This window comes from Lactuca sativa, chromosome 3 (assembly GCF_002870075.4).
Source record: "Lactuca sativa cultivar Salinas chromosome 3, Lsat_Salinas_v11, whole genome shotgun sequence".
NCBI classification, from domain to species: domain Eukaryota; kingdom Viridiplantae; phylum Streptophyta; class Magnoliopsida; order Asterales; family Asteraceae; genus Lactuca; species Lactuca sativa.
Genome location: NC_056625.2, coordinates 240,709,395 through 240,781,483, shown reverse-complemented (window position 1 = coordinate 240,781,483; position 72,089 = coordinate 240,709,395). Strand labels below are relative to the sequence as shown.

The window sequence follows — 72,089 nt, the reverse complement described above, 5'->3', positions numbered from 1 at the left end:
GCAATGCCATCGTCATTCCAGATGACGGGTGGATAGAGTTCAACGACCTCATTACCACCGCTGTCGCAAACCATGATAAACCACTCACCACCCATCTACCCGATGGCCGGCGCATGGACTGGACCGACTATCCCCGCCAACGGCAGCCTGCAACAGTCGCTGATGATCAACCCTGTAGCCCCCGTGTACCCTTTCTCCGCCAGTTATCCCCTCCAGCTGCCATTCCAGCCATACCCCTTTTATGGACCAAGTCTTGGCTACCTCACACCGCCATCGCAGGGCATGAACCCTCAGTATCAACAGGGAGCGTCGACTATCCCAGGCCAAGATGGTTTTTCTCGTAGTGTGACGTCTCCGTTTGTTAAAGAGCTGTTGGATTATGAAATATTGAACATAGAAAAGCTCCCGACGCTCAAAACGTACAATGGAACCACCGACCCGGATAGCCACATCGACACGTATGAATGGACGATGACGTCGTTGAAACTTAACAAGAAGTTCTGGTGCACGTACTTCCCGACGACCCTTGATGGCAACGCCGACATGTGGTTCAAGACGTTGCAACCAGGCAGCATTTCAAACTTTGCTCAGCTTAAGTACCTCTTCCTTATAAGCTTCATACTTCATGCATAGGCTGTAAGTACAAGGGAGATTCTCATTTAATCATAGGCTGTAAACAGAAAGAGGGGGAAACTGTACGAGAATATTTCACAAGGTTCATAAATGCTACGTTGGATGTACTGGGACACGATGAAGGGCTCATAGCTGGCGCCTTTACATGGGGGCTCTTGTCAGGCCCTTTGTCGCAAAAACTCATGGGAAAGAAGCCCTTAACACGGGCCGAATTGAAGGAAATGGTAGAGCGGTATCTGCCGCAGGAAGACGGCGAGGCAGCCAAGCAGGCCTACTTGAATGCCATGGCGACCAGACATCACAACCCGAGTCACATGGATTTTCGGGGGGAAATAGGCACTATGGCCAGGCAAGAAGACCACCGACGCGTTTTCGACCGTTTGTCAAGGACGACAGACGCGGTCGCCACCCAGAAGTGTACATGGTGTCCGAGAAACAGCAGCCAGACAAGTCGCCCAAGAACCGATACTGTGAATATCACTAGAGTAAGACCCACGATACCGCCAACTGTTCGTTATTAATGAAAGAGATGGAAGAGAAGCAACTCAAAGGAGATCTGGTGGAAGTAGCGCGAAGCCTGCGCGCCAAGTTTGATGTTGAAAACGCCAAGGGCACACCTCGTGAGGGGATCCAGCCCAAGGAGATATTCATGATATGAAGTAAGAGAAGCAAGGAAGAACAACGGGGGGAGTAGGAGACCACCAAACTTTCAGCACACACACTCACGTTCTCCGTAAAAGACCCCGACCGGAAGGATGGAGGGGCGACAACCCACTGGTGATACAAGCCTCCATCATGGATGTAACTATACATAGGGTCTATGTTGACACCGGGAGTTCGGAGGAAATCATCTATGAGCATTGCTTCCGGCTCCTCCCAGACCGATGGAAGGATAACTTATGGCCCACGACCGGGAGGCTTGTAGGATTCACCAGTCATAGCCTATCGCCGCTGGGCACAATCCACGCCCCCTGACCATTACTAGCCACGACAAACAGCGAAAGAAAACCGCCTTGATAGACTTCGTGGTCATTCGACATTCGGCGGAACATAATATCATTCTGGGACGAACAGCCCTCTTGAAGCTGGGGGAAGTACCGTCAACTATGCATTGGATCATGAAGTTCGACACCCCAATGGGCGCGGCTACGGTGCTGGCCACCCCACCTAAAGAATTGCAATGCTATACAGTCATGAAGCCGGTAGAGATAACCAAAGAGACCAAGAGGCCCAAATACAACCCCGTGAAAGGGAAGGAAGTAATCAATGAAAGATACCCCGACCAGCCAGTCAGCATTAGATGCGATCTCCCAAGTCACACAAGAAGAGAGTTGGTTGACTTGCTCAAACAATACAAACATGTGTTCGCATGGACTCCTACAGACATGGTAGGGGTAGAAAGGAAGGTCATCGAGCATAAACTTGTAATTAAACCAGACACAAAAGTGGTTAAGTAGAAAAAGAGAGTCCAGGGAGGACACCGTAATAGGGAAATTAATGCAGAAGTGGCCAAGCTGGAAGAAGCCGGGATAGTGCAGGAGGCAATATTCCCGACATGGATCGCGAACCCAGTTATGGTCCGCAAGCAAGACGGGTCGTGGCGTATGTGCATAGACTTTTCCAACTTAAATAAGGCATGCCCTAAAGATTGTTACCCCCTCCCGAAGATTGATCAGAAAGTGGAATCGTTACAAGGGTTTAAGCTAAAGTGTTTTTTGGATGCATACAAAGGGTATCATCAGATTTTGATGAGCAAAGAAGATGAGGAGAAAACAGCCTTCTACACGGATCATGGCACTTTCTGCTACACCAAGATGCCTTTCGGCTTAAAGAATGTAGGGGCCACATATCAGCGCCTGGTCGACTCGATATTTGCTAAACAAATCGGGAGAAACATCGAGGTATATGTGGACGACATGGTGATTAAGAGCCCGCATGAAGACAAGATGTTGCAAGATATTGAGGAGACTTTCCGAACCCTAGAGGCGGTAAAGATGAAACTGAACCCAGCCAAATTTACATTTGGGGTGGAAGAGGGACAGTTCTTGGGATACTACATCACCAGGCAAGGTATCCAGCCCAGCCCGACCAAAGTTACAGCTCTAAGCAGGTTCATTTCGAAATCCCTCAGGGATGCACAGGGTCTGAATGGGAAACTTATAGCTCTAAGCAGGTTCATTTCGAAATATGCTAACAAGGCCATGCCGTTATTCCATACATTGAAGGGATGCATTGAGAAGAGCAAGTTTTGATGGACGAATGAAGCAGAAAAAGCGCTCCAAAGAATCAAGGAAGCGCTACATGAATTTCCCATGCTGGCCAGCCCTGTCCCTGGAGAGACGTTACAAGTGTACCTCTCGACATCAGGCGAAGCGATATCTTCAGTATTGAATGTAGAAAGGGAAGAGGAACAAAGACCAGTATACTTTGTTAGTAGAGCGCTGCAAGGACTGGAACTCAACTATCCCGCACTACAGAGGCTGGTCCTGGTGCTCATCTATATGGCACGACGACTAAGGCGATACTTTGAAGCACATTAGATCGAGGTGCTCACGAGTTTCCCCATCAAACAGATACTGCTCAAGCCGGAGACGCCGGGCCGGCTGGCAAAGTGGGAAATCGAACTGGGAGAGCACGACATAAATTACCGCCCAAGGACAAGTATCAAGGGACAAGCGCTAGCCGATTTCTTACTAGAAATTCCAGACGGATGGGGACCCGACCAAAGAGAAAGTGTGGGCAGTTGAAGGGGCCTCAGCTGATAATAGTTCATGGACTTTGTATACAGATGGGGCATCCAGCAGGGAAGGCTCAGGGGCGGGGCTGATCCTGACCAGCACGGAAGGAGAAGAGGTAACCTACGTCCTCCGTTTCGATTTCCACATGTCAAACAATGAAGCGGAGTACGAAGCGCTGCTCGCAGGATTGCGTCTAGCCAAGCAGATGGGTGCGAAAGTTGTAACGACCCTAACTGACTTGAGGCTAGCAGCAAACCAGGTTAATGGGAGTTTCAAAGTAAGAGATCAGAGGATGGGAAAGTATGTAAAGATGGTGAAACAATTGGTAGGATCATTCGGGCAGTTTACAATCAAGAAGATACCTAGGAGTGAAAACAAGAGGGCAGATGCTTTAAGTAAGGTGGCATCCACGTGCTTCAACCACCTGTCAAAGAAGGTCCTAGTAGAGGTACTCCATGAAAGAAGTATAGACGAGCAGCAGGTGAACACCCTAGCCCCAGTCGGGCCCACGTGGATGACACCGTTCCGGGAATACCTATAGAGGGGGGTGTTTCCAGACGATCATGGCGAGGCTATGAAGATACGTATAAAAGCGCCTTCGTACACAATGGTTAACGGAGAATTATACAAGAAAGGGTTCACGACCCCATGGCTAAAGTGTGTGGACCAAGCCAAAGGGAGATAGATGTTACAAGAAGTACACTCAGGCCATGTAGGTGCACACGAAAGGGCACGGGCTTTAACGGGCAAGGTGTTGCAAATGGGGGTATATTGACCAACGATACAGCAAGATGCGATAGAAATTACCAGGAAATGTGGGGAGTGTCAGTCTTACGCCCCAGTCCAAGCGAAACCCCTGGTGCCACTGCATAACATATCCAGCCCGTGGCCATTCTACCAATAGGGCATAGATATAGTAAGTCCATTCCCAGAAGCGCCAGGAAAGCTAAAGTATATGGTGGTGCCGTGGACTACTTCACAAAATGGATCGAAGCGGAGCCATTGGCGTGCATATCTGGGAGACACTTGATAAAATTCGAATGGAAGAACATCATGACAAGATTTGGGACACCTAAAGTTCTTGTCAGCGATAACAGCCTATAGTTTGCTGAGAACCCGTTCATAGAATGGTGCACCACCAAAGGGATAAGCCAACATTTCACATCAGTAGCACACCCACAAGCGAACGGACTGACGGAGGTATCCAATCGAACCATTATGAATGGAATCAAGAATAGGCTGGGTAAAGAAAAAGGGAATTGGGCGGAGGAGATACCAATGGTGCTGTGGTCGTACAAAACTACACCACAAACAAGCACAAAGCAAATCCCTTTCAGCCTGACGTATGGGACAGAGGCCATGCTTCCCATGGAGGTGGAAGTGAACACACTGAGGGTGGCCAACAAGGATGAGGAAAGCAAAGCACAAGACCTAAGGATAAACCTGAATATCCTAGAGGAAAAGAGTGAAAAATCTGGAATGCGCCAAGCTGCATATAAGCATGCAACAGAAAGGTACTACAATCAAAGAGTAAAGGAAAAAGTGTTCAGAGTTGGGGAATATGTTTTGAGGAAAAATGAAGCAAGCTGAGCCCAGCCCCAAGGCAAGTTGGTCCCAACATGGGAAGGCCCTTATAGAGTCACAGAAGCAAACAGAAATGGCGCATATATGTTAGAAACAATGGAAGGAAGGGAGATTCCAAGAACGTGGAACGCTAGGAACTTGAAGAAGTATTTCTTTTAAACAAGAAAGAGGGAAAGAGACGCAATCCCTGCTGATCGATGTGCTGCTTAGTGTAGCACATCCCAAGTACTTAAAGTACATATGTCCATGCTTAGTGACATGAGTTTAATACTTAGTGTATTTAAAAGTTCGCGGACAATGTAGAATGATAATGCAATTGCTGATGTTTGATACTTAGTGTATTAATTTATAACGATTGAATGTTCACATGCAAAACTTGATCGTTGGGTGCTAAGAGCGCCCAATACCGACACTTAGTGTGTCAACGATAGCATGGGCAAAACGAAATGCCTAGCGCATCAGGGCGATGTATCTCCTAAATAATGTATAATAAACAAGCAAGCAAAAGGATAAGCAAAGCGAGCAAAAAACAGACAATGCTTAGAGCATACAAAATACACATCCAGGAAAATAAAACATTGTCTTTAAAAGTCCAAACATTACACAAGTGCAAAGCATCAAAACCTAAACCAACTAAGCAGAGAAATTTTTACACCCCAGGAGGGGTAGCACACAATGCCGAGGCACCCTCCCCAACATTCTCTCCATCACCCACAGCCACCTCAGCAACATTACCATCACCAATACCTGCTCCAACACCGCGATCACCTTCACCACCAGCCTCACCATCCTTACCATTCCCCCCCCCCCCCCCCCCCGCATCAACCTCAACTACCGGCACAATTTCCTGACCCATCACACTTTCTGGAGTACCCTCCGAACCACCAAAAGAACATAACTCCTGAAGACCTTCAATACCTAACTCCCCCAAACCCAACAGAGATGCATGATCCATACTGGAAAAAGACAAAAGAGCATCGTTTATACTAACCGCAAGACCAACCAAAGAAGCACCATCAACTATCTCCCCACCACCAACACCAGCAGAAGTCTTCTGAAGGGACTCAACCCAAGCCACAAATGCAGCATGGCGGATGAGGCTTATGGCATTTGTAAAATCGGGATGCTCAATCAACTTATCAACAATACGAACAACACCAACACGTACCAACCAATCCAGGTCTCGACGAGAAGCGTCCATATCCGATTGTAGCGACGACATAAGCTTGTCACGATCAGCGACATCACGCTCAAGACTCTCCACCTGAATCATCAAACCCTCATTCATCGGTGTGAGGGAGTCAACCTTTGCCTCCAACACGGCTCTGGCTTCATCAACGACGTTTTTCTCAGACGCTAGCAACTCGCACTTATTCTCAGATAAACGAAGATCATCACCATGCTCGCTAAGACGGCGCTCCAGACTTGTCACACGTGATCCACAAGCGGCATTCGTGGTCTCCATCTCGCCAAGGGTATGGATGCGCCGGGAACCTGCAACAAGATAAAACATGGCCTGCGCGGCAACGTAGGCCATATTGTGAGCAAGGGCAGGGTTACCCATCGCCTCCATATCTCCAACTGCAGCCGGAGGAAAGGCGTGGCGCAAAAATTCCAAAGCATTGGCACGCGCAGAGAGTCGAGAGTCATTGCGAAGATCCCAGGATGGAACAAAAACAGTAGACTCAGAAGCACCATCTCCAGAACCACCATCCTTGGAGACTATAGCTTGTCCAGGGACACCAAAACCTTTTGCTGGGGAAAGCTTTGAAGGAACAAACGGAACACTTGGACAAGGAATAGAAGAGAAGTCTGAAATAGCGGGCTATTCAGTCGCCCTGTTGATCCCTTCGGATTGTTGCGCGTCGTCATCAGGGATCACTACCACACCAGTTGGTGTGGAACTCATAGAACTCAGCAAGCGAGAAAAATTGCACCTAGTATGTACCCTCTTGGTAGCAATGGGCGCGCCAGTAACTGGCTCACCCATGGCTTGTACAGCTTTTTGTTTCGCCTACATCCGCCCGACATCAGCGATGATTCCCTCGTTGCTGTCCTCATTATCCTCCATGGAGGAAGAAGGAACGCCACCCAGGGGCATGACAGCAGAAATGGGGCGAGCATGCAGCGGATTCTCCTCGGACGCCGATGAACTTGTTGGAGGAACGGGAGGGGCAGCGGTTAGAGCAAGCTGATCCATCCGGCGAGGTGGAGGAAGTCGATCAACCAGATCCACCTCGCGAAACTCCAACTTGCCCCGATAACGTTTTCGCGGCACCTCATCCATGGACAGAGAACACTCAGCACCTAGGGAAATCAGAATGGAAATATAAATAACACAGCAGTAATAAGGGGACGAAAAGGAAAATAGGGATACAAAACTCACCATCAACGACGGAGAAGACCACCGCTATTTCGCCACGCCGCCTCCAAGAGGGGCTCATCCTTACCCCAGAAAGAAGCGCCTCAGAGTAATCTTCAGCGGATACCTACACACTCTTCAAGTAGTCGGCGACACCCTAGTTATGGGGGAAGAGCTTAGGGATGGTATCGGCGAAAGCATTGGCATGATAGCAACCACTCCCAACCAGCTCCTGATTCACCCACAACCATTTATCCTGCCAGTTTTTGGGGGTACGCCCGCTGGGAACTAAGGCGTATCCCCCTCGCTGGACCTACATGGTGCATTCATCTCGGTTAACACAGAATTGGAAGAAAAACTTGAAGACGAAGTAATCCGGAAGATACCCGTTGGCCTTGCAGATCATTTCAAACGCAACCACTTTGTTAACTGCATTGGGAGTCAACATCTGAAGACTGCAAGCATCTTTCTGGAGGACCTCCTCCGGAAAATCCGTTAGAGGAAAGCGTATACCAGCGTCTAGGGTTTTCAAGTAAACCCCAATCTTACCAGGGGGAGGGGATGAGACGCTAGAGACAGGAGAGGGAAACTCCACACCCTCTATGGAAGACAAGCCATAAGTGATTTCCAACTGACGATACTCGACGGCGGATGGAATGACTCCGGGAAGGTTTGCCATGAAAAGAAAAATGGAAGATAAACACAAAGAGGAGAAGGAGGAACAGATGAGGCAAGAGAAAACGTGAAAATACCCTTATAAAGAAGTGGAGGAGGTGGGACATTTAAATGTCTGACACAATGACGTAAATGCCAGTCATCATGCGCAGTCACGTCGCCATTAAGGATGGAGCAGCGGATAAAGAAAAACTGACACGCGTCAGTTAATTAAGCCCAGAATGACATAACTAGTGCTACAACGCTACAGCTACTGTACTAGGGGACTTGATGGCGTGCCTAGGGAAGCATAGCAGAACCGCGTCTAGCCCTAGAGCCGGGCACACCAACTAGGCTCAGCCCAGCAGGCTCAGCGCCCGCTGGCATCCCCGGGAGCGAAGCGCGTAGGCGTAAGGCTCGCGCCCGCCAAAAGGCGCTCCTTGCTCCAAGACAAAAGATACGGTCAGGAGACAAACAGAAGGATCAGAGCATTACCGTCGGAGCCAATGAGAGCGCTCTAGCGGTTGAAGGCGCACGACCCTCCAATCAGCGCCTCTAATCCTGTCTCCCGAAAAGCGATCATGTCTGGTACGGCTCAGGCAGGAGCGCTAGGTATAAAAGGATATGCTCTCAGACCTGCGAGGTAAGTTCTCGGGGGCTTTCTAGAGAGAATACACACAAACCCTAAAACACCCTCTAACTTGACCGTCGGATCGTTCTTCCGGGAGCTCCTCCCGGAAAGCGGCTGACAACCTCTGTTCTTTGTGATATTGCAGTGATAGCTAGACATTCGAGAGAAGGTTTTGGTTGAGTGAAACCCTAAATTTGAGGGTTTTCACCCTATTTAAACACCTTATCTTAGCCTCCATCGCCCTTATCACTCCCAAAACGTTGTGTATTGAAACCTTATCCATTTTTGTGTGTTCTAAGGCCATTTTGGTACATTTGGTGGTTTGTGAAGCTTGAGAAGAAGAAAGAAGCTTGAGAGTTCGAGTTGGGGGCTTAGAGATTCAGAGATCTAGTTCCATTTTCAGCACAATCAAGGTAAAATGCCCTTGTCTTGGTCTTTTATGTGTTTATTCATCTTTAGACTTGGATTTTGGGCACATTTATGGCTTTCCAAGCTATTTTCAGATTTGTGGAGTGTTATATGGAGTCTTCACTTCAGATCTGAGTCATTGGAAGGGTCTCATGGCATAAAGGTGCCAACTTTATGGCCATGAGAGCCCCATGCATATTGTAGAGCACCTTTTATGGCTTTTTGAGCCAAAGCCCCCATGCATGTGCACCAAGTTTGGAGATTTAAGTATGAAATGGACATTATGGGGACATGTATATGGTTTTGAGGTGTTAAAGCCCATCTAAATCGACTGTATAGTGTTGGTCAAGGATGGACTCGATGAGTTGTTCTTGGGACTCGGTGAGTCGCGGTGTAATGACCACCAAATTCTTTCTATGGATGGACCAATTGTTATGGATGAAAGTCCCTTAGATGTTTAGACATAAAGGTACCTGGGAATCATGGGACTCGACGAGTGCTTAGAAAAGGCTTGGCGAGTCCAAAGGCAATCTCCCAATCTTTGAAGATGGACTCGTCGACTTGCTCATACAACTCGGTGAGTCTTAGACCGGACACATTCTTATGAGGGAGATGAACTCGCTGAGTTCAAGGAAGAACTCGTCGATTCGGATGAAGATGGTCCCAATGGTTTGAATGAAGGAGAACTCGTCGAGTTCTTGCTAGACTCGACGAGTGGATTCGGGGTTGGATCGGGTTAGTGGAGTATGGACTCGACGAGTTGGTAGACCAACTCGGCGAGTCAGGTCAACGAGGTGTTGATTTTGACCAATGTTGATTTTGCCTGGTTTTGGTATTGACCCTGGTTAGGGTTGTATGTATTGTTTGATGACCTTAGGGTTGTCCTGTAGGGATTGAGGAGTCGAGGAGAGCCGACCTTCATGCCGAGGACAGTTTAGACACTACACGACATCGACGTAAGTTACCTTCCAGTAGAAGTGGGTCTAAGGCACCAAATTCGGCCCACTAGTAATTGTTAGTTAGGATGCTTATCTTTGTGATAATTGGTCGGTCTGTTATTGTTGGATATGTGAGTATGCTATATTACTAAATATGTGAGTATGCTAGTTTGCTAGTTGCCATGTTATATGAGATAGTATCAGTAGGAGGGGACTAGTCCCCAATTCGGTCGTCAGGACCAATGGGTAGGTCGGACACCCCAGATATGTCTGACAGCATGATTATGATATGATATTATATGTTAGTAATAGGAGGTGTAATAGTCCCCGTGTTTGGTTGAGATAGACCGAAGGGTAGGTCAGCACCCTAGAATAGCTTGACATGGGTAGGTCAGTACCCAAGAATAACTTGACATGGGTAGGTCATCACCCTAGAATGGCTTGAAAAAGGTAGGTCAGCACCCCATAATGGCTTGACATGGGTAAGTCAGCACCCCAGAATGGCTTGACATGGGTAGGACGGGCGCCATAGAATTTATCGGTAGTATGTATGCTATGTGATTGTATGGTATGCGGTATTATGCGGTAACTCACTAAGCGTTGTGCTTACACTTTCAGTTTTGGTTTCAGGTTCCTCTTCGTTCAAGGGGAAGGAGCTGGCGGTGTAGCAGCACATCACACATACACACATGATTTCCTCTTAGAGTTTTCTGGGACTGTACTCTGATATTTCGTTACTTCATATGATTTGATTTTGAGACATGATATTATGGTTTTATGTATTGACATGATCTTGGCAATGTTTTGATAAACTAATTTATGAATCGCTTAACTAAAAAAACAAAATTTTTTGGCCTCAAATTTTGGGATGTTACAAGTTGGTATCAGAGCCCTAGTTTGAGGGATTCGGGCACACCCTCGGGGGTGTCTCGACTCAAACCGAGGGACTAAAAGATTATTCTCAAAGAAAACAGTTTCTAAATTTTAAGTTAAAGAATTTTGAGAAAGGACAATGTGTGTGATGCGTGCGACTGGCCGAACTCAAGTAAGTTTTCCCCAAGATACCCATACTTGTTATGTTATGTGTATGATTTATGATTTTGAGAACTGCATGCTAGATTAGGGCTAAGGATCTAGGAGGATTCCTTGAATGCCTGTTGTATGAGCTGTATGTTAGGACTGTTTAGCCAACGGTAGGATAGCCTGATTAGGTTATGCCTGATGTGGTTACTCAATGCACGAATGTTGATTACTTTTTGTTAAGGGGTCCTGGATAACTTTAACTAACTATTGAGCGGATATGTAACAGTATTCGAAAGCTAGTTAGGGAAGGGAAGTAGGGACTCCTAGTGCAACTGATGGCGGAGAGTAGGTCGGAGGGTGCCCTAGGAAAGCCTAGGACGAGATTAGTAGAAAAGGGTATCGGTAAAAGGACTTGGTGAAGTTGAAGCAATCCTTGAGGAAAGTATGGATAGATGTGGAATGTAGTATGGGCCCGTACTACTGGAAGCAGAGGATCCATACTCGAGTCAAGGAGGGACGATATGGAACCAGGGAACTTGGAGAGTGTGTGAGACCTCTCGAGAGCATGTATGATCCTAACGTTTATATGTTTATTTTCAGTATGGTGACCACACGACACGGAGCGAGAGGTTCAGGATCAGGATAAGGATTAGGCTCAGGTGCAGGATCCGAGCAGGTTGATGATGGGATACGTGATTTCATCGTGTCTGAGATCACGAGTGCTATCCTTGAGTCGACCTCGATTATTTTCGGGCGAACTTCCATTTAGAGAATCATTTAGATATTTCTCATAAGCTTCTTCAATTTGTTGTTGCGAAAATTTTCGTGATTGAAACATCTTTCCTTTCCTTCAAGCCAATGGTCTATGTTCTTCATATTAGATAAACCCTTAGTGTATGAAACTTTGGAATTTTGTTTCCCAGAAGGATTTGGAAAATTTGGACGTTATGAAGTAAAATCAACATTTGATTTGGGACAAAAGTTTTCAGTTTTTCGATTTTTAACATTGGTTTCAACATCTATTTTTTTAGAAAATCGATTTTGAAAATTCTTTGAGTGATTTAGGAGACGTGTGTGTTGGAAGTAATGATTTTGAGGAAATCTTTGTTGTGGATAATGAGGAAAATGATTCGTCGAATGTTGATTTTGAAATTTCTTGAAGGAATGATTGAAATTTTTCGAAAAAGTTGTAGTTTAGATTTCAAAAATGTAGTTTGTGGAATGGATTCAGACAATGGTTTTTCAAAATTGAGCATGATTTTTCTAATTGCCTGAATTTGTTGATGATGTTGTCTTAACAGATTTAGACTTTGTCTTTTCAGACAATATATTTTTCAAACCTTTTTGTTGCATTCGAGACTCAACAGTTTGCCAGAAAATTTTCTTTTGTGCTTGTCTCTTTGAAATGTCATTATCTTTCCAAAACTTTTCAATTTGGTCTTTAAATTTCTGAGAATTGATTTTAACAACTTTTTCAACATCCTTAACAACTTGATTTTGGATTTCTTTTGAAACTTTTTGTTTTTCAATCCATTTTCTTTGAGGTTTTTGTCTTTGAAAAGTGTAAGTTTTCTTTGTGAGATTATATTCGATAATACTTTGATTTGCAAAGAATCCTTCATCAGATGTATGCTTATTATCTTCTTCAACAAACTTGTTAAATTCAGGTTTGTTGTTATTAACATTTCCTATTGTCACAAATACTTGATTTAGAAATACGACATCATCTGTACATTTGAACTTAGGATACACCACTAAATTAGTTTCGAGTTCATGAGCACCCGTTTCAGTCATTACTTTGTCAACTTTTTCCGTCTCTCCATACACCTGATCAATAACAATTCGTGGAATTTCTATTTCTTTCGAATCGTTGTTTGTTGATTTTGGTTTGTGCAAAACGTCATCATCATTTTCGTCATCACTGCTATCAGTTTGACTATCTTTGACATTCACATGATCGAAATCACAAACTTTTGAAGTTGATGGTTTGTCAGTGTGAATCTTAACCAACGAATCATTACACTTTTCTTTTCCTTTAGACTTAGATGTAACTTTAATGATAGACAATTGAGAACAATCAACATCCTCAATATCACTAATTTCGCTAATATTATCAGAATTATATTCGATATCAGCAAAATTAGATTGAGAATCAAATGTCAAATTCTCAGTCCTTTTCAAAATTTTAATTTGTTCAGTTTTGGTCAAGGTATCATTTACAATATCAACTAATTCATCTGCATCAAGATATTCGTCTATTTTGACAATTCCATAGGCATACCTATCATCAGGAATTCTATCTAATTCTGCGATGGTTTTTCAAAATCATAAGAAATATTATCTACCTTCTCTCTTTCGTAGGATAAAAAGGTAATAACTTCCTATGTTTGTCCTTGCTTATATCAGATGAATGATGCAAAGCAGTCAATTTTGCATAAAGTCGTTTAGCATAATTACAATAGATGTTTCATTATGCTAACAAAAATTTTACTTCACCACTTAACGAATCTCTATCACACATCATATTCGTAATTTGTAACTCTAGATATTCAGCTCTTAATTTCTTGGAGTCTAACTGCTTTTGAACCTCTAGTAACTGAGTGGTTGATTTTTTAGCCTCATTACTAGCAGAGATAACCAAGGTATCGAAATAAGCAACAGTATCATCAAAAGCAATTAATTCAAAATCATAAACATTTAAAGGAATATTGAAAGATTGAAGAATAGAATGTACCTTTGTCTTCATTGGTGATTTGTCTCCTCCTTTGGTCATAAAACAACGACCAGTCACCACTTCGTCATCTTCCTTCTCAAAATTCGCATACATCGCTTCATGCGTAGGATTATGCATTTCCTCATCATCTGAACCCGAAGTCCAAATTTGGTAAGTCCCTTCATCATCATCCTCACCTTTCACCACAAGAGAAATTCCTTTTGCTTTTTCCCGAACTTCCTCCAAACATTCAACATAGTATGCTTCGTTGATGAGAATTAAATTCTATAAGATCAATAGATTCAAACAGATATGAATAATAATTAACAGAAGACAATGAACACTACAATGAATCAAATGAATGTCAAATGATTAATATGATCCACCTCAAAAGAATTCAATAATAATTGCTATTGTAGAGGTGTGCTAGGGTTACAATACTTGATCTCCAAAATAATATTCAAAAGCGTAATTAATATAATGCGTGCATGCACTATATATACAAACCCTATTATTGAACATGGTTGGACAGGCCCAGACCCTGAGTACATATGGACCGAACTACCAAAGCCCAATGGCGCAATCATTTAGACTCAAAATTCGTCTTTCACCTTGTTTTTCTTTTCTTCCTTCTTTCGAAGCATACAGTTACTTGCCATGTGGTTTGCACCATGACAATAGTGACAGTCGATTCTGGAGTCTCCTTTAAGCTTCTTCTCAACTTTCACATCTTCTTCTTTCACATCACTCTTCTCACTCTTCTTTTTCTCTTCTCCTCCAGCCTTTGTAACGAATTTTCCTTTTCCATCACCAATTTTCGAATTTGAACTAAACAGTTTCTTGAAAAACTTATTTACCCTATTATTCGAGTAAAATGCAATAGCTTCATCGTCAGAGTTTATCAACAATCCTTCATTATCAGAATCTTCCTTTTCAACAGATTCCTTCTCATTAACTTTCGACATCAAAGCTAATGATCCTCCAAGGCTCATTTTCGCTTCCTCTACAATTTCATTTACTTTTCCTTCATGAGTTTTTAGCAGATTAGACAAGTCATTTAGCGTTGATCTGTCGAAGCTTTGCTGAGTTTTCACCATTAGTGTCACATTCCTCCATTATTTACGCAAACCCATAATGAAGGTCAGATTGAATTCCATGGTTGTTCGAGTAATTCCATGGCGATTGCACTTGTAGATTAATTCATTCAATCGATCACAGTAACCTTCAATCGATTCACCATCCCTCTATTTGAATTCTTTCAGTTGAATCAAACAGTCTTTCACGGAATTGATCAAAGTCTTCTCACTCCCTTGAAACTTTTCTTTGAGAGTGTTCTAGATGTCTTTTGTAGTTTTACAGCTTCTGACATAGTTGTAAACAACATGAGGCAATGCACCATGCAATTCCCTCATACATCTTTTCTCATGCTTCTTCAGTCTATCAGTTTGATCAACAACACTTAGAGTACCAGATGAAGATCCAATTGCTTGAACATTTGGTGGAGGAGTACCATTTCCATTAATACATGACCAAAGCTCCACATCAAGCCCGTTCAAGTATTCTTCCATGCAATAAGCCCACTGATCATAATATTCGGGGATGAGCATAGGAATCTTCGTTGAAGATCCTAGAAAATGAGAATAGGATGTCATTGAATTCATGTTAAAATTAGCCATGAATGTACGAATAAATTTTTCAGAAAAACTTCAAAGATTTTGGAAACAAATAGCTGAAACGATCAGAGATTTCAAGCAGAACACTCTACTCAACAATTCAGTTGCATAATCGAATCACAACTGTAGATCAAGAACATTTTTCAAAACAAAAGGCGCGTAAACTTTTGAATCCAAAATTGATTCAAAAACCTTTTGATTTAGAATGAAAATCATATTGCAGAGATATGATTCTTGCTCTGATACCAATTTATGAAGTGTTGAATCTAGAAATGAAAACAAAATCAGAGTAACGAGAATTAAGAACACAAGAAGTAAATAAGATCTTGTTTTAGCTCATATTATGCTTCATAGTTACAGAGAAAAATAGACAAAATAGACTCCAAGTTCTTATCTATCTCTAAGTAACAACTCCTATTTATAGGAGAAACGTAAAGCATACAAAAAATACTAAGGACTAAGCATCTAGACTTCGAAACATAAAATGCCTTAGTAAATAGATAAAATACTATACGAAACTGCTAAGACATACTTCGATACATTACAACAAATTTGACACCAACAGAGGTTTCGAGGTCTCCAACTGAGATTCAGAGTTTTCTTGGTCTAGCGGGTTACTACCTGAGATTCATCTAGGATTTCTCTAACATCGTTTTTCCCTTGACTCGACTGACCAAGAAGTCGGTGACATTCCGCTGGGGGCCTGAGTAGCAGGTAGCCTTCAAGACTCTCAGACAGTGGTTATGCGAGGCACCGATTCTAACTTTGCCAGAGGGAGTTGACGACTTTGTAGTTTACTATGACGCTTCAATCCCGGGCATGGGTGAGGTATTGATGCAACGAGGTCATGTGATAGCTTACATATTGAGGAAATTGAAGCCTCACGAGGCGAACTATCCAACGCATGATTTGGAGTTAGGGGCTGGGATTTTTGCCCTTAATATTTGGCTGCATTACCTTTATGAGTCCATTGTACCATTTACATGGACCACAAGAGCTTGAGGTACCTCATGGATCAGCCGAATTTGAGCATGACGCAACGTCGGTGGTTAGATGTGGTAAGAATTACGATTGTGAGATCCTTTACTACCTGGGAAAGGCCAATGTGGTGGCCAATGCCCAAAGCCTTAAGGCAGTATCGGCCCCGATTCGATACATATGTCTGAGGATGACAGTGATTACCCCATTGCTAGAGAAGATCCGAGAGGCACAAGTCGACGGATTGAAGAAGGAGCGCTGAAAGTGCAAGCGGATCATAGGCCAAGTGGCCTCATTTGATCATGATAGCCATGGGTCGTTGACCCTACATGGGAGGGTCTGGGTTTCGTATTGGGGCTTACTATAGTAGGTTATGATGGATGAGGCCTATAAGTCGAGGTTCTCTATCCATCCCAGGGTGATGAAGATGTATCGGCATCTTTTCCCTGATTACTGGTGGCCTTGCATGAAGTGGGACATAGCATGGTATTAGGAGAGGTGCTTGACCTACAGGAAGGTCAAGGCATAGAACCAGCGTCCTAACGGCAAGATGCATCCATTAGATATTCCTGTGTGGAAATGGGAGGATATCACCATGGATTTCATCACCAAACTTCCTAGGACCGCACGTGCAGTAGATTCGATATGGATCATTGTGGATCGGTTGACCAAGAGTGCTCATTTTATACCAATCCAGGAGAGTAAATCAGCTGAGAAGCTAGCCGAGATCTGATGGGTTTTAGCCATATGAACATTCCTATGTGTACATACAAACCCTAATGCTTGGATCTAGGTTTCTCTAATTGAACATGCATTGAATCCAAGACTTCTAATGACAATTCTAGTATAATAACATAAGAAATCAGATTTGGAAGATTACCTTGAATCACTTGCTTGAATCTTCTTGTCCTTGGAGCTTTAGAGTCACAATTGTCACTCCTCTAATGGCTTACAAACACCAACTAGCAAGAGGATGATTAGAGAGAGAGGGGAGAGAGCTAGAAATCGGCCAGGGTTCTTCCAAAGGCAAGAGTGCCGATTTCCTTGACCCCTTGGGTCTATTTATACTTGTAAGGCTCCTAGGGTTTCACCCTTAAAACCCTAATTGGATAACTTAGGCCCTAAGCAATCCAATACCCTAATGATAAGCCTTGGACGATTTCAAGGTCTATCCAAAGCCCCAAAACCGTCCCCCAATGTCCATAAGGGATTATAGCCCAAAGTACAACTATCATACAATTGACAGTTTATGCCCTTCTATTTAATTAATCTCCTTAAGTCACCAAATTAATTCCTAATTAATTTATGACTTATATTAATCAAATAATAATATTATTATTCCTTATATTATTCTCATAATATATTAATAATATTTCCTCTCTCATTATAAATCATCCTGTCAAGTTGTTATGGTGAAGGCAACCCAAAAGGACCATGCACAACTGGGTCAAATACTTGCCTAATATAGTTGCAGCCTTAGACACTATTCCAACAGTCTCCCACTTGGATAAGTCTAGTAACTATATATTCAAGTATAATCCGATTAGCAATCGTAGCTCTCAAAGACGCTGCCAAACTCTGATCTTATCAATCTTGTCCTTCAGAAAAGGGATCGTATAGTCCTCTATTTAGATATCATGCAGACATTTACATGGAACCAATTGTCTAGCATTTGGTTTCTCGATCTCAGATTTATTTGACATAGAACTTAATCGAACACATTAATTCAGTTCTGACCGGGCTCGGTACATAAGTCAAATCAAATCATCGAGAAGCCGAGATATCGCTTTTACCCTCTTAGGATAAAAGTAACAGATAAACTTCGACTTATATGCATTTACTTATTCATTAATCAACTATACACAACAATGCGTTTTATAACATCAAGTTACTGATGCGGTTTCGCATTATCAATGAACAACCAATTAACACATAACAAATCATATATCTAGGTTTTAAGACCATATGATATTATCGTCTTGCGATCACCCTTTTTATCACATTCCATAAGGTGATTCCAGCAAGCGCGGGTTTGTTCCAATGCTCAAAACTAGTTCATAAGCACTCATGAACGTTGCAGCAAACTTTTGCTATGTCTAATACCATTTAGACAATCTACATACCAATTCATGACAATCTTCATTCATACCTACTTCCAACATATGAACGATTGTGGATAATTTGAATAATTCGATTATTCTTAATAAACTCAATTATTCTGGAAGTCAAAACATGCAAAGTGAAACAATAGTTAAACAATTAACATAAGATAGTAACATTACTCATAAATAATACTCTTTTATTTAATCATCAAATGTTAATTACATTTATCTATTACACGTTTCCAATACTATCTAATATATACTAATATCATCCTTCAGCCCAATACTCCTAGCATGTTGCAAGTGCTTAACCCTGCTCAGTCCCTTCGTAAACGGATCTGCTGGGTTATCATCTGATGATATCCTCTTCACTATGAGTTGTCCTTCTACTCGATGTCTAATAAAGTGATATTTTCTGTCAATATGTCTAGATCTACCATGATCCCTCGGTTCCTTTGGTCAAGGCAACCGCTCCTTCATTATCACAGAAAATCTCCATGGGCTCCTTTATGGCAGGTATAACTCCAAGATCACCGATGAAGTTCTTCAACCATATTGTCTCTTTCGATGCTTCGCTCACTGCAATGTACTCTAATTCGCACGTTGAATCAGCTACGGTTTCCTGCTTGGAACTTTTCCAAGTTACTGCTCCTCCATTAAGGGTAAAGACCCAACCCGACTGCGAACGGTAGTTTTCCCTGTCAGTCTGAAAGTTGGCGTCACTATACCCTCGCACCTTCAAGTCATCACTCCCTCCGAGGACTAAAAACCATTCCTTCGTCCTCCGAAGGTACTTAAGGATATTCTTGACCGCAATCCAATGGACTCTGCCAGGGTTCCCTTGATATCTGCTAACCATGCTCAAAGCAAAGGCTACATCAGGGCGAGTACAAGTCATAGCGTACATGATTGAGCCAACTGCGGAAGCGTATGGTACTCGGATCATTTATGCTATTTCAGCTTCGGTACTCGGACTTTGAGTCTTACTCAACTTGGCATTAATTTGTATCGGTAATTCTCCCTTCTTCGAGTTTTCCATACTAAAGCGTTTTAGTACTTTATCTAAGTAAGTGTTCTGACTAAGTCCTATTAGTCTTTTACTTCGTTCTCTCACTATCCTTATTCCCAAAATATAGGAAGCCTCTCCGAGGTCCTTCATAGCGAAGCACTTCCCGAGCCAAGACTTAACCTCCTGCAGTGTCGGGACGTCGTTTCCTATGAGTAGTATGTCTTCAACCTACAAAACGAGGAAGCTTACTATACTCCCACTGGTTTTGACATATACACATGATTCATCTTCGCTTCGTACAAATCCAAACTCTTTGACTTTCTCATCGAAGCAAAGATTCCATCTGCGAGATGCTTGCTTAAGTCCATAAATGGACTTCTCAAGCTTACACACTCTATTCGGATGCTTCGGATCAACAAAACCCTCTGGCTGAGCCATGTAAACATCCTCAGCCAACTTCCCATTAAGGAAAGCGGTCTTGACATCCATTTGCCAAATGTCATAATCATGAAATGCGGCAATTGCTAGAATCACTCTAATAGATTTTATCTTCGCAACTGGTGAGAAGGTCTCATCATAGTCAACTCCGGGAGTTTGAGTAAAGCCCTTCACAACCAATCGTGCTATATATGTGTGTACATTTCCATCCACGTCGGTCTTCTTCTTGAAGATCCACTTGCACCCAACGGTCTTACGTCCGGGCACATTATCAACCAAATTCCAAACTTGGTTGTCATACATGGATTGGATCTCGTTGTCCATTGCCTCTTTCCATTTTTCAGACTCCGGGCCTGCCATGGCTTCCTTATAGCTATTAGGTTCATCTAAATTTATTAGTGTACCATCACTAATATACGTATCCCCTTCGGTAGTAATATGAAAACCATAAAATTGGGGTTGAACTCTAACTCTTTCGGAACGTCTAAGAGATAATGACTCGTCAATCGGTTCAACCGGAGTTTCCTCCTCGGGTTGAGTGCCAGCGGTATAGGTTCCTTCATCTATCGACTCTTGAATCTCTTCAAGCTCGATTTGCCTCCCACTGTCTCCTTGGCTTATGAGTTCTTGCTCTCAGAAAACTCCTCTCCTCGCAACAAAGACAACATTGTCCTTCGGTCTATAGAAGAGATATCCAAAGGATATCTGCGGGTAGCCGATGAAAATACATCGCTCACTACGAGGTTCGAGCTTGTCGTGAGTATCTCGTCTTACGAAAGCCTCACAACCCCAAACCTTGATATGTGCTAACGAGGGAGCTTTCCCTGTCCACATCTCGTGAGGTGTTTTGGCAACCTTCTTAGTAGGGACTCGGTTAAGGATATGGGCGGCAGTCTCTAAGGCATACCCCCAGAATGAGATAGGTAGTGAAGCATGACTCATCATAGAGTGAACCATGTCTAACAAGGTTCGATTACGCCTTTCTGCCACACCATTCAACTGCGGTGTCCTAGGTGGCGTCAATTGTGAAACTATTCCACACTTCTTGATATAGTTGTGGAATTCAAGACTTAGGTACTCTCCTCCTCGATCGGATCGAAGCATCTTGATTTTCCTGCCCAATTGATTCTCCACTTCATTCTTGAACTCTTTGAACTTTTCAAACGTTTCTGACTTTTTCTTGATTAAGTAGATATACCCATATCTATTATAGTCATCGGTAAAGGTCACATAGCAGCGGTTCCCATCCTTTGTGGTTGATCTAAACGGTCCACATACATTGGTATGTATAAGGTCCAATAAACCCTCACCCCTTTCACATGTACTAATGAAGGGTGAATTGGTCATCTTTCCAAGTAAACAAGACTCGCATGTGTCATCTTCCCTAAGGTCGAATGACTCCAACACTCCATCCTTTTGGAGTTGGGCTATGCGCTTCTTGTTGACATGTCCAAGACGACAATGCCACAAGGATGCTTTATCCATACTATTGGAAGAATCCATGCATAAAACATCATTTCCTAGGTTATCTACAATCATAACAGTTTCATAAAAAATTCCATTACATGGTATTGCTTCAAAATATAAGACACCATTTAGATAAGCACAAATAGAACCATTCTCATTATTAAAAGAAAATATAAATCCTTCTCTAAACAAACCATGAAATGAAATAATGTTTCTTTCCATTTCTGGCGAATAGCAACAATTGTTCAAATCTAAACATAAACCATTCCTAAGCACTAAAGAATACACTCCAATCTTGGTCACAGGCGACGATCTTCTGTTCCCCATGATTAGATTTATTCTTCCATGCTCCACATCTCTATTTCTTCTTAGTCCCTGCAATTCAGAACAAATGTGGTAACCACACCCGATATCGAGGAACCAAGAAATAGCATAAGATGAATCATTAGATTTAATTGTATATATACCTGTGAAAGACGGCTTGATCTTTCCTTCCCTGATGGCTTGCAGGTAGTCTAGGCAGCTTCTCTTCCAATGCCCTATTTTATGGCAATGGTGGCACTCTGCCTCCTTTGGGTTAGGGTTAGGCTTAGCGGGATCAACTTTGGTCCCACTAGAAGAGGAACCATATCGGGACTTTCCCTTGCGGTGGCTCTTAGACGGAGCCTTCCTCTTCTTGCCTCTTCTTTTCCTAATGGCCAAAACAGGATCAGCGGGTAGATTGGGAGTGGGTGCAACAGACTTGTCCTTGAGGTTGCTCTCAGCAACCCTAAGGAGACCTTGGAGCTTACTTAGGGTGACCTCTTCCTTGTTCATGTGGTAGGTCATCCTAAATTGATTGTAACACGGAGGCAAGGAGTGAAGCACCATGTCAATTGTCAAGTCTTCCCCAAAGTCAACATTCAACTTGCAAAGACGATCGACATACCTTTGCATCTTTTGCAGGTGCACGGTTAGAGATTCTCCATGACCCATTTTACCGGAGATCATGTTAGTGAAGATCTCGTAACGTTCTTGCCTCACGTTTTGGTGGTATCTCTCCAACAAGTCTTGGTGCATTTCGTACAGATACATGTCCTCATAGGACTTTTGGAATTCGGTGTTCATTGTGGCTATCATGATGCAATGAACCTTCGTTGCATCATGTTCATGAGTCTCAAAAGCAGTCATTTCGGCCGGAGTAGCGATTTCTGGGTTGATCTTCTCGAGCTTCTCATCGAGGACATACTCCTTGTCCTCGTAGCGAGAAATCGTGCGAATGTATCTTATCCATTCGCTAAAGTTCGTCCCATCGAAAGTCACCTTTTGGCAAAGGCTCATCAATGTGAACGAGCTAGCAGCAGCGTTGTTTGCGTTCGACATCTACAAATAGAAAGGACAAAGATAGATTAGAATTTGAATCCCTAATTATCACCCAATAAGAAAAATTAGGGCTAGGATCCAACAACAATATTTACATATTAGAAAAGGGATGTCGTAATCTAACATGCAAACAATTTGAAGGTAAATGAATGACGATTCACTAATTCTCCACCATGAAAACCTAACTTTAAGTTCTAAATGTATTGAGAATTCCTAGGTTTTGATAAGATTCATTGAAACCTTTCAATGGCATGTTTAAATCTCGATATGCCCCTCTCGTTTGTGACTGGGATACCGAGGATCACAAAGTGGGTGTGAATTACCATGCAAATTCACACGGTGCCTTCATTGTAACAATCACCTATTCGATGTGCCTGTAAACCACACACGCTCCATCGAACTATGATAAACAATGAATCACCCTTTGCCACCTCTTCTTAGAACCAATTAGTGTGTCGGTAAACCACACACGCTCCACTAACTTCTTAGCAAGGGTGCAAAGTGTAATTTCATGGGATTACATCAATTCACTTTTCCTAAAGTAACTAGGATTGGGAATTTTTTGAAAAACATGTAGTTACTTTGTATTTCATATTATACTTTTAATGAGGAGATGAGGTTGCCTTATCCTACCCGTTCGGCTAACGACCCTCCACCGACCAAGCAAGCGGTGGGTGTGAGTGTACACCCATTAAGCGCCATTTTATAGGCAACAACCTTATACCCACCTTATAGACCGGCTTCGTGAATGAGGCCTACTAACGGTAAGACTAGCATTTTTAATTTTACATATATATATATATATATATATATATATATATATATATATATATATATATATATATATATATATATTAATCTTGTAATATTATATTAGTATAGGGTTGAATTTTAAACTTGTAAAATTCTAGGGTTTGAAATTTAAATTGTCTAAATTAAACTTTTAATCACAAAACATAAATTTCAAAACTTGATGGCAAGTTTTAAATTTTTTAAAACATAGGGGATCAAATAACAAATAATCCAAATTAACATTTAATCACATAATTATCCATATTTGATTTATTCAATTATTTCTTGCAAAACAATTTACCAATTTAATTAAATAATTAATCAATTATCATATAAGGAAATTAATATTCAATTAATTGATAAATATCTTCAATTAGGTCAAGAATATACTCAAATATATCATAAAATCGGATTTATATTGACCTATTAAGATTATGGTAAGTATCCAAAAGATAAACAGCAAGAAATCCCGAAATTAGCTCTTTCTGACGCTCGAACTCGCCGAGTACCACAATGGACTCACCGAGTTGAGCCTACTCGCCGAGTCCACTATGGGACTCGCCGAGTTCATCAGGCAGAATCACAAAATTCGAATTTTGCAAGCAACCAATGCATCAATTCAATAGAAACCAATCTAGGCTCTGATACCACTGATGGGTTTTAGCCATATGAACATTCCTATGTGCACATACAAACCCTAATGCTTGGATCTAGGTTTCTCTAATTGAACATGCATTGAATCCAAGACTTCTAATGACAATTCTAGTATAATAACATAAGAAATCAGATTTGGAAGATTACCTTGAATCACTTGCTTGAATCTTCTTGTCCTTGGAGCTTTAGAGTCACAATTGTCACTCCTCTAATGGCTTACAAACACCAACTAGCAAGAGGATGATTAGAGAGAGAGAGGGGAGAGAGAGCTAGAAATCGGCCAGGGTTCTTCCAAAGGCAAGAGTGTCGATTTCCTTGACCCCTTGGGTCTATTTATACTTGTAAGGCTCCTAGGGTTTCACCCTTAAAACCCTAATTGAATAACTTAGGCCCTAAGCAATCAAATACCCTAATGATAAGCCTTGGACGATTTCAAGGTCTATCCAAAGCCCCAAAACCGTCCCCCTTTATCCATAAGGGATTATAGCCCAAAGTACAACTATCATACAATTGACAGTTTATGCCTTTCTATTTAATTAATCTCCTTAAGTCACCAAATTAATTCCTAATTAATTTATGACTTATATTAATCAAATAATAATATTATTATTCCTTATATTATTCTCATAATATATTAATAATATTTCCTCTCTCATTATAAATCATCCTGTCAAGTTGCTATGGTGAAGGCAACCCAAAAGGACCATGCACAACCGGGTCAAATACTTGCCTAATATAGTTGCAGCCTTAGACACTATTCCAACAAGATCTACGTTCGAGAGGTGGTAGAACGTCATGGATTTCCCGTTTCAGTAATGTCAGACTGAGACGTCTGTTTCATTTCCAGATTTTGGAAATGGTTCCACAACGAGATGGGTACTCATCTGCATTTTAGCATCGCTTTCCACCCTCAGATGGATGGACAGAGTGAAAGGATGATATGAACTCTCGGGGACATGCTACGCGCATGTGTCTTGGATTTCGATAGCAGTTGGGATACGTATCTTCTGTTAGCGAAATTTTCGTATAACAACAATTACCACGCCAGCATAGACCGACCTCCCTTCGAGATGCTCTATGGGATGAAATGTAGGACCCCAATCTGTTGGGGCGAGGTCGGTTAGAGAGTCATGGGGAGTACTAAGGTAGTATTCAAGACTATCGAGAGGATCCAGCAGGTCTGGAGCAGGCTCCAGACTGCTCAGAGTCGGCAGAAGAGTTACACCGACAAGCGGCGTTCAGACTTGGAGTTTCAGGTGGGCAACATGGTCCTCTTGAAGGTGTCACCTTGGAAAGGTGTCATCCGATTCAGGAAGTGGGGCAAGTTGGGCCCCAAATACATCGTTATGTTTAGGGTTTGGGCTTGGGTGGTCCGGGTTGCGTACCATTTGGATCTTCTAGTAGAGCTCAGCCAAATCCATAGCACTTTCCATGTTTCTTAGTTACAAAAGTGCTTGGTGGATGACTCGACAGTTGTACCTCTAGAAGATATTCAGGTTGATGACAGCCTGAATTACATCGAGATACCAGTAGCTATTATCGACAAGAAGACGAAGGAATTGAGGAACAAGAGGGTTGAGTTGGTGAAGGTGCAATGGCAGCACCGCAAGGGTTCAGAGTTGACTTTGGAGCCAGAGGATGAGATGAGGGAGCACTACCCGGAGTTGTTTCCCGATGCATCAGACTTCGAGGAAGAAGTCTAAGACAAGTAAGGGAGAATTGTAATGTCTGATTCTTGATACACATTTAATTTTAATTTATTCACAATTTTAGAGCTACTCGACGAGTTGGGAGCCCCAGACTCGTCAAGTAGAAATGAGATTGGACGCGGGATTTAAGTCACCTACTCAACGAGTTAAGAGCCTCGACATGACGAGTAGGGCTGGCAGGATGAAATCCTAATATCAGGGTTTTGCACCCTATTTAAGCATTTTAATCCCCACTTTATGACCTCATTTCCAGCCTCCAAGTCCCAAACCCTAATCCACGAAACTCTAGAGCCTTAGTGTGAGCTTGTGAGCCATTTTTTAGTGAACTTTGTGTGATTTGAAGCTTGTAGAAGAAGAAGAAGAAGAAGAAGAAGAAGCTATAGGATTCCAGGAGAAGATTGTAGATCCAGAAGCAACATCTCATCCTCTTTATTTTCTGGTAAGCAAGCCTCAACCTTGCTTAGTAGCTTGTTAGATCTCCTTCTTATCATTTCATGGAGTTTTTGGTCCAAGAAGCCTAGTCCTTGGGATATGGACGTCCCAAGTGATCTACCTTTCAGATCTGGGGTCTAGAAGGGGTTTCATGGCATAAAGGTGTAAACTTTATGACCATAGAAGCCCCATGCAGGCTTCAAGCTGTTATTATGGCCTTTTATACCCCAAAAGGCCATACATGGAAGGAAATTTAGGAGATTTATGTGTTCAAATAATGTCTAAGGCCTTGATCTATGTTAGTATGCTTTAGTTTGGAGTATTATGTCCTAGAGAACTAGGGTTTTAGCTAAACCCATTAAGAAGGACTATTAGCGGGTAAAGTTGGAAACTTTACCCTTAGAAAGGCATTTCCAGTACGTGGATGAAGTCTGGAGCTTAGATTTGAAGAGTAAGGGCTTAATCCTTTGAGATGGCCCAAACGGACTGAGGAACTTGGCAAGTCTAGAGAGGGACTTGAAGAGTTAAGACGATTTGTCCCAATTTTGATTATGATAGAACTCGACGAGTTTGAGGATGACTCGACGAGTTGATTCGCTAAATCGCGACTATGAGTAGCCAAGGAGCTCGGTGAGTCAGGGGTGACTCGATGAGTTGGATTGCGATTTCAAGGTTCTAATTTATAGAACTCAGCAAGTTGATAGAGCAACTTGGCAAGTTGAGTCAACCAAGAACATTGACTTTGACCAGAATATAGACTTTGACCAGGGGTAAAATGGTCATTTTACCCTAAGAAATATTATCAGTTGTGACTAAGTATTATTGTGTTAATGATAGTCGAGGAGTCGTCGGAGCAGCAATCGGAGATTCCTCACACGAGATTTCACAGTTAGCATACGAGGTTAATTTCCCTTAGTAGTAATGGGCCGATGGCACCAATGCCGACCCATGTAGAGTAGCTAAGTGTGCGTTGGGCCCGTATCTAAGAATTATTTATGATAATTAGTTAAGTGTGGGTTGGGCCCGTATCTTTGACTCGCTTATGATTAGTAACTAAGTGTGGGCAGGGCACGTATCTTAGTATCATCTAAGTATGTTTATGAATTGGTATATTATTGTTATACTTGTTTTCATTGTGATACTTGTATGTATGTTTAGTTAGCGAAATGTGGGTGGGGGCCCGTATCTCCCGGATAGCGGAGCGTGGGCGAGGCTCGTACCTCCTAGCCAGCTGAGTCTGGGCAACGCCCGTATCTCCTAGTTAGAAGAGTGTGGGCGAGGCCCGTATCTCTGAGATAGCTATGTGTGGTGAGGCTCGTATCTCATAGTTAGTCGAGTGTGGGTGGGGGCCCATATCTCCTTGAGTGTGGGAGAGGCCTGTATCTCCTAGTTGTATCTTATATGTATGGTATATGGTAGTTTCGGGAGGCTCACTAAGCTTTATGCTTACAGTTCTCAGTTTTGGTTTCCGGTACTTCCAGTAGCAAAAGGAAGAGCTTGGGATGATTACAGTGCACACACCATTCATTGAGCTTGGGATATTTAGACTCTGATATTTTGACACGTGATTTTGATACAGTATTTTGTTATGATGACTTGAGATACATGACTTATGATCTTTATAATGTTTTTTGATTAATTATGGTTTTCTTAAATGGTTTTAAAACAAAATTTTTCGACCATATTTTTTGGGATGTTTCACATGTGTTAAGTAATTTATTGATCTATTTTGAACTCTAGAGCCCCCATTAAGCCATGCATGCACGAAAATTTGGCAACTTTACGTGATCAACCACCTTAAGGAAGTTATCTGAGTTTGGGTTGATATCTTAATCGGTTAAGAGTTGAATATTGGAAATTGGCCAAGTTGGTGGAGTACACTATGCGTACAAGCGGGTACGATACACGTACAAGCCCTAAAGCGAGTACGCTAAGCGTACGAGCTGAGTACGCCCTACGTACTTAGTAAATTAGGCTTCGGACTTTTGAGCTCTCAGTTTTGGGCCATGTTGGACTTTAGTTGTCTTGGTCCTTGTTGGGCCATCACAACTCTATTGTTGGGTTGTTGATATTTTATTGGACTCTCTTAGTTGAAGGCCCATGAAAGGGATTGGGTCTAATTTGGAAAATTGGGCCGTATTTGGGCTTTGGGTGATTATTTTGGAATTTAGGCCCTTTAGAGATTTGGATTGGGGCTTGGCCTTAGGCTAAGTTGGGTAAAGGGTAAAAAGGTCTTTTACCCTCGTTTGGACTCTTAGTATGATTCAGGATCCAATTATTAATTGGATGTTATTTTATGATAGATAGCATGGAGATTTTAGTGGGCCTACAGCCAGAGATTTATTTTTGGATTCAATAGTCTGAGGTGAGTTTCGTCCCAGTGTTTAGTGGGTCCAAGGCACAAATGTCGGCGCATGGTTTGATAATTTAGTATGCTAGTTGTCTACGTGACTCTTGCATGTGTTATGTGTATGTTTATCGGCTGGGGGCTCGATGTCGGGCGGGGCCCGATGACTGTACTATATGCTATTACCTTTGTGATTATCGTATGTGTTTGTATGTTTATATGTATATCGGGTGGGGTCCGATGCCAAGCGGGGTCTGATAACTGACATATATGTATACTGAGTGGGGCTCGATGTCGGGCGGGGCCCGATGACTGGCGAGGCGATGACTGGCGAGGCCCATTATGTGTTTATTTATGTATGTATGGTATGTGGTATTTTGTGGAAATCACTAAGATTTGTGCTTACGATTTTCAGTTTATGTTTCAGGTACTTCTGGTTCCAAAGGGAAGAGCCCGGGATGATTGCAGGGCACACACTATTAAATTCTGCATTTTTGATTTACTCTGATAATGATGATGTATTGATAAAGTTTGAGTACCTTGGTTTTATGACAATGATATGGTTTAGTGTTTTATTAATTTAAAAATGAGAATTTTCGAGTCTTATTTTTTGGACGTTACAAGTTGGTATTAGAGCCTTGATTTGAGGGATTTAGACATACTCTCAGGTGTGTCTACACTCAAACTGAGTGTTTGGTAAAGTTTTTTCAAAAAGAGCTGTTTTTTAAAGAAAAGAGTTTTCTAATACAAGAAAAGGTGTGGTGTATGAAATCGTACGAGCTCAAGTAATTTTTTCCCCAAATACCCATACATGTTATCTGATATGATTTGCGTTACGAATATGTCAATCGCATGCTAGTTTGGGCTAAGAATATGCTCAATGCTTGCATGATATAATGCTAGGAGAGATGCCTTGTATGCCTAGTGTATGAGCTTGTCGACTTGCATGCTAGTTCTGATCAATCAGTGATAGATTGTCCTTATATGTGATGCCTTGTAGCCTCGGAAGCATGGGATGATAGATTAGGTATAACTTGTATGTGTAAGGCAATCGGTAGTGAGAGTGGAAGTTCCTAGCATGAATTGTAGTATATGGAATTGGGTGTTCTTGGTTATTCTATGGATTGGAATGTTATTGCACGAATTCTTCTTGCTTTGTGCTTTGTCGAACTCATAAGTGATGTGAGTTAGCTATTAAGTGAATATGTCAAGTCACATGTGACAAAGGTTGGATAATCTCAGAGTGAAGGATTTGACCCTATTGCACATCTCTCGTTTGAGTCTAAATGTTTTAGGGACGAATCTTTTACTCGAAGGATTATCTAAGCTTTGTTGCATGTGATTGTATTCATGAGGTGGGTAACTGACATTATGAGGAGTTCTTCAGTAGCTGATGGCAAGGTAAGGTCGGAAACCTAGGAAAACCTAGGAAAACCTAGGAAGTGCTTCGATGGATTTAGTTGTGTTGTTTAGCGAGCATTGTAGTATCGGTTGAGTAGGTGACTTAGAGGATTCGGAATAATTCTCGAGGAAAATATTGATATGTGTGGAAGGTAATATCGGGCCCGTACTACTGAAAGCACATGATCCATACTCAAATCGAGGAGAGACTTGGAGAATCTAGGAAGCCTGTGGGATGAGGATTCTTATATATGTTCTGATCATTTATATGGTTCTTCTGCAGAATAATGATGAGCACTCAGGAAGGAGGTTCGGGTTTAGATTCAGGCTCAGGTGCAGGTGTTGGGCCGATCGATGAGAGCATGCGGGGTTCATCTCATCGGAGATTACCCACGGTATTTTGGAATGGACTCCTGTGATCTTTAGTTCGGTCAAGGAGGGGATTTTGGAACTCTTGTATGGTCTTCGTGGGGCTTCTCAGACCGAGATTATAGCGGGGCAGTTGGGGGCTCATCTGGAGCCTAAAGCTGGTGCAACCCTAGGATCCTTCAAGAAAGAGGATCTTATTGTTAGTTCTTGTCATCTAATCGCATTTGGGTTATGCACCATGTTTCCATGGGGATAGATCCCATGATTGGATTTCCAAGCTTTATGCGAGGAGTTACCCGACATCATTGGGGGTATCACTGATAGATTGGTCGCTAGGTTTGAGGATCAAACCTTGGCAGCTCAGACGGTTGATGGGATGGTCTAGATAATCCAGGAGCATGAGATTGGTTTGGATAGGCAACTGGGAAAAAGGAAGCAAACTCATGATCTAACTCGATGATCTGAGCAGTTGGATGTCGCCATGGCTAGTGTTAGGGATCCGAGGGGTCGTGATGGTCACACGAAGGATAAAGGGAACATGAACATGTGTGCAACAAGTCTAAGTGTGGCAGGTGTGGATAGAAGGGCCACCTCCATTAAGAATGCACCATGGAAGTAGAATTGTTTCATCGTTTTCATCAGCCTAGTCATATCAGGGTGAATTGCTCACATTTAATGGTTGGGGTAGCTCAGGTTCCATCGCAGGCGCTCGGTAGGAAGAGGTGGTCAGGATTTCTTCTGATGCTATTATGGGTATATTATCTTTTGCTTTCCTCTTGATTATTACAAGTATTTATATTGCTTTGATATTTTGTTGGGTGTGGGTAAGTATTATCTCCGGGTTACTTTTATGTTTTTGCCTGGGTTATATCATCAAGAATTACTATATGCCATTTTGTATGCCAAAAGTCATTCGTGGGTCGTATCCTACTGATCGGGATTCCGTTGTTTAAGTGATTGTTCCAGTTCTTTGTTGGGGTCAGTTTAGGGGTGTGGCTGAGAGATCTTTAGTCAAATTAGCAGGATTAGTTCTTCAGCAAATTCGGAGTTCAGGTGCGATAGCATTGTTCGGGTGGGATTGGCAGTTGTCTACGGCAGGACCTATGGATCCAATCACTAACGTTGCTAGGGAAGGAACGGTAGCAAGAAGATGAATGTGGAAACCGTATGAGCTTGTTTGGTTATTGGAAGTGCCAGGGGAATTTATTATTGTAAGGGTTGGTGATGGTTAGAATCCAGAGGTTCTGTGGAGGATGAAGAGTTAGGGTGAAGATTCGATAGTTCATAGCAAGGGTTATGGTCTTTGTCACCATCATAAAGGATTTAAGGATTTGGTGTGGCATCATAGGAAGAGATTGGGGTTATCGGACTTGCTATGAGTTTGGGGAGTATTCATCTGGATTTCAAGAGTTGGGCAATCATCAAGATTGGATAGTAATGGAATGCTAGTATTGGTAAGCGCAGGTCATCATCAGTTCATGTTATATGAAGGTAAGATGGGTTGGGAATCCATCAAATTTTATAATATGGGAGAGCTTTGATGAATCCAAGTGGGTAAGAATCATTCATGGAGTTGGATTAGGTGTAGAACTAGGGTAAGTTTCATATCCTAGTCATACATTGTGGGCTTAGAGATTGTGTGATTATATCTCTTGTAGGAGCGTTCGAAATGGTTGTCTTGTTGAGATTCGGGGGAGTTGCACTCGGTTGTGATGAATCAGAGGATGGTGGATGAGACGCAAGGATAGATCCTTGGATTTCAAGTTATGAGTAGACCCGAGTCAAGTTCATAGAGGTATTCCAATCTAGGGTATTCCATCCTGAGGATTGCAGGTTTAGACAGAGTAAGGTTGTGTGCCGCATGGATGTATGGATTCATCTTCTCTGGAATCGAAGAGATTTATATGGGGTTTGGTCTCTTTCGAAGGACGTCGGATGTCGTTCAGATCGATGAGCGCATGAATTATGTTGAGAGGCACATGGCCATTTTGGAGAGGAAGGTGAAGGTTTTGCAGAACAAATAGATACCTTTGGTAAAGGTACCGTGGGAGCCGGATGCGGAAATGCAGGAACCCTATCCAGGGTTGTTCGCTGCAAAAGACTTTGAGGATGAAGTCTAGTTCAAGTGGGGGAGAATTGTAACGCCCCGATTCTCGAGTATCAAATTATTGTTATAAGTTCTCATGATTTCAAGGTCTACTTGACGAGTTGGTTGCCTAACTCGCCAAGTAGCAGCGGGTTGCTCCACATGTTTAAGTGACCTACTCACCGAGTCCAAGAAGGGACTCGACGAGTAGGAGCTGGAGAAGGAAACCGAAATTCCAGAGTTTTGCATCCTATTTAAAGGTCCTTAACTTTCCTCCTCATCCTCCCTTGTCACCTTCACATCCAAAGAAACCCTAATATCTAGCTAGTCTTTATTCTTGAGTGTGTGAGACCAAAAGAGAGTGTAGTGGAGCATTTCTTGAGGGGTTAAGAGCTTGGAGCAAGGAAGAGCCTGTAGATCCAGCCTTTCCGGTGTTGTGGCATCAAGGTTGAGGTATAAAGCTTCCACCTTTACACTTCATTGTTTAGATATCCTCTTTGTGAAAGAAAATGGTCATTTCTAGGGCAAGATAGAGTCATTTTTGGGTTTGAGCTTGTCACAAGGGCAAAGTTTCAGATCTTGACTCCCCTAGGCTTTATAGACAGAAAGCCTCAAGCTTTATGAAGCTTTGGCCCTCCTTCATATCCAAAACCTTCTCTTAATGCTAGTTATGAGTGTTTTAGTTCCATAGAGCCTTGCATGCACGTAAAGTTAGCAACTTTACATGATAGCAACACACTAGGAGCCTAGATCTACAATTTGGATCCTTAGTGTGGCTTAAAAAGCCTCTATATGGATGAAGGACTGAAGGGACTCGGCGAGTCGCATGGTCAACTCGGCGAGTCCAATGAAGATTGTCATGGGCTCGGCGAGTCTAATGAGTGACTCGGCGAGTCGGCTAGGGTTTTCCCAACATTTGGACATGTATGAGCTAGGCGAGTTGCAAAGGAGGCTCGTCGAGTCGGCCAAGGAGTTTACGACCCTAAACCTTAAGAACCCGACTAATCACTCTAGTGACTCGGCGAGTTGGCGAGTTATGCAAGGAACTCGGAGAGTAGCCGAGGGTACTCGACGATTTGAGATCAACATGGACTATTGACCTTGACCGTTAACTTTGACTTTGACCAAGTGTTGACCAGTTTGACTTTTGAGGGTAGTTGGTAATCGGGTATTTATCAAAATAGATCGTTGATGGTTATAGGTGTTGGAGTTTGGGGCAGTGATTCGGGAGCGTGATTATGTGGTTCAGTTCGTCAGTTGCGAGGTGAGTTATCCTCACTATATCAACAGGGTCTAAGGCACCAAGGTCGGCCCTTTATCAGAGTTGTATCTGGGTATTTGCTTGATATGTTATTGATCTGCTAGATCTGTATCCTGGTAGTTAGGATGGTACTATGTTAGTGACTTGGTTTAGGTCGGTATCCTGGTATATAGGATGATGCTATGTTAGTAACCAGTTAGGTCGGTATCCTGGATATAGGATGGTTGTTGTGTTAGCGATCTGTTAGATCGGTATGATTACCTATTATATACATGCTAGCGTATGATATTTATGTGCACATGATTGTTTGATTGGTATGGGGTTGGGTTGAGGCGGGTCCTGCTTGTGCTGTAGGCCAACATACCCAGGGCGGACCGGATAGAATGCAGGCACAGAAGGGCACTTAGTCAGGCCGAAGGCCCAGCGAACGGTCCGGATAGGCTGAAGGCCCCGAGAGGGCGATCCATATGTGCCAAGGCTCGGAGAGTGGGCCAGATAGACTGAAGGCCCGGTGCGGGCGATCTAGTCATACTGTAGACTCAGAGAGTGGACCAGGTGAACTGAAGGCCCAGTGTGGGCGGACTAGTCACAATGTAGACTCGAGATGCAAGGCTATTATGTTGCTTATATGTTTATATGATTTGGTTATCTGTATGGCATTGGTATTTTAGGGGTATCCCACTAAGCTTTCGGGCTTACAGTTTCAGTTTATTGTTTTTGGTTCAGCGGATGGCCGCGGGAAGGCGAAGACGTAACCCTACACTTCCTCGATCGATGATTATGATTTATGGGGACTCTGATGTTTAAACTATTTTGAAAACAAATTGTAATAATTAAATGGTTTTAAATGATTTTAAAAGTTTTAAATTGGCTCGAATTTTATGGGTGTTACACCTTATGATCGTGTTTTGGAATGATTCTACCTGTGTATGGGTTGGGCAAGTTATGGGACTTCAAAATTATAGAAGCGTATCAATTCAGCAGATAAGGAAGCAGTGACTTATTCAGTACTAGAAGTCTTAACTCCTAAATTGTCTCTCGTTGTTCATTATATTCATGGAATCGTTAACATCAGGATGAGCCTTTCCTCGAAGTAATATCTAATCCCTTCCGTCAAGTGAAAAGTTTACGGCATCAACAATTGGTCTGTGATTCTACTTTCTAGTGGGAACCTCACGTAATTAGAAGTTGAGTAGTCAGTTTGGAAGAGAATTGGAATAGAATTAGTAGTGGTTCAGTATTGGCGGTCTATTGGAGAGTCAGACCAATTCAAGATTTCAGATTTAGGGTAGAGTAGAAGTAGTTATTATGTAGGGGATTAAGTTATATTGAGATAGGATTTGTTCATCATCAGGTTTCGAGATCCCTGCTAAGGTTAGGTTCGATTGCCTTTGGGAAGGTTGTTGTATGCTCGGGATTGTGGTTGTCTTGCTCAGGCTGTCTAGTGTGCCTAGGATAGTGAGGAATGTTTTCGAGGATGAAATATAATTTAAGTGGAAGAGTTGTAACACTTGATTCATTGTTGTTTTGAGTTTAGACCATTGCGGTGTAATGTTATGCAGAATTGGTCCCTAGAGGGCAGAATTTTCAACTTCAGGAAAGCTGGAGTACGTTGGGTGTACTCCTTGTACACTGAGCGTACTAGTACATGTTGGTTGCGGAGCTCATCCACATACGTTGGGTGTACGTAAGCAATTTTGAAACCCTACTTTTAGGGCTTGTACCTTATATAAATAATAAGACAGTCCCTTTTGGCCTTGTTTAACCAGCCTCCATACGTTTGAAAACCCTAATTCGTCCTTTTGCCTTGTATGGTGCTCTTGAGCCTTAGTTTTGACCTTTAGTGGGTTTTGTGCATCTTGAAGTGGTAGAATAAGAAGTTTGAAGAGTTATTCCTTGGAGGAGAACATAGAGATCTAATGGTGACTTTTGAGGTATAAATTTTATACCTTGGCAAATCTTTGCATTTATCTACTCTTTAGCTTGTTCATGGTCATTTTGGTCCCTTTTGGTTGGTGATTGTGAGCTAAGGTTGTTTATGGAGCTTATCCTTGTAGACCGGGGCATATTAAAGGTTTCTTAAGCATAAAGGTGCAAACGTTATGGTAGTTTTGATCTCATGCATGTATTAAGTCATTTATTAAGCTCTTTTGAACTCTAGAGCCCCATTAAGCCATGTATGCATGTAAAGTTGGCAACTTTTCGTGATAAACCACCTTAAGGAAGTTAGATATGAGTTTAGGTTGAGGTCTTAATCGATTAAGAGCTGAATATTGGAAATTGGCCAAGTTGGTGGAGTACATGATGTATACAAATAGGTACGATGCACGTAGAAGCCCTAGAGCGAGTACGCTAAGTGTACGAGCTAAGTACGCCCTGTATACTCAGCAAATTGGGCTTCAGAATTTTGGGTTCTCGGTTTTGGGTCATGTTGGGCCATCAGAATTCTATTGTTGGGATGTTGATATTTTATTGGACTCACTTGGTTGAAGGCCCATGAAAGGGATTGGGCCCAATTTGGAAAATTGGGCCATATTTAGGCCTCAGGTGATTATTTTGGAATTTGGGCCCTTTAGACATTTGGATTAGGCCTTGGCCTTGAGCTAATTTAAGTAAAGGGTAAAAAGGTCTTTTACCCTAGTTTGGACTCTTAGTGTGAGTTAGGATCCAATTATTAATTGGATCTTATTTTGTGATTGATAGCGTAGGGATTTTAGCGGGCCTGTAGCCAGAGATTTATCAGTGGGGTTCAGCTGTCTGAGGTGAGTTTCCTCACTGTGTTTAGCGGGTTGGAAGCACCAATGTCGGGTCATCAGCCCATGGTTTGATATTTTAGTATGCGAGTTGTCTGCGTGACTCTTGCATGTTTTATATGTATATGTTTACCGGGCGGGGTTCGATGTCGGGCAGAGCCCGATGACTATACTATATGCTATTGTCTTTGTGATTATCGCCTGTGTTTGTATGTTTATATGATTATATGTTTATATGTATACCGGGCGGGGCCTGATGACTAACAGATCAATATAGCGAGTGGGGCTCAATGTCGGGAGGGGCCCATTATGTGTTTTTTTATGTATGTATAGGATGTGGTATTTTGGGAAACTCGCTAAGCTTTGTGCTTACAGTTTTCAGTTTATGTTTCAAGTACTTGTGGTTCCAAAGGGAATGGCCCGAGATGATTGTTGGGCACTGGTGGGCGTCGAGACCACCAAATAAAAAAAAACCTCAATACGACGGCATACAAAAATGAATTGTAATAGCGGTAAAAGGGATCGAATCCACAGGGATTGGTTCGAATCAAATCTATGCATTCAGTTCTCCGAAATAAAAATATACAATGATATGGGGGTTTTCAAATGTTAAATGCGATAAAAAAAACTATTTTATAAAAATAACAAAAATGGAAAAATACAAAATCTATAATATAAAACGTTCCAATATCGGGATAAATCACAAGTTCAATTAGTTGACTAATCATCATAATTTTGTGGTGCAATGAGTTTAATGGATACTAATTTGGCTATAGCAATCTAAGAAGCTTGAGATCACCTAGACTTTTCTTAGTTAATACAATGGTTAGAGAAGCTTATAACACATTTTCTTAGTTAAAGTCATAATTTCCATGAAGCATGTAATTAATGAAAATTAACTAGCATTAAGATTTAAAAGTCACCAAATCCAAGAGGAGTCAAAATGCTTTCACTACCATGTTGGAGAAAATATTTTCATGATTGTGTGAAAGAAAAACAATCACAAAAACCATTTGTTGCTTGTTAATTTGAAGATCTATTACGTAATCAAGAAATTAACCAACTAATTAAACATTCACATATCTAAACTCATGATTAATGATATATGAACATCAATAGATGTTTCACTAAAAAATATTTCATAGCATGCCATCAAAACCACATAAAACTATTCCTAATCAATTAATTGTTTCATAGATTCACCCAATATTGAAAATAAAAACTAACACATAATAATAATAACAATAAAAAGGATAGAAATTATACCAATACCGATTACGAAACGAAGATGACAAAGCTTCTTGAAATCGTCACTTCTTGTTGCTCCAAAAACTTCATCCATAATCCAAGTATTAATACAAAAATTAACCTAATCTAATTACAAAGATAAATGAATCACAAGACAATAAAATCAATGATAAAGATATCAATGATAATAGTGTTTAATTTCCAAAAATAAATAAAGAAGAATCCAAGGGAGAAAAACCCCAAGAAGAGGCGTCGCCCACTTCTTTTCTTCTGCGGCGAAAAAAATGAAGATGCCCTACTGTTTGTGTGCCCTTGATTTGCTGCGTTTCCAAGTTACACAATAAGCCATAGTGGGCTCAACTAAATGAAACATGGGCTGCTGGATTAAATCTCAAAATGGGCTGCCATATAAATTAATTGAGCTATTTAAATGGGTTGCTAGACAGCCTTCTGTACTGTTGTTCGTCAGACCAAAAACCCGACCAAAACATGTCTGAATCAGCTCATTTTTTGTGAGATTGAAGATCAACGAGTTATGAAGACTCCTGTAAATTTTCAGCTCAATCGGACATTGTTTGCCCCTCCGTCTGATCGCTTGAAGAGAGCCGCGCAAAGCTGCCAAAATCCGAAAAATTAATTTATATCGCTTTGTTTTTCTTTTCGCTCCCGGATTTTGCTATGAGATTTCAATCGTGGCTGCAAGGCATTTAATGTGGCTTTAACAATGCTCCAAAATACCACCTTGCTCGTACAAATCTGCACAAAAATTGCTTAAACGAGTAAAAATATTCAAAACAATAAATCTAACGATTTAATGCAAAAAGAATATTAAAAAAGGTAAAAGTAAAAGAAAACGATCGCTAAAATATATACAAAAAATCAAGCTATCAGGCACATACCATTCGATTCTACATTTTGTGATTTACTTTGATAATGATTATGTATTGATAAAGTTTGATTATCTTGGTTTTATGACAATGATATGGTTTACTGTTTTATTAATTTAAAAATGAAATTTTTCGGGTCTTATTTTTGGGACGTTATAATTTGTTGAAAGATGATTGAACATAGTCATTTTCGATTGTGACTGTTTCTTCATTATCGATGGTCAACTGACGAAAATATTTTTGGGTTTGTGTTGGTTTATTTATGTTGCTTCGATGAGATTCAATTAGTAAATAAATGTGTCTCAAACGAAGGATGGTTATCTCTGAATGGGTTCTCGATCCAATCTTAATTTTGGTTGTGTGGAAAATGGTTCGAATCGATTTACATGTTTCAATAGAAGAGGGAGAAAAGGTAAACTGACCCTTTGATTCACAGTGATGGGTAATCGAGGATGATGATGAACAGGGGTAGAGAAAGAGATGTTTAAGTCTGAGTGTGTTTGTGTGTGTGTGTGTGTGTTTAGTTTCAACGAGAGAGATAGAGAGGCGAAGAGAGAGAGAGAGAGAGAGAGAGAGAGAGAGAGAGTGTGAGTGGGGGGGGCTCTCTTTATTTACTAATTATTAAAATATATAAATATATATTAAATTTATAAAAATGGAAGAAAAATGAAAAATAAATACATGAGGGGCATTACAGTCATTTCATTTTGCCAATGGACTAAATACCAATCAAAACTAATCCAAAAACAAATCGAGGTTTGGACCAAACCTCAAAAAAATGCATACAAGATAGACCATTGTTGTAGTTTTGTCTATAATTTATGGTTAAAGGTATGGTTTTGGGCCTTGAGGCTCTTTGGCTCCTGTTGACTAATTAATTTATTTTTTATTAACAAATTTCGAAATTTATTTTATTAATGATAAAAATTGTTCATTGTTAATTAATTGAATGACAGTTAATTTCCCTTTTGAACAGTCATGATGGTTAGCAGTTTTAACTGCTATCTGATAGCCTATATAAATGTGATCCATTGACAGATTAAGGGTTGATCATAATACACAAAAACGTCACTGGCTTTCTCTTTTTTTTTTGGAAAATCAAGGAAGCATGGAGAATTTTGACAAAATCAAGATCCAATCTTGAATAGATTGTTGTATCATCTAGATAGATCCCTACCAGACAAATTCCTTTCTTAGGACACTGCAATTCGCTGATCTCAATCTTTACAACTTCGAGTTTGTAATTTGTTATAATCAGCATTCAAGTATGTTTTTCTTATGAATTGATTCTTGTATTTACATATATTTTTAATTTCGTTTGTTACATATATATTTCTGTCATAACAAAAGGTATGATATTTTTTTGTCAAAATTGTGATTTAGTATTTAAGGATTTTATTTCTGCAACAAGTTTAATTTATCTGAGCTATATTTGTGTTAATAATTTGTGAATAAAAATGAGCAAAACTCACAGGGTTTTTTTTTTTTTTTTGTTTCAAGTGATTAAAAAGTGTTTGGTTGAATCAGTAGTGATGCTTACATAATTACATTATATTCATTGCATATTGGTGCTTATGAATGGATCTTTTGACTATGGTTTGATTAATTTCTTGAAGTTGGTATAGAATCGGTGGAAAATGATAGTATGCATATGTCCAATTCACGTATATGGTCAAAATATTATTCTTGAAATTTCGAAAGGTTAGACAGAAAATTTAAAAAGAAATGATGAAACCAATTTACAGAATGATTGTAGAATGATTGTGGTGCAACCTCAAATGATGATATGGTTAAAAGATTGAACATAATCAATAACCTGGTTGAGATAGACAAAAGAAGTATCACGTGGAGGAGGATGATAATTCTAAGTTTTACCATGGTAAATTTGAGAAGTAAAAGTTTATATCAATACATTTAAGTAGATTTTTATTACGGATGAAAAAAAAAAAGTACAATACGTATATTGGCAACAAGAGCAAACTATGTTGCTATTCCTTTTCTTTTTATTAAAAATAGCAAGATAATTACATTTTTTTACACATAATATCAATTTACTCACCATTTGTTGGACATAATAAAAATGTATCAACATTTCTTTAGCAATAACGACAATCTAACATCAAATTTGTAAGCATTTTACGAGTTTCAAATTATATATTGCTATTATTCCCTTTTTTTTAATCTTACAATAAGAACATAACAAAAACTCAAAAAGAATATACGTATATAAAACAACTTACAACTCCTTTAACCTTTCATGATATCCTGTTTACAATCTACTCACTCAACTACCATCTCAAATAACATCATCTCTACAATTAACAAAACTCGATGCAAAAAAGGAAATCCTAAAGATAACATAACATGAATATTACATGTAATGAAAACATCATCAAATATTCAAATCCACTCCTTAGGGTTAATACAAGCATCCAAAAGTTTCCATTCTTCACTCCCCTCTTCTGGTTTCTATGCATAGAAAATGATCCCAACATTATAAACCTTCCGTTTTCAAATTATTTAAAAACAATAAAAGAGATAAATGAAAAAAAAGTACAAAAAAAAAAAAAAAAAAAAAACTTACATGGTCATATTCCCACCGGGCTGTTAGTGGAAGAGAGACAAGAATGCTTTCAATTCGACCTCCGGTTTTGAGACCAAATGTTGTTCCTCGATCATACACCTTCAGTATGTTATTAATTTAGCCACTAAATTAATATATTTTTTTTAAACTAATACTATTATCTTTATGATTATAGACATTGATCTAAATGTTTTTAACAACCACTTAAATCAGTAGTAACAAAAGGAATAATATAATTTGAATTTCATACCAAGTTGAATTCAACATATCGTCCCCTTCGGAGTTGTTGCCATGCCTTGTTTTGATCTGTGAATGGCAAATCCTTTCTCCTTTCTATAATTGGAATGTATGCATCCACCACCGAGTTTGCACATTCTGTAATCAAATTGTGTGTGAAAAAAGACATAAACGCCCTCCTCGTTAACAAAAAGTCGAAAATAGCCCTAGAAAGTTTGTGATTTTACCTGTAGCAAAGGAGAGTAGCATTTCCTGATCATAGTCGTTAAGATCATCAAAAAATATGCCTCCAAGCCCTCTCCTCTCATCTCGGTGCTTCATATTTACAAAAAATGAGTTTTTTTTTTGTGTGAATTCCAATGGAAGAATTGAATTCCGATTCCAGCCAAATTCAATGAAATCAATAAAATCATAGAGCAAGATCCAAAGGGAAAAAAAATCTTAAAGTGTATACCTTAATGTAGAAATAGTCATCACACCATTTCTTAAACCGTGGATAGAAACTCGGGTCAAACTTGTCACAAGCAGCTTTTTGTACCTTGAAGAAAAAAAAAGTGTGAATAATAATATAAGGGTTATTCTGAACATAAATATAATATAAGGGTTTTTCTACATATAGATATATAATTGGTTGTGTTCTTCTGTATATATCCCTATTAGTAAACAAAAGCAAGGGCATTGCATTATGTGTATGGAATTGCAAGCATGTTACTATTATGTGTAAAGAATTATAATTACCTTGCTATTATGTGTTACATACATATTGCTATTATCAGTAAATAAAATGTAAGTATGATGCTATTATGGAAAAATAAAAAAAAATAAAAAAAAATAAAAAAAAAGTACCGAATGGAAGTGTTTGACATCTTCCTCGAATATATAAGCAGGAGTCAAATCAGTACCACCACCAAACCACCACTGCCTTGGTGCTCCAGGAGCATCTGTATAAAATTACAAATAAAATATTCTTCATTTGATAAAGTGTTGTATTGTATGCATATATAATATTTGAGAAAATGAAGCCACACTTGGGGAAATGGAAGGATATAAATAAATGTGGAAAATTTGTAGAAAGTTAAAGTTTCATTTCCCTGGCTTTTTTTTAAGTCAAAAAAAAAAAAATTGTATAGATAGCTTATTGGATTAAGTAATGAAGTCCACTAAGCTAAAAAGAAACAAAACCCGACAATCATATTGATTCATATAAATACACAAGATTTTTCAGAATTCATCTCAAATTTATGTTGTGGTGATGTAGTCCCTCTTCTAAATGATCAACATAATAAAAATGAATTTCTTGATATAATGCAAATAAAATGTTAGTTATGAATAGTATATTCTACAAGGGTAAAAGATTCTTATATCAAGATACAACCTAAGCTCAAATAGAGCAAGTTACAAGCCAATAACTCATAGAAGGTATGCATCTCATATATACAAATGTTCTTTTCAAAGTTAAAAGAATCAAAATAATGTAAAGCTATAAAAATTAAATAATTTTTGTCATATGAGTCCACATCTAGAAATAATATTTCTAGTTATAGAGAAAACATTTGAAGGAGGATCTTACCTTTTGGAGCATCGGTTTCAAAATAACGATAATTAAAATGTAGTGTAGGTGCAAAAGGGTTCTTTGGGTGTAAAACCTGCGAAAAAACAAGGAATGTCCTTCGTGATTATACAGTAATCATGTTTAACACATTTATTATTTATAAAATTTTAAAGAAAAAAGAAGAACAAGAAACTGTTTGTGCTTAGAGCTGATACAGGAGCAATAGTTGCCTGTATTAATCAGAATCCTAATTATTCTTACCTAAAGGCTCAAAACTGATAATTGAAACTTGATATGGCAATAATTAGGTAAAACCAGCATCCAAACAACCAACATTTGTCAGAATTGAGGTAAATTTGAAGGTATTTAGGGTTTGAGATCAAAATTAGAAGATCGACTTACGGAGCTGATTCCAGCAGCGAAAAATGGAACAGGTTCAGGCTTAAAGTTGCCATTTTCGGCACTATTTGCAGGCTTAGCAGCCCTATATGCTTCTGGGGGCATCACACCATAGACTACAGACACATTGACTCCAGCCTTCTCCCAAACGGCGCCGTCTTGTAAAACCCTGCTAATCCCACCGCCGCCTCCTGGCCTTGACCAGACATCCTCCTTAAACTTCCCACCTCCGTCAGCCGCTTCAATGGCAGCGCAAACGCTATCCTGCGCTTCCCTTATCATCTTCTCGAACCGTGCCCTGACTGAATTCGTCCCCACATCCTGATTTGACGAACCACCATCGGATTCTCGGAGGAAAGTGTCGGGGCGGTGTGTCTCCGCCGTCTCCTTCTCGATCATACGCGATGAGGCTCGGATCAGCAGATTCTTGGTCTTGTTGGGTTTTCTGCGATTATAAGATATGGTAGTGGAGGTGGGGTTGATTAAGGCGAGAGTTGTTGGCGAAGGAGTGGAAGTGGGCAATTGGAATGCAGAGGTTGAAGGGAGTGAAGAGATCATTGTGGTCATTGTCGCCATTGTTTGGAGCTTCCACCGGCTTTAATGGTGTTGATAACGTGAAGATAGGAAAGGCTATCCGCGAAGAAATTACTTGTGGGGTACCATTGAATTCGTTTGGTTTCGTCCAATACAAATAGCTTGGTGCCCATAGGAATTATTGACTTTCTATATGGAAAACAAGGGGAAATGTTGGTTGTATTTCTTTATCAACTTTTGGTTTTGATTTTATATAACCAAATAAATAAACATCTTTTCTGAGAATGTTATAAGCACGATACCTGTTATTCACTGAGAAAAGAAATTTTCTTTTGGGGTACAAGTCTTATTTAACATTGAGCACTTAGGATCCACATGGAACACTTGGTGTTAGAATTGAGCATTAGGAAGGAGAATAGAGCTGTAGTGATGTGTCATAGGGGTGAGAATGGTGCGGTTCGATGCGGTTTTTGGACCAAACCGAACCGTAAACCGCAAGTTGCGGTTATTCATAATGAAAAACGGAACTTTGCGGTTTTGTTTCGGTGTGGTTTTACGGTTTTTCTTGCGGTTTTGCGGTGCGGTTTTGATTTTAACCAAAAAATGATTTGGTGTGGTTTTGCAGTTAAAATGATACAGTTTTCATGTCCAAAATAAAACCAACTCGGTCAAAAATGGAACCAAAAGTTGAAATCAAAACAACTCGGACTAAAATAGAACCAACTCGGACCGTAACAATTTAACTTTGTGGAATGAAACCACTTGGTTCAAAGGAACCTAACCGGTCGGCAAAACCAAATCTCTTATACATAGCATCATTAGCTATGTCCATTTATAAGTTATATTCCTCATTTTTTTTTTCTCTATCAAGCGATGTGGGATGGCCACAACAAACATATAAGCAATTTGTCTATTGCATTTTTTTACACATTTTCTTTTATTATTTTGCACACATAACACATATATATTATTTTAAATCCACTATATATATAATTAATTTATTGTGTTCTTTTATATACAACAAGACATATGATTTCTTAGTTTACACACATATGATTTCACATAATTTATTCTTTTACAGACACACACATACATGTGTGTATATATATATATATATATATATATATATATATATATATATATATATATATATATATATATATATATATATATATATATATCGGTGCGGTTTGGTTTTTTATGGTTTTTTCAAAACTAGAAACCGCACCACACCAAAAACTTTTGGTTTTTGCAAAGGTAGAAACCACATCGTCGATTTTTTGTTTCGGTTTTGGTTTTTCGGTCTTGGTTTTGCGGTTTTTCGGTTTGCGGTTCTGTTTTTACTAACCCCTAAATTACGTCATGCTTCATGATACACCATTATAAAGAGAATGGAGTATGGGTGATTATCCTATAATTTCGGTTAACCAAATAAGGACTTGTTTGATTTGATTCTGACCGATTCCGGTCAGTCATTTTGGCTTGACTTGGTCTGGGTCAGTATGTTTGATTCATATAGAATCAGACACTCTGTGTTGGTAATTTTATCACCAAATATATTTTAGTGTAATGGACTTAACAAGTGTTTCAAGAATAATGTTTTAGTTATAATACAAGTTAGGAGGTGCAGGAGTGCACACTTGTATTTACTAAACATTGTTAGTACAGAACCCTAATTTACTGTGAAAAGTCGGGGGTCTAATTTGTCATTCTTGAAAGATGAAAACTGTTTTGATTTACCCGTTGTTGGATAAATCAGGCATAACGGTGCCTGTTTGAAACACATAGAAAACGTAGAACGCTCTCTCTTCATCTTCTCAAAATTTATTCTGATTTTATGCCTAAAATCTGAATTGCTACATCAGGAATTATCCCAGTTTGGATTTCGTGATACCCAAGGCATATAGGGTCAAAATATCAAACAAGGAAAGTGTTTACACGATTCCTGTTTGTTATCTAGATTTCCCAGAACCCTAATCGAATTCCCCAACAATTTTGTTTGATATTTTCGTTTTCTAGAAAAGATGGCTGGCAATTCACTGAAAGGCATGAATACTTCGTTTAGCAAATTAGATAAATTTCAGGGCCAAGATTTCAGACGTTGGCAAAAGAATATGCACTTCTGGTTGACCACTTTGAAGGTTGTCTATGTTCGTTCTACTCCAAGACCAGAAAAGGTTGAAGATGCAAGTCTGGAACAGATCAGAAGGAGAAGCAAATGGGAGAATGACAACTACATCTGACTTGGTCACATTCTGAATGGTATGTGTGATTCCCTCTTTGACACTCATCAAAATATTGAAACAGCAAGTGAATTATGGAACACACTTGAAGCAAAATATATTGCTGAAGATGCTTCAAGTAAAAATTTCATTGTTTCTAATTTCAACAATTATAAGATGGTTGATTCTCGATCTGTAATGGAACAATGTAATGAAATCCTACGAATTTATGGTCAATTCACACAACACAACATGTCCATGGACGAAGCCTTTGATGTTTCAAGTGTGATTGATAAACTTCCACCCTCATGGAAAGATTTCAAACACCATTTGAAACATAAAAAGGAAGAGATAAGTTTGATTCAACTTGGGAGTCATTTGAAAATCGAATAAGGACTTCGTGATGAAGAGAATGACAAAGGAACTGGAAAGGGAAAATCTGAAATTGGACAACCCCAAGTTCATATGGTTGAATGTGATAAAGAAGAAAATTCTAATCACAAGGGCAAGGGTAAAAACATACGTATGAGGGTAACAACAAAAGGTCCAACAAAAAATACAAGGATTCCAAGGAACTTGTGTGTTGGAGATGCAATCTGAAAGGGCATATGAAACGTGACTATCGGGTGAAACTTGGAAATAAAGGTGCTAGTGGTAGTGGAAAATAGGGTGCTGGTGGTGGCAGTGGGTCTCATGACCAATCTGTAACCAAAGGTCAATTTACTATTGATCTTGTAAGTTCAGTATCTAATGTTATTCTACTAACTCCATAAGTTTCTTTTGTACAGGAGGCTGATACAGATTCATGGTGGCTTGATACCTGTTCTACACATCACGTGTGTAATGATGAACGGTGGTTCACGAAGTTGAACATAGTAAATGAAGGTTCTGTCTTACGCAAGGCAGATGCAGGATCAAAGCCAATTTTAGGAACTGGTTTTGTTAGTAGTACGTTTACTTCTGGAAAAACAATTAGTTTGTTTGATGTATTATATGTTCCAAAGGTTCGAAAGAACCTTGTGTCTAGTGGTTTGTTGAATTGTATGGGTTATAAACAAGTTATCGAGTCGAACAAGTATGTGTTGTCTAAATGTGGAATATTTGTGGGATTTGGTTATTATTGTGAACGTGTTTTTAAGTTAAATGTTATAAGTTGTTTTGCATCACATGTCAAATATACTTTTATGACTTCTGTGCCTAATCTTGATAATTCTATGTTATGGCATAATAGATTAGGACATGTTCATGTTAAGAGAATGGTTGAAATGTCAAAATCCGGATTGATTGCAGCTTTTGACATTAATTCTGAAAAATGCAAGACTTGTATGTTAACTAAAATCGCGAAACAACCGTTTCCAAACGTTAATAGAAAATCAGAAGTGTTAGAATTGATTCATAGTGATCTATGTGATTTCCATGCTACACCTTTCTTGGGAAATAAAGAGTACATTGCTACTTTTATTGATGATTCAGGTCGGTTTTGTTATGTGTATTTATTACATTCCAAAAATGAAGTTTTGGAAAAGTTTAAAATATACAAAACCGAAGTCGAATTATAATTGGGTATTTCGATAAAATATCTTAGGACAGATAGGGGAGGAGAGTACATGGATTATGAATACTTTCAATCAGTTGGAATCATTCATGAAACCACAGCTCCTTACAATCCACAACAAAATGGTGTTGCTGAACGAAAAAATCGAGTTTTAGAGGAAATGGTAAATTCGATGCTTTCCTTTTCGGGTTAAGTGAAGGCTTTTGGGGTGAAGCTATGCTTACAGCTAATTATGTGCTAAACCGGGTTCCTAATAAACGGAACAAAGTTACTCCTTATGAGCTTTGGCACAAGAAAGCACCAAATTTGAATTATTTTCGAATTTGGGGATGTCGAGCAGTTGTGAAATTACCCGAACCTAGAAAGAAAAATTTGGGTGAAAGAGGAATTGATTGTATATTTATTGGATATGCAGAACATTCCAAAGCTTATAGGTTTTATGTTATAGAACCTAATGAGGCATATTTCGTTCATACCATTATAGAGTCGCGAGATGCAATTTTTGATGAGCTGCGGTATTCTTCAATTCAAAGACCAAAGGATCTGATTCCAAGCACAGGTGAGGTGTATAAATCAGATGGAAAGGAAGTTTTTTCAATTCCAGAAACACAGCAACTTCGTAAAAGCAAACGAGGTCGAGACGCAAAAAAATTTGGCGAGGACTTTCAACTATATTTGGTTGAAGGTTCGAGGGATAAAGTGAAGAAACAATACTCATATTCCTCTCATCTTGAGAGTGATCCAAAGACTTTTAAGGAAGCTATGGAGTCTCGAGATGTTGCGTTTTGGAAAGAAGCGGTTGATAACAAAATGTCATCCATTATGGAGAACAATGTTTGGGTGTTATCTGATTTACCTCCTGGTTCTAAACCTTTGGGATGTAAATGGATTTTCAAGAAGAAAATGAAGGTAGATGGAGCCATTGATAAATTCAAGACTCGTCTGGTCATACAAGGTTTTAGGCAAAAGGCCGGTATCGATTATTTTGATACGTATGCACCAGTAGTGCGGATTTCTACCATTAGATTGTTGCTTGCTTTGGCAGCTATTCACAATCTAGTGATTCATCAAATGGATGTTAAAATAGCTTTTTTGAATGGTGATATTGACGAGGAAGTTTATATGAAACAACCATAAGGTTTTGTTTTGCCTGGAAATGAGCAAAAAGTGTGTAGACTTGTGAAATCATTGTATGGACTTAAACAAGCTCCAAAACAATGGCATTTGAAGTTTGATGAAGTTATTTTGTCTAATGGTTTTTCTTTAAACCAATCTGACAAATGTGTTTACATCCGTTTTGATTCATCTGGATCTGGTGTGATCATTTGCTTGTATGTAGATGATCTGTTGATTTTTGGCACTGATCAAAATCAAATTAATGTAACTAAGAATTTATTGTCTTCAAAGTTTTCCATGAAGGATATGGGGGAGGCGGATGTAATCCTTGGAATAAGGATTAAACGGGTAAACAAGGGACTTGCTATTACACAGTAACATTACATTGAGAAAATTCTCAAACGGTTCAATTATAGTGATTGTACACCCGTTAGCACCCCTATGGATTCAAGCATGAAGTTGATGCCTAATAGAGGCAGATCAGTTTCTCAACTGGAGTACTCACAAGCTATTGGCTCTTTGATGTATGCTATGACTAGCACTCGTCCTGATATAGCTTTCGTAGTGGGAAGATTGAGTAGATTTACTCATAATCCTAGTAGTCAACATAGGCAAGCGGTACATCGTGTTTTCAAGTATTTAAAAGGAACCAAGGATTATTGTTTGTGTTATTCAAGATTTCCTTCGGTCTTGGAAGGATATTCTGATGCGAGTTGGATATCCAATAAAGAAGATCATTCTTCTACAACTGGTTGGGTATTCTTACTTGGTGGAGGTGCTATCTCATGGGCATCTAAGAAACAATCTTGTATAACAAGTTCAACAATGGAATCTGAGTTTATTGCATTGGCCGCTGCAAGCAAGGAAGCAGAATGGTTAAAGAATTTGATTTATGAGATTCCATTGTGGAGGAAACCGATTGCGCCATTATCTATCCGCTGTGATAGTGTTCCTACTTTGAGTAAAGCTTATAGTCAAGTTTATAATGGTAAATCGAGACATATTGATGTTAGACATGGGATTATTAGAAATCTAATAATGGATGGTGTGATTTCGATTGAGTTTGTAAAATCACAACAAAATTTGGCGGACCATCTCACTAAGAGTTTGGCGTGAGACTTAGTGCACAAGTCTGTTATAGGGATGGGCTTAAAGTCCTTGTGAATTCTTATGAATGAGACACCCAATTCCCCTCTAATACAATGTTAGAGGTTGAATTTAATGTGGAAAGCTCATTTATATGAATTGGAACACACATTATAACCATCCCAAGGTACGTGTGTTTGAACCTGTAGAGACTAGGATGAATTTGATTTCTTAATGATTCTTTTGATAAAATGTATACAGGTACATGAATAAAAGAATCACCTATATGATCGTGAAGTGTAACCGTACTTCAAAGAGCTTGGGACTTGGCTTTTATACGATCAAGAATGGATCGGGACACACGACTTTATAATTAGTGTCAAGTTATTTTGTTTTAGATGATTGTAAAAATAATGTGTATATTATCTTCAAATATTCAAACGAGTTGATAGGTTCAATCTTTAAGATACCTTGATTTCTCGAATGTTTGAAATGTGTAATATACTAACATGAAAATTCAATCGTATCGATATTTTCATTTATGCATTAGTTTCGTTTCTTTTGTTTTGAGTTTGTTAATTCAAGGTTACACTAAAATAGGGGAGGATTGTTGGTGATTTTATCACCAAATATATTTTAGTGTAATGGACTTAACAAGTGTTTCAAGAATAATGTTTTAGTTATAATACAAGTTAGGAGGTGCGGGAGTGCACACTTGTATTTACTAAACATTGTTAGTATTGAACCCTAATCTACTGTGACAAGCTGGGGGTCTAATTTGTCATTCTTGAAAGATGAAAACTATTTTGATTCATCCATTGTTGGATAAATCAGGCATATCGATGCCTGTTTGAAACACATAGAAAACATAGAACGCTCTCTCTTCATCTTCTCAAAATTGATTCTGATTTTATGCCTAAAATTTGAATTGCTACATCATGAATTATCCCAGTTTGGATTTCGTGATACCCAAGTCATATAGGGTCGAAATATTTGAATTGCTACATCAGGAATTATCCCAGTTTGGATTTCGTGATACCCAAGTCATATAGGGTCAATATCAAACAAAAAAAGTGTTTACAGATTGTTATCCAGATTTCCCAGATCGAATTCCCCAACACTCTGGATAAATCTGTCAGCCGTTTTCCTATGCCTCGGTCCACCTAAAAAGTGAAGCTGACTAGAAAGAGAAACTGTTTTTCCCATTTGTCCCTTCTCTTTCTCTTTGAACGGATTTCACTCTATCCTCTCCATCGTATCTCTCATGATCAACTTCAGTCTTCAACATCGCCGACCACCTTCTCTATCGACATTCTCTCCACCACCGGCTACCTCCTCCACCACTGTCCTCCCCATCGCATCTCATTTGGGGTTTCTGATCTCTCGCAACAATTTATAGATTTTGAAAAGAAAAGTAAGGTTTATAATTTCTCAACCGATTGAATTCTTTCATGTATGATTTTTATAATGAACATTTTTAAGATAATTGTGAAACTATCTCATCTTAATCGCATCTTTCTTTCTCTAATTAATCTAATTAGATATTCTTGGAATTAAGAGTATGCTGATTCATGGTGATTAGGGATTAATGGATGATGAAAATTATGTTTAATCGTTTGATGAAATTTGAAGAAATATGAAACAATTTGATGTTCATGGTTATTGCATGTGTTTGATCTAAAAATGTATGTTTGAAACTTTGATTTGGTGTTTGTTGAATTGGAATTGTGAATTGGTTAAGTAAATTCAATTGTCTTGGTTAAATAAGATTATGTTTCGATTGGTTCAAAATATTATGAATGAAATGAAAGCCATGAATTGAGGGTCAATAATTCAATACGTGTGCAAATTTATGACTTTTGGAATTGTAGAAATGTTTGACTTTAATTTTGGTTTTAAATGTTCAATGGTTTATAAACGATTCTTTTTTACTTTATGCAGCTTATTGATTAAGTTTAATGAAGGATGGGAGCTCCAGGAGACTGGGTTAATGAAATTGTATGACAAGTACAAGGAATTAGCTCATGAATACATCAGTTCAATGGAAACAAAATCACGAAATGTTGTGAGACATGGGATTGTGATGCTACATGATTGGTTATTAAACATTTGATTGACATTGATCTTGAGCAACAAAAGAGAAAGTGAAATGTAATGTAATTTCGATTTTGGATTTCCATACAAAGTATTTAACTATTTATGCATTATGTTCCCTAGATTAATGATAATGTTGTCATTGATTTCTTTTGAAGGTTTTGGTCATTTGATAATATTTGGATCACATTGTGAAGAAAAGATGAAAGCTCTTTTAAACATGAACATATGATAAGATGGAAACTCTTTGATTTGTTTGTTATAATATTCTATTGTTATTTATTTTTATACAACATTGTATTTTAAAGACAAAATTGTAAAATTAGTCCCTGTATTTTTCAAAAAACTATGGATGGAATCCAAAAAGTTTCCAACTTGCATGAAATGTCCAAAATCAAAAATTTTTCGTGATTTTGGTCCCAAAATTAAAAAATTCTCATGGTTTTGGTCCAAAGAGAACTTAAAATGACGGTTTTGCCCTTATTATTTCATTTTTCTTGATTTATTTTACTATTTCTTTAATTATGAAAAAAAAAAAAATCCTACCCACCAAACCCCACCCCACCTGTAACTCTCTCTTATCTATCTATCAGACTCTCTTGGCTCTGTCTCCTGTCGTCTTCTTCATCATTCTCAGCTGCAAATCATGAGATAGTTAATAACTTTTTTTTTTCAATTCTTTATAAATTTACATTATTTGTTCGATATAAGATAGTTGATATTTTTTTTTGCTCAAGTTGATAGATTTTATTTAGCATAAAATAAAAAAAACAAAGTAGAAGAGTAAAATGGTCATTTTTAGCATTCAACATAATAAATTAGATGTGTAATCATTAATCAACAATATGGTTTCAGTAGTTAGAAGGAGAAGGAGATGCAATAGCTTCTCACCTTGACTCAGATCTTACACGGTCAACAACTAGTCAATAGCATTTTAAATTAATATTTTTATATTTTATTTATATTGACTAATTAATTATTTTAAAACCTAAACTTTTATCTTGTTTATGTTTGATTGAACTTTTTTGAATTAAAAAAGAAGTCTAACGTGACGTTTACAAAGATAAGTAAGTCGTATATAAAGATAACAACTATAAAAATATGATTAAAATGTAAACTACTATTAATTGATCAATTAAGTCAAACATGACGTTTAATTAGAATTATTTTAGAATCCAAACTATAAGTGTATTTATGTTTTATTTAACTTTTTGAGTTAGAAAACAATTGAAACATAAATTTTATAATGATAAATAAGTTCTAAATAAAACTTTTCTTTATAAAATAAAATGCAAACTATTTTCATTCAATAAAATAAGTCCAACTAACATGACGTTTACATTTTTTTTAATCCAAACTTTTTGTTTATTTATGTTTCATTTAAGCTTTTTACTTAAAAAACAAAAAACAAGTACAACTTGCCGTTTACAATGATAAATAAGTTCTAAATAAAAATAATAAACATAAAATTTTGAAGTACTGAACAATAAATAATTACTAACTTCTCAATGTATTGTAGTGTGGATCACCGTAAGCAATCATTTCTTCAACGATGCAAACTATATATACATATATATTCCCCAAACCAAATTATATATATATTGTGTTCAACTTTTTGGGTAGAGATAGTGAGGTAGTCGTGGTTTCGCAATGACAACAAGTGGCTTAGCCAAGGCAAGGTCGTCATGATTTTCAACAAGATTAACACCCGACTCATTTTGTGGCAACTCCCAGCTGAACCCTTGAACCATTCTAGCCAACATCATTGTAGTTATTGTTGAACCCAATGCCACTCCTGGACAACCTCGTCTCCCAGTGCTAAACGAAAGCATTCTCAGGTCATTATCTGAAAGAACCACTTGCTTTCCTTTTGCATCAACATGTCGATCTGGGTCAAACCGCATTGGATTGGTCCATGCATTTGGATTTCTTCCCAGCCCAGGACGACTAAGCAAGACGTGGCTACCCTTGGGTATGAAGTAACCAGCAACTGTTGTATTCCTCATCGAAACATGGGGAATATTGAAAGGTGCGAAAGGATGCAGCCTGAAGGCCTCCTTGATGCATGCTTTAATGTAATTAAGTTGAGGAAGGTCTCGCTCTTCTACCAGACGGTTGTGACCCACTTCTTTGTCTAGCTCCGCAACGGCTCTTTTTAGGATAGTAGGGTCGTTGATCATCTCTGCCATCGCCCATTCTATTGCATTGGAGGAATTATCAATCGCAGCTAGCATTAATTCCTAAAATTAGACAAGCCACCAAGAAAACACCAAAAGTAAATTAAATTGAAGAACCACTCATATGAAGAGATTATAACTTCTCTCCAACATTTGGTATGTTTTTTGAAACAAATATTTATGAAAGTCACTAAGATTTGCATGTGAGTGTTACTAAAATCTGGGCCTTGATCTCTTGATCGGTAAGCTTAGGGCTTTCATGGTTGATAAGGACATCAAGCACATCCTCTTTTAACTTTCGCACCCCATCTTTCCACATTTGAATCCGTTCATCAATCAACGGATCTTGGTACTTACGAACTCTTTGAATGGCCGTTCCGATAATCTTTTGATGGCCCTCAAAATCAGTTTTACCTCTCAACCACGGGAAGAAATCACTGATGGAAAATGCATAAAGATACTTGAGGATAATGAAAACAGACGCCACATGTTCAGTTTCTTCTTCACCTGGCCCCCCATCTTCCATTCCAGCCCCAAAGAATCTTGTCCCAAAAATCATCATCCTTATCAAATTTCCAAAATAATGTTGGCTCGTGTTTCGAATATTTACTAACCCACCGTCAGTTAGGGTATCCTTTTTTTCTATTTGATTGTAAATGTAGCTAAGCAAGTGATTGGCTTCATCGTCTCGTGTAGGTTGGAGCCATTTGTGCATTGGTGGGGCGAGTACATCATGGATCAGGATTGTTCTCATCTTCTTCCATTGATTCCCATTAGGGGAAAGAATAGTTGTTTTATACCCATCACTTACCAGATAAGTTGATAACGTTTCAGGCCTGGAAGAAAATACTACATCTTGCTTTCGCAGGAACTCGCATGCTAGGTTAGGACTGGAGACTGCAATGACATGGGTCGATGGTCCTAGCTTGATGCAAAGTATTGGGGTATTAAAATGGTCCATGAGTTTGTGGATCCATCGGAAAGTTGGCCGATTTAGAAGCATTTGAATGGTGCAACCAATGAATGGTAAAGGAGTCGGCCCAGGTGGTAATCCAGGTTGGTTGGTTGTAGTTTTCTTGATAAAATACTTGCGGAAGAAGATGGAGATGATGATGATAGTTGAGATGCTGACCACCTGAATAGCCATTGATGAAGACGAAGAAGGTTGCATTTGAATGGGAAACAAAATTTGGGTTGACCTTATTATTGGTAAGAAGTTGTACATGAATTGCGATGGTTATGATCTATTCTTGGGTGCAAGTTTTATGTGATATATAGTCCAAATATTTTACCAAATTTGATCAAGATTCAAGAATCATAAAAATACCATAAACAATAAAAATAGAAGTGGGACCTTATCATCTACATAATAATTTGATGACCCTACAAACGTATGGTATAACAAAGAACACATCTTATTTGAAGTCTTAAAAAAATTTGTTCCAAGAGCATGCATGTTTAAAATGATGTTCGTCCAAACCTTGTGTTGTTATTTATGATATTAAAAATGGTTTTGAAAAACTTATTGATAACTGAAGGTTAACCAATAAAAAATTATTTTTAATAGAAACTAGCTGACATGTTAGCCGTAAAACCTAAAATGATATAAGATGACATATAAAAAATGTTTCTATATTAAAAGAAAAATATATAATATATTAAATTAAACTAAAATAAATATTAAATACTAGTTCCCCGGCTATTTATATTTAATTTAAATATTTTTCACAACATATCATATTTGCAATAGTATCCCAAATTTTTTGCATTTCATGTCGTAACTCTATCGAATGTTACAATGCCTAAATCTTGAATTATCCCATTGTTCTTCTGTAGGTATGTAATTTGAACCGTAAGTAATTAGTTTTTAGCTTTCACAATGTGAATCTAACATAATATTTCAATAATTTGATCATTTACAAATTAATATGGTAAAATTTATATGTTAATCAAAATATATTTAATTTGTAATTTTATAATATATATATATATATATATATATATATATATATATATATATATATATATATATATATATATATATATATATATATATATATTTCAGATTCACAGTTTAAATACTAATAAGTCATATTCATATTATGAATCCTGAAAACTGAATTATATTGCAGTTTAGATATACAACGTCAAAAACGTCAAAAAATTCACTTATGAACTTTACAAAACTAATATATAAATAATTGAAATGTTAATATATATATATATATATATATATATATATATATATATATATATATATATATATATATATATATATATATATATATATATATATATATATATAAAAGCAATGTATATATTATATTCGTGATTAATGAATGTAATATAAAATGTATTGTTAAAATATGACTTATCTATTTTTCTATTTAGGATTTTAGTTTAAATCATATGTTTATATAAATGGAAAATATATTATATATTTTTTGTAGAATTATTACAAACCTATTTCTTCTTTACAAAACCACATCCAATATTTAGAAAATGTTGTTATATGTGTCTATCACAACTACATACTCTGTTTAATTACACATCGTGTATCGAACATAACTCTATTTTAGTTTCCACGTGTTAAATAATTAATTATGTACAAATTCAAAATATAAAAAAATAATATATATTACATTATAAAAATACTTTTTTCTAGAACTATATTTTTATCATATATGATGATACTTTGAAATAAATAATTTTTCAATATGCTATAACAATTATGATTTTATTTGAATGTCATTTAAATTTATAAATCACCACAACAGTACAAAACAATCAAAGTCGCAATAAAAAATATAACAAAACAAACACCCAAGAAACAGAGGTGCAACCAAAGATATTTGTTTAAATAGAGTTAAATAATTTATTTAATTCTTTAGCATTCATCTACTGCTTGAAAGCTGCAAAATAAATAATCATTTGATTGAGTTCACACAAAGACAGTTACACACAAATAAAAAGTATCCATTTGTTCATAAAAGACCCCAACACCTTGGCATACCTAATACAATACTTCTCTTACAACTTTTCATTAAAAGACCAAAATTATAAGAAACAATAAAAGATTGATAGATTCTATATTATGAGAGTAATCAATGACAAGAAACGACAATGATTGAAAATGTGTCGAATGTATTAATCATAACAATGGAATAGTTTTTGGAGACGGAACTATTATGTAATTGCTTCAAAAGTCGTAACCCTAGAAGTTACATGCACGCTATTTATAGACTAAATGATACATCAATTTCGAACATGGACATGCCCATTTCAGAATCAGAATTAAACAATAAATCCGAAACTAAAAATTTGACACAACACTTAATACTTAACAATCTCCCCCTTTGTGTCAAATCAGAAAGAGGTCTTCTTTATCGTCTTTGTGTGTCAAATATCTTAGGCATAATCTTCAGAAGAGAAGCTAGGACAGATAAATACCAACATATCATATCCGAAATGCATTTTACATCAGCAGTAGAATTGGATTTGTTGGCTTCAGTCGAAGATAAAATTGTTTTCAAAGCATTTGTGGAGTATAAGTGTTTGTCCCTTAGATAGAACATGCAGTTCAAAATCACTTCAACTTCCTTCCTTTTGTAAACTATGCCCCCGTGATTCTTCTTGATAAGTCCTCCCTTTAGATTTTGGATGTATTCAGGTTGATCATACGGCTTCAGTATTGCCTTTTCTTCCGAACAGAAACAATCTTGACATCCATTAGCTGAGTGTGGGCGGGACCCGTATCTTAGCCTTGTTTATGATTAGTAGGTAAGTGTGGGCAGGGCCCGTATCTTAGTATTATCTGAGTATGAATATGAATTGGTAGATTATGGTTATAGTTGTTGTCTACGTGATACTTGTATGTATGTTTAGTTAGCGGAGTGTGGGCGGGGGGTCGTATCTCCCAGATAGCGGAGTGTGGGCGAGGCCCGTACCTCCTAGCCAGCTGAGTGTGGGCGATTCCCGTATCTCCTAGTTAGCAGAGTAAGGGTGAGACACGTATCTCTGAGATAGTTGAGGGTGGGTGAGGCCCGTATCTCATAGTTAGCCGAGTGTGGGCAAAGGCCCACTTCTCCTTGAGTGCGAGCAAGACCCGTATCTCCTAGCTGCATGTTATATGATATGTGTATGGTTTGTGGTAGTTTGGGGAGACTCACTAAGCTTCGTGCTTATAATTTTAAGTTTTGGTTTCAGGTACTTCCGGTAGCTAAGGGAAGAGCTCGGGATGACTACAATGTACACACCATTTGTTTAGCCTGGGATGTTTATACTTTGATTGTTTGACAAATATTTATGATATTTTGAGATACACGACTTATGTTTTTATGAGATGATTGGATTACTATGGTTTTATTATAAATAAAAACGAATTTTTTGGACTGTATTTTTGGGATGTTACAAGTTGTTATCAGAGCCTTGGTTTGAGGAATTCGGGCACACCCTCGGGTGTGTCTGAGCTCAAATTAAGGACTTGGTATAAATTTTTTAAAATAAAACCATTTTTTTTCTTTTTACAAAAAATATTTTGAAAAGAGAAAAAGGGTGTGGTGTACGCAATCAGCCGAGCTCAAGTGAGTACTCCCAAATTACCCATACAAGTTTATTTTATGACATGATTATGAGAACTGCATGCTAGATTAGGCTAAGGATCTAGGAATGATGCCTTGTATGTCCGTTATATGTGTATGAGAACTGCATGCTATTTTAGGGCTAAGGATCTAGGAAGGATGCCTTATATGCCTGCTGTATGAGCTTGTTGAATTGTATGCTAGTAATGATTAGTCAGTAATATGATGGCCTGAGTAGGATATGCTTGATTATGTTTACTCAATGCCCAAATGTTGCTTGCTTTGTGCTTTTAGGAGTTCAAGTTATCTCTAACTAACTAGTAAACGAATACGTTAAGTTACATATTGCGAGGACAAAATAATTTTAGAAGGTTAGGTTTAGCCTTATTTCGCAGCTCTTGTTTTTAGTCAAACCATTGTAGGGTAGGACCTCTCATTCAAAGAATTATTTGCACTTAGTGATATGTAATGGAATTCACGAGCTAGTTAGGGGAGATAACAAGGACTTCTTATGCAGCTGATGGTGGAGAGTGGGTCGGAAATTACCCTAAGGCAAGCCTTTGATGAGATTAGTGAAGGGTTTTAAGCATTCTAACACTCCTATGGTGTACATACAACCCTAGATGCTTTGGATCTATGTTTTCTCTAATATACATGCAAACTTTCAATATTCCAAAGCATCATCCTAACTAGCATACAATAGAGTATCTATACTACAAAATTCTAGTTATATGACATACCTTTTATTCTAGTTGGAAGCCTTGGACCTTTAAGAACTTAGTGCCCCAAGTGTTGCACCTCAAATGGAATCACTCAACACCACCAACAATGGAGGAATTTGAGAGGAGGTTACTTGCACTCATATAATCGGCTTGCCCTCTTGTTAGCTTCCTTAGGTTCGATTTCATGAGCTAAAAGGGTTCTTATATAGTGTGGCTTAATTAGGGTTACACCATGCAAACCCTAATGTGCATGACCTTCCATAGTCCTCATGCTCCATGGGTTTAAACCTCCATGGATTATCTATGGGTTTAAACCTGCATGGATTATCCATGGGTAGCCACATGGGTTTAGCCCAATGTCACACCCCAAAACCAGAACGGCGGAAACGTTCTGGGGTGGATGACATCATGTCAAGTATCACAACACATGCATTATAGTAATCAAAGTACAACAAAACATTGCATTAATAGTAATAATTTTACATGGTTACATTACATAGTATCAAAGTAATACAAGTAATAGAATAAATACAGTAAGGTACTAAGCCGTCTTCTTCAACAGCTCCGGGGGTGTACCTGTCTAATGCTAACCTGAGAATACAAGTTATTTGAAAAGCGAGTATCAGCATTTTTACAAATGCTGGTGAGTTTATAAACATTTAGTGACATTTTCATTCAAATAACTTTAATAAAGGTAGTAGTTTAAGAGATTTCAGTGTATTAGAGTCCTTTCCAGAAAATCCTATATTTTCTTTAATAAAAGCAGCCTTCTACCAAGACTGGTCAGTGTTGTGTGGTAAAAATTAGTTTTCCCTAAGTTGCTATCATTATCAAAATACTGACTTTGATTATTGAGGAAAGCAAACGACATCAGGGAATATCATATGCCTCAGCAGTGAGGACTGCTGACTAAGGCAAGGAACCATAGACTCCAGGATAGTATCGAACGAACGACACGCCTGGTTCAGTCTAACAAGTGGAGACACAGACCCCAGAAGGTACCAAATGAAAGGTACGACTGGTAAGGTCAAAACAGAGAATACAGACCCCAGACAGTATCAAATGAAAGATACGTCTTGTAAGGTCAAAACAGAGAATACAGACCCCAGACAGTATCAAATGAAAGATACGTCTTGTAAGGTTAGAACAGTGTGACTCTGAAAAAGTGATACCAGCATACAGTGTAAATTGCTGGCGAATACCGTTACCTTAAAGCCAATGAATTATAAGGTAACCCGGGATACTCGTAACCATACTGACTAGAGTACCAGATGCCCTACAAGCGTCTAAAATGTGACATTTGTCACCTGTTGGCTTGGTAGGCCGGGACTGTAGCTAGCAGTCTGGGTGCGGGGTTGTCAATCCCGTATAGATCTATACACACAATGTCCGCTCTCTCTACAGGAGACTCTGGTTACCAACTAGACTACGAAGAATGCCGTGTCCTGAAGATGCATCCCAAATAGTGGGTAGAGACTTCCAACTAGTGGGTTTCTAATGTAAGTGCTAAACTGGAGGTAGAGACTCTTAACTGAACTGACTGGAATAAACTCGTATGTCCATGCTTGTGTACATAATATATAACTAATGAATCAACGACCTTCGGATGGACATTCGATCCCACCAGACCACATCTCAACAAAGAAAAGGAAATAGGGCGGACGAGCCTTCCTAAGTCCTGCAATCATTATTTATATGCATCTATACAAGCACAGACATACATCTAACTACGCTTGAGTGTGTGTCAAGTGGTATCATACAGTGAAGTATAAGTGTACAGTGGAACATCCGAGTCGTGAAGTATAAGCGTACAGTGGAGCATCCGAGTCGTGAAGTATAAGCGTATAGTGGAGCATCCGAGTCGTGAAGTATAAGCGTACAGTGGAGCATCCAAGTCGTGAAGTATAAGCGTACAGAGTGGGATAATCGAATCGTGAAGTATAAGTGTACCAAGTGTAAGTGTATCACGAAGTGGAAACGACGATAAGTGAAGTAAGAGCGTCTATCAAGTATAAGCGACTACAAGTATAAGCAAAATAGAGACAATACCAAGTATAAACGCATCACAAAGTGAAAGCGTTATCGAGTAGGAGTTTAAAAATAAGTATAAGTGAAGCAACAGTAACTAACAAGTAAAAGTATACATGAAAACCTTGGAAAAACCTTTATACTCAGGAAAATCGCATTTGTATTCTTTGGTAAAATAAGTGTGAAAACCTTTAGAAATCTTTGGGAATCTTTCATAAATCAGTTTGAAAATGGAACTTTGATAAAGCAATAAAAGTAAGAACTTGAACAAGTGAAAACCCTTTTTGAAAGCCATTTATAGTGTCCTACTCGGTAAAACAGTGTACAGTGGTAAAATCTTGTGCATGCGGGTTATCAATCACATGTGATTGATATGATAACTGGCATGTTTAACTTGTATTCCCCCTATAAAACATGTTAAAACATTTAAAAGGTTCATTCAGGGGTATGAACTCACCTGGTGTAAGTAGGTCCGACGAAGGTGCCGTTTGGGCGTTCGGTGTCACGCAAGGACTCGAACACACACAATGACCTATTTAAGATATGATAACATGTGTTCACATACAATTAGTATATTTAATACTAATTAAACAAATATACGCACTCAAAGGAGCGGAAAACACTTTAGATAAGTGTTTGGGTGTCCCGGGTGGCGTCTAAGGGTGTGTATGGCTAGGGAATGGAGCTTACTATCCAAGAGTACACTCCTAAAGTTGTGTTTACGGCCTAAGGACCTCTCACCATGAGTTTACGGCTGTAAACTCATGGTGATGGGTTCTAGGGTGTTTAATGCTTCTAGCTTGTTCATGGGATTTTTCTAAGCACATCTCCAAAAAGGCATGAGTGAGTTTAAGGTCTTTAAGGGCATTATATAGGAGTTTACGGCCTTGGGACACTCCTAAGGGAGTTTACGGCCGTAAACTCTCATCCTTTTAAGTTTGTGAAGTTTAAAGCCCCTAATACCTTGCTAGAAATTTATAATGAAGTGTGACGCTATTTTTGGGGGATTAAAACTATCATTTAGATGAGTTTTGGGGAGTTTACGGCCTAGACACTTGCTTGGGCCGTAAAATCCTTTTTATCCCACCATTTCTTGTGTTTAAGTCCTTGTTTTAATCCTAGTATTTTATGGTAAATGTCTAAGGCCATTTGAGGGGCAAAAATCACATTTTTGGCTTGGTTTGGGGAGTTTACGGCCTTGACACATGTCTGGGCCGTAAACTCCTTTTGTCCCTCCATTTTAATGTGTTTAAATGGTTAAAACCCGAAATGATAAGCCCCTAATTTATGTATGAAGTCCTAGGGTGGTTTGGGAGTGTTTTTGGGGCTTTATGACATGTTTAAGAGGTGTTTACGGCCTTGTCATATGCCTGGGCCGTAAACTCTCTTTTACCCCCTAAAATCATGTGATTTAATGTTTAAACACTCCTAGGCAAATCCATTATTTTATTTCTAAGCCTTTAGGGACATTTTGGGGTCATTTTGGCCTCATTTTAGGTGTTTACGGTCTAAGGAGGAGCTTAGGCCGTAAACTCCTTTTCCATTGCTTCTAAGTCCGATTTTTGGGCTATAAACATGAATCAATATGTTTAAAATAGACTAGGGTAAGCGGACTTACAATTTGGAAGCGTTTGGTTGCGGATTCGGGGCGAAAACGAGCCTAGAGAGAGAGTATAGAGAGAGAGGGTGGAAAAGCTCCAAATGGAGTTTACTCCCCTTTATATATGGGTGGGAGTTGGAGCTCAGTGGAATTCTACCCAATACTGCCGTTAAACGGGGCTTTTGGTCGCACCCGATTTAGTGGTCGTAACAATAAAACTTAACATTTTCCAAATAAATGGAAATGAGTGTTATGTGTTTTTATTTCTTTTTATCATGACTTAACGACATGTTAAATGTAAACAAATGGAATGTTAAATTGACGCCCTCTAATTAACGGAACTTTTATACAGTGGAATATTCCGTTAACGGTAACGGGGAAATGTAACGGAACAACTTGGGTTGTCACATCATCCCCCCATTAGAGGGAATTTCGTACCGAAATTCAAGTCTAGGCAAGGAAGTAGGTATGAATGATAGAGGCAGGAGGGTGCTTCCTGTACGGTTGTCCTCGCATTCCCAAGTGATCTCTGGTCTGTGTTTGTCATCCCAACAGACCTTCACGTACGGGATGCGGATTTCGTCTCGTGTAGCTAGTGGGTTCCGACTGGTGTATCTATGAAGTCAAGGTTCTCAATGGTTCCTATCAAGATGAGTGAGGTACGAAGAGTGATGTTGGGAGATCACATATCAAGTCTAAGAAGTGGATTGATCGAGTGTGAGTCTTGCGGGGTATCCGAAGGTAGTGGCGGCCGGAAAAGGGTTGGACCGAGTCTCCATGAGGATTCTCATATGGTCCTAAGCTCTCGGAATGGTAGAGCTTTTCAGTACTCAGAACATAGTGTACTTCTATGGCAAGATCATCACTGGCGTGATCACCATTCCGAAGTTCCTAACGTTCTCACTCGTACTGTGCGTGTAGTCCTTCAGGTTGGTTCTTAGGAATCTCGAGTGGTCTTTTGGTTTCATGTTTTCTGTCAACTGGCTGACAGAGACTTTCTAGATCGTCGAGTGGGTTGCGTGACTATGGTTATCTATTTGCTGTAGAGTATCTATCTCAAGCTTGTGCAAAATGGATCTGCACCAACGAATCTTGAGACATGGAAACCCTGAGGGTCGGGGAGATAGGGTTTCACCAGAAGAGTGTTGGACTATCTCAGGAGGTGGTTCTACTATCTTTGCGTAAGATAGTATTCGTGGAACACCTAATAGTCCAATGAATCTCCAAGATTGTGGTTTATTCTAGTGTGGAAAGTGTATGCTCCTGCATAACCCTTCGACTAACACCAGGACTGGTGTCAAGTCTATAACCTCTTCGGGAGCAGGGTCATGAGGCTTAACGTAACTACTTTCACTCTTTGATCAAGTATTCTTGGCTGCGGAGTTTATCCTGTGGTTCTCGGTATTCTAGTGTTTACTTCGGAAAGTGTGATTCTTCGTCTACCGGGCGACGACGATTTCCTCCTTGAGAGAGGGTGGAGGATGATAAGCACCACTTGTCTATAACTGGGTGGACGAGGTGCATGAGTAGTGCGAGCATCTACTGCAACTACTCTTCCGAAGGTTCTGAGTTTTCTCGGTCTAGGTCAAATCTAGTGGGTATAGAGTTTTCATCACTTGGAACGTTACTAGTTCAATCCGCAGTGGTTCTCTTGACTCCGGCCCCTATGTTATGGAATAGGGTGAAAGCGTTTTGCGAAGAGGTTCGTGGTAGAGCTCATACTTAGCCTAACCACCAATACTTGGTGTATGCAGGCAGTATACAATTGAGGTCGGCAGGATGTTCAGCTGTGCGACTCCACCCCAAGTCCACAACCCAACGAGGAACAGGAAATAGGGAGGAAGCACACACCTTAAATCTTTTTGATCTCGATTATATGCCACCTTTGTGTATATGCCTAGTTACAGTGGTTAGTCTCATGAGTTCGTTTCTCTGGGTTCACGAACCGGATGTGCGAGGTGCGAAGGGTCTCTCGGGGGAATCTACGGAGTATGCTTCGAGTGGTGGTCGTCTAATGAAGTTTCTATAGTGTCGTTCACTTCGATGTTCATCTGACTACGAGGGGTCGGTCGGCGGCACACGGTACCCTCTCTTGGGTACTTCGGAAGGTTTGAGATAAGAGGGACGATTGACTGATCGCATTAGGCTAGATTATTTGTGTTAGGTTTTAGGTTCGGGAGAACCTTTTTTTGCCGACATGGCTATGGAGAAAGTTCTTTTTACACAGCACTAAGGATGAACACATGGTTGCACGAAGTCAAACCCTGATCAATAGAGTCGTCGAAGTTGGCACACTCCGACATGATATAAAGTGAAGATCGATAGGTCATGTGCCGAACAGGCATACCAGTTCTAGGCGTCTCGGGTTTCGTCCTATGTATCACTACCGCGGATACTTGGACCGATAGAGTCGACGCGGAACTATAGAGAGTTCTAAGTGTTTCTGAGTAGAGTATCTTTTCATGAGTGGATTCTCACGAGGCATTTCTATAATCGCCTCACATATACTAGTCATGTATATTTAAGGTGGGGAAAAATGTTGACTGAGCGACCCCGCCCTAAATCCACAACTAAACGAGGAACAGGAAATGAGGCGGCATTCGCTCACTCTAGGTCTGTCCATCTTAAATATACATGGCCGTAACGTATATGTTTAGCCATTATAGTTTTACCTGATGAATTTTTAAATCTTATAACAGTGCTGCGACTTTCGCCTTACTGGGAAGAATTTACATTTTGAATTAATCTTTTAATGTTCTTAGTTTAGTTATCCTAGGTCGAGAGACGTACCAAAATCTAACAAGTTCCTTGATGCTTCTCCCTAAGCATTAGTGTCAGGCTCCTTCTGTGTCTTTGTATTTCCCCTCGGTTGGGCAGTCCTTCTTGAAGTGTCCCATTTTACCACATAGGTGGCAAACTGTACGAGTCGCCACATTGGTAGTTGATGTAATGAACTCAACCGGGGTTCTGCAGACGCGAGCAGTATGCCCCAACACGTGGCACCTAGCACAATAGAGCTCTCGGCAGACACCATGATGATGGTAGCCGCACTTGCTGCAGTGGGGAAGGTCTCCTAGGTATGGTCTTCTTGGATTTGGGAGGGAAGGAATGACAGGGGTATAGACTGTCTCAGCTCGTTGCCCATCGGAAGGTCCTTGAGCCGAGGTACTTCCCTCCTCTATCTTGAGTTTTCTCTTTAGTAGGTTCAGTGGAGGTTCTTGGGTGGCTGCGTATGAAAGTGTTGGTTTTTGCTGTCCATTGCCAGGATCGGAATTCCCGACAGGGCCCTTGCTAACTTTGGCGGTGTTAGCATTCAGGTGAGCCATGACAGCTGCTACGGCTGCTGAGACTGCAGCTTGGAACGTAGCTTCATCGAATAAGAGAGTAGGTTTCTTGCTTGTGGATTGGTTACGCTTCTTCGGTGGCATGGTTTTCCTACACGAAAAGGAATACAAGGTAATGAGAGACGATGGTTAACCCTGGACATTTCTGTCCTGAATGTATTAGGCATAAATTTTCCCGTGCCTTGAGTACTGTTCGTCTGAGTGTCGACCTACATCCCTATGATGTAGTCCTGGTAATCGAAGTGAGGGTATGAGTATCGGAAAAAGGCCATAAAATGCGAGTCGTTCCTACTAAATTACCTTTTATACTGGGAAAGGTTTCACTCCCCGGCCTGGTGAGATTTGAGAACGGTTCGGAACGAAACTGCGGAAAGAGAGGCTCATGAAAGCTCATGGCTAAGCACTCTCAATAAAGGTGCGGGGATCCGCCCTAATCGTGTATCTGGCAACGGGAATCGGCGATTTACCTAACACATAGCGTGAGTAGTGTAACAACTAACTCACTAAATTGTATTATTTTAAGGGTGTATTAGTGTGACGAACACGAGGAAAAGACAATTACTGGGTTCCATGTACTGGCTCCCTCGGTCTGCCTCGTATCTTTGACTGGAATCGGCGTTGGTTTCCTTCGGGTAGTTACCTAGGGTTCTTTTCTGGTGAAGACATATTGAATTTCTACTCCGCCTTCCTTCTGATTCCAACTCTGGGTGTCACCACTTCATGATGGATGACTGGAATCTCGGAAGTTTAGGCGAATCTCTCACCATTGTCCCTAAAAGAATATGGGCACTTGGTGCATTCAATAGTCTCGACCCAGTTCATTTATTTCCGAACAGGAAATCTTCTCAATGAATCTCTTCGGGGTCGAATTCAACTCTTCTGTTATGCACTGAAGTGGATAGGGTTGTCTATAGGGTTCGTGCGAGAATGGAAATGTCTAAAGAATCCTAAGAGATTATTAACATTTCACTGTATGATCCATATCGAGTCCTGCTACGATTACACAGGGTATACAAATCATATATAGCTTAGATCCGATAGGCCTTCGAATATGTGATACTACTCTAGAACCACATCCCAATAAATAGAGCGAAACCACACATTCTCAGCCTATGGGATCCTTATTATATATAACCTTGGGAGTATACCCTTTGTAGTTGTAGGTATATCAATAAGGATCCTTTTAGTTATTCACGCAAGGTTGTTTATGGATTCTAAAATACCCTTATGGTATTTTAATTCTTGTTTATTTCTTATCTTCTGAGTTTCATTCTGGGATTAGTGTGAATCTTTTAGCGTTCTAAAATACTCCTATAGTATTTTAACTTTATGTTTGGCTCTAGCAATCCTAGTTGGTAAGTTTCAAACCTGCTGCACACCACTATCACTCCCGAGCACACGTTCATCGCATCTCGGATAAATGTAGTTGATCAGGTTACATTTATCCCAACTTACGATTACATAACTGCCCAGGTTTGACGGTAATGCTCAACATCCGAAGACTTTTATTCTTGTCCTTCTTGTGATACTTTTGTTCGAGTGTTTAGGTTTTGGATGTTATTATGATTTGGTAAAATATGGTTATATTTTAAAGTATAATTCTTGGTCAGAGTGTTTTATCCCTTTGTGTTTATAGGTTGTATATCTTTTATGAGTTGATATACTTAGCTCACTATAAACAATGCTCTGATACCAATCTGTCACACCCCAAAACCGGAACGGCGGAAACGTTCTGGGGTGGATGACGTCATGTCAAGTATCACAACACATGCATTATAGTAATCAAAGTACAAAAAAACATTGCATTAATAGTAATAATTTTACATGGTTACATTACATAGTATCAAAGTAATACAAGTAATAGAATAAATACAGTAAGGTACTAAGCCGTCTTCTTCAACAGCTTCGGGGTTGTACCTGTCTAATGCTAACCTGAGAATACAAGTTATTTGAAAAGCGAGTATCAGCATTTTTACAAATGTTGGTGAGTTCATAAGCATTTAGTGACCTTTTCATTCAAATAACTTTAATAAAGGTAGTAGTTTAAGAGATTTCATTGTATTAGAGTCCTTTCCAGAAAATCCTATATTGTCTTTAATAAAAGCAGCCTTCTACCAAGATTGGTCAGTGTTGTGTGGTAAAAATTAGTTTTCCCTAAGTTGCTATCATTATCAAAATACTGACTTTGATTATTGAGGAAAGCAAACGATATCAGGGAATATCATATGCCTCAGCAGTGAGGACTGCTGACTAAGGCAAGGAACCAGAGACTCCAGGATAGTATCGAACGAACGACACGCCTGGTTCAGTCTAACAAGTGGAGACACAGACCCCAGAAGGTACCAAATGAAAGGTACGATTGGTAAGGTCTAAAACAGTGAATACAGACCCCAGACAGTATCAAATGAAAGATACGTCTTGTAAGGTCAAAACAGAGAATACAGACCCCAGATAGTATCAAATGAAAGATACGTCTTGTAAGGTCAAAACAGAGAATACAGACCCCAGACAATATCAAATGAAAGATACGTCTTGTAAGGTCAGAACAGTGTGACTCTGAAAAAGTGATACCAGCATACAGTGTAAATTGCTGGCGAATACCATTACCTTAAAGCCCATGAATTATAATGTAACCTGAGATACTCGTAACCATACTGACTAGAGTACCAGATGCCCTACAAGCGTCTAAAATGTGACATTTGTCACCCGTTGGCTTGGTAGGCCGGGACTGTAGCTAGCAGTCTGGGTGCGGGGTTGTCAATCCCGTATAGATCTATACACACAATGTCCGCTCTCCCTACAGGAGACTCTGGTTACCAACTAGACTACGGAGAAGGCCCTGTCCTGAAGATGCATCCCAAATAGTGGGTAGAGACTTCCAACTAGTGGGTTTCTAATGTAAGTGCTGAACTGGAGGTAGAGACTCTTAACTGAACTGACTGGAATAAACCCGTATGTCCATGCTTGTGTACATAATATATAACTAATGAATCAACGACCTTCGGATGGACATCCGATCCCACCAGACCACATCTCAACGAAGAAAAGGAAATAGGGCGGATGAGCCTTCCTAAGTCCTTCAATCATTATTTATATGCATCTATACAAGCACAGACATACATCTAACTACGCTTGAGTGTGTGTCAAGTGGTATCATACAGTGAAGTATAAGTGTACAGTGGAACATCCGAGTCGTGAAGTATAAGCGTACAGTGGAGCATCCGAGTCGTGAAGTATAAGCGTACAGTGGAGCATCCGAGTCGTGAAGTATAAGCATACAGAGTGGGATAATCGAATCGTGAAGTATAAGTGTACCAAGTGTAAGTGTATCATAAAGTGGAAACAACGATAAGTGAAGTAAGAGCGTCTATCAAGTATAAGCGACTACAAGTATAAGCGAAATAGAGACAATACCAAGTATAAACGTATCACAAAGTGAAAGCGTTATCGAGTAGGAGTTTAAAAATAAGTATAAGTGAAGCAACAGTAACTAACAAGTAAAAGTATACATGAAAACCTTGGAAAAACCTTTATACTCAGGAAAATCGCATTTGTATTCTTTGGTAAAATAAGTGTGAAAACCTTTAGAAATCTTTGGGAATCTTTCATAAATCAGTTTGAAAATGGAACTTTGATAAATCAATAAAAGTAAGAACTTAAACAAGTGAAAACCCTTTTTGAAAGCCATTTATAGTGTCCTACTCGGTAAAACAGTGTACAGTGGTAAAATCTTGTGCATGCGGGTTATCAATCACATGTGATTGATATGATAACTGGCATGTTTAACTTGTATTCCCCCCTATAAAACATGTTAAAACATTTAAAAGGTTCATTCAGGGGAATGAACTCACCTGGTGTAAGTAGGTCCGACGAAGGTGCCGTTTGGGCGTTCGGTGTCACGCAAGGACTCGAACACACACAATGACCTATTTAACATATGATAACATGTGTTCACATACAATTAGTATATTTAATACTAATTAAACAAATATACGCACTCAAAGGAGCAGAAAACACTTTAGATAAGTGTTTGGGTGTCCCGGGTGGCGTCTAAGGGTGTATATGGCTAGGGAATGGAGCTTACTATCCAAGAGTACACTCCCAAAGTTGTGTTTACGGCCCAAGGACCTCTCACCATGAGTTTACGGCTGTAAACTCATGGTGATGGGTTCTAGGGTGTTTAATGCTTCTAGCTTGTTCATGGGATTTTTCTAAGCACATCTCCAAAAAGGCATGAGTGAGTTTAAGGTCTTTAAGGGCATTATATAGGAGTTTACGGCCTTGGGACACTCCTAAGGGAGTTTACGGCCGTAAACTCTCATCCTTTTAAGTTTGTGAAGTTTAAAGCCCCTAATACCTTGCTAGCAATTTATAATGAAGTGTGATGCTATTTTTGGGGGATTAAAACTATCATTTAGATGAGTTTTGGGGAGTTTATGGCCTAGACACTTGCTTGGGCCGTAAACTCCTTTTTATCCCACCATTTCTTGTGTTTAAGTCCTTGTTTCAATCCTAGTATTTTATGGTAAATGTATAAGGCCATTTGAGGGGCAAAAATCACATTTTTGGCTTGGTTTGGGGAGTTTACAGCCTTGACACAAGTCTGGGCCGTAAACTCCTTGTGTCCCTCCATTTTAATGTGTTTAAATGGTTAAAACCCGAAATGATAAGCCCCTAATTTATGTATGAAGTCCTAGGGTGGTTTGGGAGTGTTTTTGGGGCTTTATGACATGTTTAAGAGGTGTTTACGGCCTTGGCATATGCCTGGGCCGTAAACTCTCTTTTACCCCCTAAAATTATGTGATTTAATGTTTAAACACTCCTAGGCAAATCCCTTAATTTATTTCTAAGCCTTTAGGGACATTTTGGGGTCATTTTGGCCTCATTTTAGGTGTTTACGGTCTAAGGAGGAGCTTAGGCCGTAAACTCCTTTTCCATTGCTTCTAAGTCCGATTTTTGGGCTATACACATGAATCAATATGTTTAAAATAGACTAGGGTAAGCGGACTTACAATTTGGAAGCGTTTGGTTGCGGATTCGGGGCGAAAACGAGCCTAGAGAGAGAGTATAGAGAGAGAGGGTGGAAAAGCTCCAAATGGAGTTTACTCCCCTTTATATATGGGTGGGAGTTGGAGCTCAGTGGAATTCTACCCAATACTGCCGTTAAATGGGGCTTTTGGTCGCACCCGATTTAGTGGTCGTAACAATAAAACTTAACATTTTCCAAATAAATGGAAATGAGTGTTATGTGTTTTTATTTCTTTTTATCATGACTTAACGGCATGTTAAATGTAAACAAATGGAATGTTAAATTGACGCCCTCTAATTAACGGAACTTTTATACAGTGGAATATTCCATTAACGGTAACGGGGAAATGTAACGGAACAACTTGGGTTGTCACACCCAACACAAAGAACTATGGATCATAAGCCCACATTATAAGAATGAATGATTTACATAATCAATCCCAGTATATTTAATTAGTCTCTTTTGATCAAAAAATTAATTCCACATTAATTCTTGATCAATACTAATTAAATAATATGACTTCATATTAATATATTAGAACTTACAATGTATCTATAAACCATAAATAACCTCTTCTC

The 72,089-nt window shown here is 39.3% G+C and overlaps 4 protein-coding genes across 4 annotated transcripts; 1 reads left to right on the top strand and 3 right to left on the bottom strand.

Annotated features, from left to right (window-relative positions):
- Positions 1-21,455: 21,455 nt before the first annotated feature.
- LOC128132678 (uncharacterized) lies at positions 21,456-38,029 on the bottom strand. Its single transcript, XM_052769533.1, has 3 exons — positions 37,784-38,029; positions 21,819-22,713; positions 21,456-21,726 (listed from the first exon to the last, which is right to left on the bottom strand). Exons 2-3 carry the CDS (start codon positions 22,711-22,713, stop codon positions 21,710-21,712), a joined length of 912 nt encoding a protein of 303 aa, XP_052625493.1. The 5' UTR covers positions 37,784-38,029; the 3' UTR covers positions 21,456-21,709.
- A 2,827-nt stretch (positions 38,030-40,856) lies between these two features.
- LOC111906654 (oxygen-dependent coproporphyrinogen-III oxidase, chloroplastic) lies at positions 40,857-44,100 on the bottom strand. The gene is made up of 8 exons (XM_023902426.3): positions 43,428-44,100; positions 43,044-43,119; positions 42,320-42,414; positions 41,928-42,011; positions 41,701-41,788; positions 41,487-41,611; positions 41,237-41,335; positions 40,857-41,121 (listed from the first exon to the last, which is right to left on the bottom strand). The coding sequence occupies exons 1-8, from the start codon at positions 43,998-44,000 to the stop codon at positions 41,053-41,055; spliced, it is 1,209 nt and encodes a 402-aa protein (XP_023758194.1). The 5' UTR covers positions 44,001-44,100; the 3' UTR covers positions 40,857-41,052.
- A 5,192-nt stretch (positions 44,101-49,292) lies between these two features.
- LOC122197194 (secreted RxLR effector protein 161-like) lies at positions 49,293-52,050 on the top strand. Its single transcript, XM_042900722.1, has 2 exons — positions 49,293-49,912; positions 51,879-52,050. Exons 1-2 carry the CDS (start codon positions 49,293-49,295, stop codon positions 52,048-52,050), a joined length of 792 nt encoding a protein of 263 aa, XP_042756656.1.
- Positions 52,051-53,382: 1,332 nt separating this feature from the next.
- LOC111906653 (isoleucine N-monooxygenase 1) lies at positions 53,383-55,436 on the bottom strand. The gene is made up of 2 exons (XM_023902425.3): positions 54,423-55,436; positions 53,383-54,271 (listed from the first exon to the last, which is right to left on the bottom strand). The coding sequence occupies exons 1-2, from the start codon at positions 55,431-55,433 to the stop codon at positions 53,639-53,641; spliced, it is 1,644 nt and encodes a 547-aa protein (XP_023758193.2). The 5' UTR covers positions 55,434-55,436; the 3' UTR covers positions 53,383-53,638.
- Between the last annotated feature and the right edge of the window lie 16,653 nt (positions 55,437-72,089).

Coding starts and splice junctions, on each gene's coding strand:
- LOC128132678 (XM_052769533.1), bottom strand. CDS start 22,713: ATGTCGAACGCAAACAACGCTGCTGCTAGCTCGTTCACATTGATGAGC.
- LOC111906654 (XM_023902426.3), bottom strand. CDS start 44,000: ATGGCGACAATGACCACAATGATCTCTTCACTCCCTTCAACCTCTGCA. Junction 42,012..42,319: donor ATGTCAAACACTTCCATTCG/GTACTTTTTTTT, acceptor TTTTTCTTCAAG/GTACAAAAAGCTGCTTGTGA. Junction 41,612..41,700: donor GCTACTCTCCTTTGCTACAG/GTAAAATCACAA, acceptor ATTTGATTACAG/AATGTGCAAACTCGGTGGTG.
- LOC122197194 (XM_042900722.1), top strand. CDS start 49,293: ATGGATTCAAGCATGAAGTTGATGCCTAATAGAGGCAGATCAGTTTCT. Junction 49,913..51,878: donor GATGGTGTGATTTCGATTGA/GTTTGTAAAATC, acceptor TACTTTATGCAG/CTTATTGATTAAGTTTAATG.
- LOC111906653 (XM_023902425.3), bottom strand. CDS start 55,433: ATGTACAACTTCTTACCAATAATAAGGTCAACCCAAATTTTGTTTCCC. Junction 54,272..54,422: donor AGATCAAGGCCCAGATTTTA/GTAACACTCACA, acceptor GTCTAATTTTAG/GAATTAATGCTAGCTGCGAT.